Here is a 60,948-nt window from a genome sequence, read left to right on the forward strand (position 1 = left end):
GTGTTGTATCCCCGGGGCCACAGACAATGTCCTCCAGCTGCAGGCCGGACACGGCTGTACGATAGGTGGCCATCTCCTCGTCCCCCTGCTGTGCGGCTGCTAGGGCGGAATAGTCGATCCCCCCGGCCATTTGTAGGACGGCGTGGATCGCGGGTCTAGACAGGGCGTCGGCCACCCTGTTGTTTTTTCCCTCCACGAACCGAATTGAGGTGGTGTATTCCGACACATAAGCCAATTGTCTCTGTTGCCGCGCAGACCACGGATCCGAAACCTTGGCGAACGCAAAGGTGAGTGGCTTGTGGTCTGTGAACGCGGTGAAGGGTCTCCCCTCTAGGAAGTACCGAAAGTGGCGTACCGCGAGGTAGAGGGCGAGGAGCTCCCGGTCGAACGCACTGTAATGCCGTTGGGCCCCGCTGAGGTGCCTGGTAAAGAAGGCGAGTGGCCGCCAACACCCGTCGATGTGCTGCTCTAGCACCGCACCGACCGCCACCTCAGAAGCGTCCACCTTGGGGACCAAGTGGAGTGGTGACGCCCATGGGCTATCGGAGGGGCGCACGATGCCCATTGACTCCATCTGACGAAACTCCTCTCGAGCTAGACGGAGCTTGTCTGGAGCGAGACGCCGCGCTCGGGCGTGCACGGGTGGCCCGGTGGTGGGGATGTGATGTTGCACCCCGTGCTTGGGAGCGGAGGAGGAGAAGTGGGTTTCCACAATGTCCGGGAAGTCCGCCAGGATGCGCGCGTACGTCGCATCCACGGACGACAGGTGTGCGACGTTGGGGGAGACCGGCCTCAGCGTGCTGGAGTGCACCAGGCGCTGCCGCCTGACATCCACGAGCATAGAATGCGCCCGCAGGAAGTCGGCGCCCAGCAGCGGCTGGGAAACATCTGCAATGATGAAACGCCACGTGAACCAGCTGTCGCCGAAGTTAACGGCGAGCTGGCAGACCTCGTAAGTGTTGATGGGGCTACCGTTCGCCGCAGTGAGGAGGGGGCCGCGTTTGCCCGTATGGATATCGGCGGTGGAAGGAGGTAGGACGCTCACCTCTGCTCCAGTGTCGACGAGGAACCGACCCCCGGTGCGGCGATCCCGGGCGAACACACGATGGATCTGGCCGGCCGCCGAAGGGAATACTGACGGCCGGCCCTTGCGTTTCCCGGAAAGGCACAGGGTAGGCGACATTGCTTGGCGTTCGGTCCCCAACGACGGTGATAATAGCACCAGCCACTTTTGCTGGTGTCCGGTGGTGGTGCAGACTGGGATGCCCACCAGCGACCTCCGGTGGTCTCCAGCGGTATTGGAGGTGGTGCTGCTTGGGCCGACCACCAGCGACCTCTGGTGGCGTCTGGCTGAACTGTCGGCGGGCCGTGTGAGAAGGACGTGCCGGCACCGGGGTGCCCGATGGCGGCCGGATTTCGCCGCGGGGGTCGCCCTGAAACGGGGTCGACGGCGGCCCCAGCTTGCTGTTGGCCTTCCGACGCCGCGGAAAAGACGGCTAGGGCTTCCAGGTCCTCCCGACGGGACATCCATATTTGATCAGCGCGCTCGCCCAGCCGCTGCGTGTCGGTGAAGGGATCCTCAGCGAGCTGAGAACGGAGGTCGACCGGGAGCTGCCGAAGGTAGGCCTGCTTGAATAAGAAACAGGGCGGGTGGTTGCCCATAAGGGCGAGCATGTCCTCCAGAAGGGCCGACGGCCGTCGGTCCCCGAGCCCCCCCTGGCTCATAACGCGAGTTGCCCTCTCGGCGTCGCTGAGGCCGAACCTCCTGATAAGGAGTTCTTTAAGGCCCTTATATTTGTCATCCGCGGGGGGGTCGTTAAGGTAAGGCTTTATTCGCCTTGCTGTCGCCTGGTCCAGGGCGCCGACGACATAAAAGTACTTCGTCAAGTCAACGGTTACCCCTCGCACAGCAAACTGTGCCTCTGCCTGCTGGAACCAGACCTCAGGCTCTTCGGTCCACAGGGTCGGGAGTTTGAGGGAGACGGCATCGAGGTCGGCAGGACCGAGGTCGGCAGGACCGGGTTGCGCATCATCGTTCGACATCACTACGTGTGATGTCCGTCGGGGTCACCAATGTAGTGGCCTGGCGGAGGCCAGAGAAAAGGCAAGACGCCAGGCAGTTTTTAGTAAGATTCTTTTATTATGCTGTGAGCTCCTGCCCACAGCGTAGTTCTCCTCGGGAAGACCACGCCTCCCCTTGGTCTCACTTTTAACCCCTGACGCCTGTCCGTCACGTAACGAGGGGCTGACCCAAGGAGTGGCCTGATCCGCCACAACACCACCTATCTTAGTATCATCTGCATATTTACTAATCCAATTTGTCACACCATCATCCAGATCATTAATGTAAATGACAAACAACAGTGGACCCAACACAGATCCTTGGGGTACTCCACTAGACACTGGCCTCCAACCTGACATACAATTGTCAACCATTACCCTCTGGTATCTCCCATTCAGCCATTGTTGAATCCATCTTGCAACCTCACTATTAATACCCAACGATTTAACCTTCTTAATCAACCTTCCATGTGGAACCTTGTCAAATGCCTTACTGAAGTCCATATAGACAACATCCACAGCCTTGCCCTTATCAATTTCCCTGGTAACCTCTTCAAAAAATTCAAGAAGATTAGTCAAACATGACCTTCCAGGCACAAATCCATGTTGACTGTTTCTAATCAGGCCTTGTTTATCCAAATAATTATATATATTGTCCCTAAGTATCTTTTCCATTAATTTTCCCACCACAGACGTCAAACTAACAGGTCTATAATTGCTAGGTTTACTTTTAGAACCTTTTTTAAACAAAGGCACAACATGCACAATGCGCCAATCTTCCGGCACCATCCCCGTTTCTAATGACGTTTGAAATATTTCCGTCATAGCCCCTGCTATTTCTGCACTAACTTCCCTCAATGTCCTAGGGAATATCCTATCAGGACCTGGAGACTTATCCACTTTTATATTTTTCAAAAGTGTCCGTACCTCCTCTTCTTTAATCCTCATAATTTCCATCGCTACTCTACTTGTTTCGCTTACCTCACATAATTCAATATCCTTCTCCTCGGTGAATACCGAAGAAAAGAAATTGTTTAATATCTCCCCCATTTCTTCCGGCTCAGCACATAGCTGTCCACTCTGACTCTCTAATGGACCAATTTTATCCCTCGCTATCCTTTTGCTATTGACATATCTGTAGAACCCCTTGGGGTTTACTTTTACATTACTTGCCAAAGCAGCCTCATATCTTTTTTTCGCTTTTCTAATTTCCTTCTTAAGATTCCTTTTACATTCTTTATATTCCTCAAGAACCTCATTTACTCCCTGCCGCTTATATTTATTGTATATCTCCCTCTTTTTCCGAACCAAGTGTCCAATTTCCCTGGAAAACCACGGCTCTTTCAAATTATTATTCTTTCCTTTCCACCAAACAGGGACATAAAGACTCTGTACTCTCAAAATTTCACCTTTAAATATCCTCCATTTCTCTATTATATCCTTTTCATAAAACAAAAAGTTCCATTTCACTCCTTTTAAATCCTTTCTCATCTCCTCAAAATTAGCCTTTCTCCAATCCAAAATCTCAACCCTTGGTCCAGATTTGACCTTCTCCATAATTATATTGAAACTAATGGCATTGTGATCACTAGACCCAAAGTGCTCCTCAACACATACCTCCGTCACCTGACCCGTCTCATTTCCTAACAGGAGGTCCAACACTGCCCCTTCTCTGGTAGGTACCTCTACGTATTACTGCAAAAAACTATCCTGCACACATTTTACAAACTCCAAACCATCCAGCCCTTTAACAGAATGTGATTCCCAGTCTATATACGGAAAATTGAAATCACCCACAATCACTACTCTGTGCTTACTACTAATATCTGCTATCTCCTTACATATTTGCTCTTCCAATTCTCGTTCCCTATTTGGCGGTCTATAATACACCCCTATAAGTGTTGCTAAACCTTTCTCATTTCTGAGTTCCACCCAAACAGCCTCCCTAATCGAGCCTTCTAGTCTGTCCTGCCAAAGCACTGCTGTGATATCCTCCCTGACAAGCAATGCAACACCCCCACCTCTTGCCCCTCCGATTCTATCACATCTGAAACAATGAAATCCTGGAATATTTAATTGCCAATCGCAACCCTCCTGCAACCATGTTTCACTGATCGCCACAACATCATACTTCCAGATGTCAATCCAGGCTCTAAGCTCATCCACCTTTCTTACAATGCTCCTAGCATTAAAATATACACATTTAAGGGACCCATCATTTCTTATTCTCAGTTTATTTCTTTTCACTTCTTTCTCTCCTACATATTGGGTCTGAGTGTTTCCCTTTTCTGCCTCCTGCCTCACACACTGCCTATTAGCTATCTGTGTTTGAGTCCCTCCCCCCAACCATACTAGTTTAAAGACTCCGCAATTACCTTAGCAAATCTCCCCGCCAGGATATTGGTTCCTCTCAGGTTCAGATGCAACCCGTCCTTTTTGTACAGGTCATACTTCCCCCAGAAGAGGTCCCAATGATCCAGAAACTTGAATCCCTGCTCCCTGCACCAGTTCCTCAGCCACGTATTTATCCTCCACCTCACTCCATTCCTATTCTCACTATCGCGTGGCACAGGCAGTAAGCCTGAGATTATTGCTTTGGAAGTCCTTTTTTTTAATTCTCTTCCTAGCCCCCTAAATTCTCCTTTCAGGACCTCTTCCCTTATCCTACCTATATTGTTGGTACCTATATGTACCACGACCTCTGTCTCCTCTCCCTCCCCTTTCAGGATATCCTGGACACGCTCAGACACATCCCGGACACCGGCACCAGGGAGGCAAACCACCATCCGGGTCTCCCGACTGCGTCCACAGAATCGCCTATCTGACCCCCTCACTATAGAGTCCCCTATTACTATCGCTCTCCTCTTCCTTTCCCTACCCTTCTGAGCAACAGGGTCGGACTCCTTGCCAGAGGCCCGGGCACCGTCGCTGCCCCCAGGTAGGCTGTTCCCCCCAACAGTACTTAAACAGGAGTACTTATTTCCAAGGGGTACAGCCACAGGGGTACTCTCTAGTCCCTGCCTCTGCTCCTTGCCCCCCCTAACCGTGACCCACTTGTCTACCTCCCGTGGTCTTGGAGTGACCACCTCTCTGTAACTCCTATCTATAACCTCCTCACTCTCCCTGACCAGACGGAGGTCATCAATCTGCCGCTCCAGGTTCCTAATACGGTCCCTTAGGAGCCCCATCTCGTCGCACCTGGCGCAGATGTGGATGTCTGGAAAACTATCAGACTCCCAGATTCCCCACATCCGACACCCAGAACAATAAACTGCCCTGGCAATCATACTCTCCAAACAAAGCCCCGTGCTCGGTTACTAAACCTACCGCCCGGCCGCTGCTCCAACCGCTCCAACCGCCCACCCAAAAGAACTGAATGATCTCCTGGGAGAGGCGAAAAACCGGATTAAAAACCCAGGCCAATTTGGGGAAAAAAAATCCGGGAAATTCCTCTCCGACCCCAAGCTAGGCGATCGAAACTTGTCCGGGAGATCACACAGGTCTTACTCCTTACTATCCCCACACAATACTTCCCAAGCAACACAGCTTGGTGCTGCTGCTGCTGCTGCTGCTACTACTGCTGCTGATGCTGATTGCTGCTACTGATGCTGCTTGTTGCAGAAGATGGCAGCACAGGCAAGTGCTGAGGAAACACACGTGACTGCGGTAGCAATCTGGATCAGAACACAGTCGAAGAGCAAGAGAGTAGTAGGAATCCGAGTGGGTGAAGCAGTGAGAGAGTCTCCCGCGGAGAACTTTTTTAAAGTAAGCATACTTTCATAATCATCATAATCATACTTTATTAGCCAAGTATGTTTTGCAACATACAAGGAATTTCATTTGCCATATAGTCATACCAATAAAAAGCAACAGAACACACAAAATACATTTTAACATGAACATCCACCACAGTGACTCCTCCACATTCCTCACTGTGATGGAAGATGAAAAAAAAGTTAAATCTCTTGCCTTCTTTGTTCTCCTGCGTTTGGGGGCCTTGAGCATTCTGTTGACGGGACGATCTTTACTCCCGTAGCTGGCAGTCGGGCCCTCCGTGTCGGGGCGATCAAGCTCCTGCATCGGGGGGATCTCAGCTCCCCCGCGCTGGGCGATCTGACCTGGGTCGGGGCTGGTCGAATCTTCTGCGACTTTAGAGCTTCCCGACATCGGTCTCTACCTGAGACTGCGAGCCCCTCGATGGTGAAATCTGCAGTTGGAGCGTCGATCCCAGGCAAGGGATCGCAGGCTCCGATGGTAAGCCACGGCCCCGCGGGGCTCAAAGTCAGTCTCGAGCAAGGCCGCCAGCTCCATGATGTTAGACCGCAGAGCGATCAGAGATACGATCCGGAAAACAATTGGCATCTCTGGCAAGGCAAGAGGTTGAAAAAACGTTTCCCGCAAACCCCCCCCGTCCTTCCCCACATAAAACAAACCAGAGAACATTAACAAAAACTTGTAAAACACACTAAAAATAACAAAAAAAGATGAGCACCTGGTATGCTGGAGTAACTCAGCGGGTCAGGCAGCATCTGGAGAGAAGGAATGGGTGACGTTTCGGGTCGAGACCCTTCTTCAGTGATGTCAGGGGGGGGCGGGACAAAGAAAGGATATAGTTGGAGACAGGAAGGCAGTGAGATAACTGGGAAGGGGGAGGGGAAGAGAGGGACAGAGGAGCTATCTAAAGTTGGAGAAGTCAATGTTCATACTGCTGGGCTGTAAGCTGCCCAAGCGAAATATGAGGTGCTGTTCCTCCAATTTGCGGTGGGCCTCGCTATGACACTGGAGGAGGCCGATGACAGAAAGGTCAGACTGGGAGTGGGAGGGGGAGTTGAAGTGCTGAGCCACCGGGAGATCAGGTTGGTTAAAGCAGACTGGGCGAAGGTGTTGAGCGAAATGATCGCCGAGCCTGCGTTTGGTCTCGCCGATGTAGAGAAGTTGACATCTGGAACAGTGGATACAATAGATGAGGTTGGAGGACCTGCAAATGAACCTCTGCCTCACCTGGAAAGACTGTTTGGGTCCTTGGATGGAGTCGAGGGGGGAGGTAAAGGGACAGGTGTTGCATCTCCTGTGGTTGCAGGGGAAAGTGCCTGGGGAGGGGGTGGTTTGGGTAGGAAGGGACGAGTGGACCAGGGAGTTACGGAGGGAACGGTCTCTGCGGAAAGCAGAAAGGGGAGGAGATGGGAAGATGTGGCCAGTAGTGGGATCTCGTTGGAGGTGACGGAAATGTTGGAGGATAATTTGTTGTATACGCTGGCTGATGGGGTGGAAGGTGAATACAAGGGGGACTCTATCCTTGTTACGAATGGGGAGAGGGGAAGCAAGAGCGGAGCTGCGGGATATAGAGGAGGTCCTAGTGAGAGCCTCATCTATAATGGAAGAGGGGAAGCCCCGTTTCCTAAAGAATGAGGACATCTCTGATACCCTAGTGTGAAACACCTCATCCTGGGCGCAGATGTGGCCTAGACGGAGGAATTGGGAGTAGGGGATAGACTTTTTGCAGGAGACAGAGTGGGAAGAAGTGTAGTCAAGATAGCTGTGGGAGTCAGTGGGTTTCTAGTAGATGTCGGTCACTAATCTGTCTCCTGTGATGGAGATGGTGAGATCCAGAAATGGTAGGGAGATGTCGGAGATGGTCCAAGTATATTGAACAGCAGGATGGAAATTAGTGGTGAAATGTATGAAGTCAGGGAGTTCTGCATGGGTGCAGGAGGTAGCACCAATGCAGACATCGATGTAGCGGAGGTAGAGTTCGGGGATAGGGCCAGTGTACGTCTGGAACAGGGATTGTTCTACGTACCTGACAAAGGCAGGCATAGCTCGGGCCCATGCGAGTACCCATAGCTACGCCTCGGATTTGGAGAAAGTGGGAGGAGTCAAAGAAGTTGTTGAGGGTAAGAACCAGCTCTGCTAGGCGGAGGAGAGTGTTAGTAGATGGAGATTGGTGGGGGATAGAGGTGTAGAGTGACTGGACATCCATGGTAAAGATGAGGAAGTGGGGGCCTGGAAACCGGAAGTTATTGAGGAGACGGAGAGCCTGTGAGGTGTCTTGGACATAGGTGGGGAGGGATTTGATCAGGGGGAATAGGATGGAGTCGAGGTAGGTGGAAATTAATTCGGTGGGACATTAACAGGCAGAAACAATGGGTCTGCCAGGATAGTTCTGTTTGTGGATTTTAGGGAGAAGGTAAAATCGGGCCATGCGGGGCTGGGGAACAATAAGGTTGGAGGCATTAGAGGTCAGAGTGCCGGAATTGGTGAGATCAGTGACAGTGTTAGTGATTAATGTCTGGTGCTCGTTGGTGGGGTCATGGTCCAAGGATAAGTAGGAGGAGGTGTCTGAGAGTTGTCGTCTGGCCTCGGTCCGGTAGAGGTCAGCGCGCCAACTACCACGGCACCTCCCTTGTCAGCGGGTTTGATGACTAAGTCGGGGTTGTTGCAGAGTGAGTGGAGGGCTGTACGTTCAGGAGGGGAGAGGTTAGAGTGAGTCAGGGGAGTGGAGAATTTGAGGTGGTTAATGTCATGCCAGCAGTTGGAAATGAAAAGTTCCAGTGAGGGCAGTTGACCAGCTGGGGGAGTCCAAGAGGAGGGGATCTGCTGGAGACGGGAGAAGGGGTTGCTACAGATTTCTATACAATTATCCTAGATCCTGACAAGGAACCCACTAGAATACTAAGACTAACTCCCCCTTTTCCCGGGATCTTGACTAGTCCTTTTTCCTTGTATACCGGTTAGTTATGTCAATAGAACTAAGACCGTATTCATTATAGAAAGTGCAAAAGATAAACTAATACCTTATTCCGATCTGGGTCGTCGGTCGTTCGCCGTTGATACGTGTCGACGTCTCGGGAATTTAAAAGCTATTAAGTGTTAAATGTTGCTCCTCGCATTTATTTATATCCTATATTTTATTGCTACACTATAAGTAGTAAGATGACGACAGGGCGTTAACTGAATTTAATCAAATAATGGTTTTTATTCAATTTGTCAAAAGGTATAATAACTCAAGCAGTTGGTACAATTCATACGCACATCCTTACTCTACATACAGTACGTGTATATATCAAAAATCTTACCGTTCAGATGTCCATATGAAACCTAACAAACAGTGTTTAAAAGCACTGTGAATTTAACACACTTTTTTAGTTAAAAAGATCCCCGACTTTTACCGAGCCTCAGCCCCTCTAGGAGACCATATCAGAGAGCAGGGTAGCCGTACGGGGTAAATATAAATATAACATTAGGTTGCCTGCATCAGGACTTGCCTTCACTACCTCTCTAGGAGTGTAGCATGGAAGAACTACTCTAGGTAGTTATGTTCCTGAAGACCTCTGTCGAAAGCCGCTGCCGCCTTTTTCTTCCCCCCTTTTTTTTCTCTCCTTAAGGCTTGAAAAGCACTAGTATTTATACTGCTCAATTAGGATGGCTCCTCGTGACTAGTCCTTAATTTCATTAACGTAGCTCAAATTATCTTCAAAGGTCATGTTTACTTTGTAAAGCAGCTGACTTATTTTCACTAATTAACTGCACGTCTGCTTTGTCAGCTAAATACGTTTGTCTGCGGTTTGCGAGAGGCAATCGGTCAGGAGGTCTAACTTTGAGAGAATGAATCACCTCCAAAGTTACAATTCCTTGATTTCCGTCACACCCCCTCCTTGGAGTGAACCATTCTCTGCGTCCGGGGATGTGGACTGCCTAACTTCTTCCTTCTAGTCATACATAATAATCTTATGCTCAAACATATTACAATAAAATTGCTCTAGGCATATCATAGCAAGAAAACATCCTACGTATATTTTTTTAGATTAATATTAATACTATTTCAATACACAACAAACAGCATCTTATTCTAAATTGTCGCATGATTTTGCGGGTGAAAGCAAAAAATTACTTTTAGTCATAATACAATACAAAGTATTACAAAACAGATTACAATAAATTTTCCGTCTTCAGAGAAGAAGCGTTGATTTTTTTTTTTTTTTTTTTTTCTTCTGAAGATTTGCTTTGGATTCGAGGTTTATTTTCGGCACCTTTTCAGTTGTGTTGATTAATATTCGTGCAATAATTTCTTTTTTTTTTTTTCATGTGTCCGTGGGTATAAGGCGAAAATATTGAGAGTCTAGCTACTCAATAGTTTTTATTTCATTTCTGGGTCATCACAGTTGTGTCCGAAAAAACGATACATCAACTCATCGGATGGATGACCCCAGTCAGCATCCTCTCCTTCACTGTCACGCTCGACAGGGATTATGAAAGTTTTCTTCCTCGGGATATTCTTCTGAGATCCATAGCTGCCGTGGAGCACTAGGCAAGCACACTATTTCATCAGCCAGTATCTCAGTTGGTCTTCCCTCTACATTTCCCGACACCTGGTGGGTCAATTCACTGGGACCCTTAGCTTTAGAGTTTTCCTCTTCGTCGGTGTCGTCAGAGAAGTGGTTCTGGTCCCCTCCACTAGGGTTATGGGTATCTGGTTTGCGGTGGTTGTACCATAAGTCAGGATCACTAGGATACTCAGACGTTATTTATTTAACCATTTTGGTTTAGTCAGGATCACTAGGATACTCAGACGTTATTTATTTAACCATTTCGGGAGTATGCAAATATACAATCTAATACTATAGCTACAATAGCTAGGGTGCATATAGCCTGTCCTATCCAGGGTGTTTTTCCTTGGACTACCAATCCTGTTGTATATAATAACAGGATTAAAACTAACCACCATCTATATTTCTGTTTGTTATCGGTCATCCATGGTCTCTGTTCTGTAATAGAAAACAGGACATAAGCATCTACTACTGCTAATATCAATAGTAGGGCTCCTAAGATGTAAATAATGGTGGGTGTAAGTGTAATAAACCAAAAAACCAGGTATGGCGTCATAGTTAGATGTATAAAGACAAAGAAGATAACTTCCTTGTGTTTCTTTAGAAGGGATGTTCACTCCCCTTCCTGGGGGTCAGTGAATCTGTAATGTCGCAGGTTGATTAGCCCAAATAATAAATGAGCCGTTGAAAAGAAAGTTAAAATTTTAAACTCTGTATATGACTCGTATTTGACATCAGTGGTTGTACTGCTAATTTCGGTGGTGGTTTTGATGTCGGAATCCTCTCCCCCTCCTTGGGCTAACATGCTGCAAATGACTGTTGCAATGCTAATTGGGTATATGAGAGCGATTAGAAAAGGTCCGAGAGGCCACCGTCTGTGTCGTAATTTAGAGTAAAAGAACTTTAGCATGTATATTAGTTGTAATGCCAGGCAGACAATACTGAGGATAAATCCCATGGCCATCATCTTATGGTCCATTTCTTACCTTTTAGTAACGAGGAATCTTTGGAAGTTTAAGGGTTTGTGTTTCGTCGTCAGGTTTGGAACGTTTCTCAGGACAAGTTCCTTTTGACCTACGATAAGGGCTAGAATAAAACATTTAGTCTTTAGTAATTGGGGAGTCTGGCAGATGCACAAAAATCATTGCGGATCGATCACACCCGACGGAGATACCGTCACCGGTATGAACGAATTCCCCAATCCAAGCCAGTATCAAATCAACAAACCTGAAGCCAGACGAGCTATTCAAGAAGTCATCAATGATTTAGTTGAACAGGGAGTCTTGGTGGAAAGGAGTTCTAAGGTCAATACACCAATTTTAGCAGTCGCTAAACCCGGTAAACCGGGCGAATACCGCTTGGTATGTGACTATCGCGCTTTAAATAAAGGCTCCGTGAAATTCGCGGGAACTCTATTTAACATGGCGAGTCAGACCATGCAGATCCAAAGACATATATATAAAACCACTTTCGACTTAGCCAATGGCTTTTGGAGTCATCCAATTCCCGAGCATGATTGGGACTATACAGCAATCACTTCCCCTCAGGGAGTCCAATATTGCTGGACCAGATTGCCCCAAGGATTTGTAAATTCCCCGCAGATTTTTTCGGCCCAAGTCCTACGCACTTTAGATTTTCTAAGAAACGAACACATAATTGAATGCTATGTGGATGATATATTCACTACACACGCGACTCTAGATGATCATTTCAATTGTCTTCATAAAATACTCCAAGTCTTACGAAATTTGGGGTACAGAGTAGGGCTCAAAAAATCAGCAATATCCAAGACAACTGTGAAGTTCTTGGGGATTGAGATCGCCGAAGAAGGACGTGGCTTGACTTCCGCGTTCAAAGAAAAATTGTCAGAATTCAAATCACCCACTAACGTAAAACAATTGCAAAGCATTCTGGGATCCCTAAATTTCGCTAGAGGTTTCATTATAGGATACGCTGAGTTAGCAGCTCCCCTATACAGACAGATAGTAGCCCCAAACGAAAGATTTGTATGGGAACCAGAACACCAGGAAGCACTAAACAAACTAGTTGAAAAAATAGTTGAAAGCGCCTGGTTAGCCACACATACACCCGGTGCAACCATAGAGGTTACTTTGATACTCTCAGACTCCTCTGGAACCGTGGTATGCAAAGATGAAGGGAAAGCTACCCCCTTCCAATACTATTCCATGAACTTCTCCACTACAGAATTAAAATTCCCAAAAATTGCCAAAGCCCTGACTGTCTTAACACACGGGCTTTTACACTTAAGAAGAGTACAATCCGAGGCTCCTATAAAAGTACTCACACATTTCCCGGAACTAAATGAGTCAAGGGAAAGCATTGTCAGGGATCGCCGCGTCCACAACGTCCGATGGGACAAATGGGACATCATAAGGGCAGACCCGACTATCCTCTGGCTAAAAGATCCCAGTGAAGAAATGAATACCTGGGCTTTACCCGAATTAGCCGAGGAAGGAGAAAAACCCGATCGAGCAGACATAGTCATATATTGCGACGGGTCATCTCAGGAAACTAAGAACCCTGATGGTTCTACAACCAGGAAACGTATCGCCGTTGATACGTGTCGACGTCTCGGGAATTTAAAAGCTATTAAGTGTTAAATGTTGCTCCTCGCATTTATTTATATCCTATATTTTATTGCTACACTATAAGTAGTAAGATGACGACAGGGCGTTAACTGAATTTAATCAAATAATGGTTTTTATTCAATTTGTCAAAAGGTATAATAACTCAAGCAGTTGGTACAATTCATACGCACATCCTTACTCTACATACAGTACGTGTATATATCAAAAATCTTACCGTTCAGATGTCCATATGAAACCTAATAAACAGTGTTTAAAAGCACTGTGAATTTAACACACTTTTTTAGTTAAAAAGATCCCCGACTTTTACCGAGCCTCAGCCCCTCTAGGAGACCATATCAGAGAGCAGGGTAGCCGTACGGGGTAAATATAAATATAACATTAGGTTGCCTGCATCAGGACTTGCCTTCACTACCTCTCTAGGAGTGTAGCATGGAAGAACTACTCTAGGTAGTTATGTTCCTGAAGACCTCTGTCGAAAGCCGCTGCCGCCTTTTTCTTCCCCCCTTTTTTTTCTCTCCTTAAGGCTTGAAAAGCACTAGTATTTATACTGCTCAATTAGGATGGCTCCTCGTGACTAGTCCTTAATTTCATTAACGTAGCTCAAATTATCTTCAAAGGTCATGTTTACTTTGTAAAGCAGCTGACTTATTTTCACTAATTAACTGCACGTCTGCTTTGTCAGCTAAATACGTTTGTCTGCGGTTTGCGAGAGGCAATCGGTCAGGAGGTCTAACTTTGAGAGAATGAATCACCTCCAAAGTTACAATTCCTTGATTTCCGTCACAGGGTCATCACTGGGTGGTGACTCCTTCTCATGGAAAAAGGCTCGGAGGCGGAGGCGACGGAAGAAGAGCTCCACATCATGGCAGACCCGGAACTCGTTGATTTGGGGGCGGAGGGGAACAAACATGAGGCCCCTGCTGAGGACAGACCGTTCGGTATCTGAAAGGGGGTTAGGGGGGGATGGTGAACACCCGGCAAGTATGGGGGTTGGGGTGTGGTGAGGACTCCTTCCCATGGAAAAAGGCTCGGAGGCAGAGGCAATGGAAGAAGAGGTGTCAGCTGGTGGTATTTTGAGGAGATTTTGCAGTGGAGCAGTAAAATTGAGACACGAGGAACTGCAGATGCTGGAACCTTGACTAAAGCACAAATTTCTGGAGTAACTCAGGTCAGGCAGCACCTCTGGGGAAATGATAGACCGTTTTGGGTCAGGATTCTTTTTCAAACAGATTATAGTAGTGGGGAGAAAGTGAAAAGTGGTGGAGGTGGGACAAAGCCTGGCAAGTGATAGGTAGATACAGGTGATGGGGTTTTGATTGGCTGATGGGTGAACAAAGACTGAAGATGAAAAGACAAAAGGGTATCAGATAAGGAGAGAAGAGGAGTGAAATGTGAAGCCAGAAGGAGGGATATAAGTAGAAGGGGATGGGAGGGGTGTAAAGGATAGGATGGTGGGAGAAAGGGAGTGCACTGGAAGGGGGACGAGTGGAGAAAGGGAGATGTGTTCCCTAAAATAGGAGAATTCAATGTTCATCCTGTTACCCAAGTGGAGTAACTTACTCAAACACATATGTTGGATTAGACAGAGCTGAGATGCCTCCTCAACAATATCATCTAAAGTTTCATCATTCTGTTCTATTTCTGCTGTTTCAGTTTCAGAATCTGCATCCGAGATCTCCCTTTCAGTAGTGACTTTTTCTTCTTCAACTTTATTAATCTTTTCTATTGTGCTTAGCATATTTGGAGCATTATAAGTGACGATGCATAGAATCTGGTCTTTCTTAATTTCAAAATCTTTCAAACTTGCTAACTTGGGAAATTTGGAATCAACTCCATTTTTTTTCCTGAAAAAGAAAAGAATTAATGACATTAGTGAATGAATAGTGCCTGAAATGGAATTATTAACATCTTTTATATATCACAAAATACGGGGTTAAAGTACAGTAAATACCAACGGAAGAATTGACATACATTACTTACCTTTACTAACTCACTTTAGTCTCGATTCATTGGTAATAATGAATTAATTTGAGGAAACTTGTTTTAAGGGATTAGGGTGGTTGAAGGTGGCACAGCCCCCCTCCCCCCCTCCCGTTAGTTTAGGTTAGGTTAATGGGGGGGGGGGTCAAAGGGACGCAGCCCCCCCATTAGGTTAGGTTAAAGAGGGAGGTGCAGCCCCCGTTAGTTTAGATTAGCCGGTGTTTACTATTCTTTTACCTAAATGAGCCCTAACCTTTTTTCCTTCATTACCCAACTCCTTACTCACCTTTTAACCTAGAATATTGTGTCAAGCAACCCATTGAAAGTAGAAATATACATGACTTTTAGGAAGGACCTCAGATGTTGTGTGTGTGGATTTTCTCCCTCTGATTGCTTGGGTTTTCTCCAGGTGCTCTGGTCTCTTCCCACATCTCAAAGAAGTGAGGGTTTGTATCTTAATTGACCTCTGTAAAATTGCTCTTAGTGTGTAGGAATTGGATGAGAAAGTGGATAAACATAGAAATAGTATGAATGGGTTAGCGATGGTTGGCATGGACACAGTGGCCCAAAGGTTGCCATGCTGTATCTCTAAACTAAACTAAAATATACCTTTTGGTCTTGTATTTTTGATGCACCCTGTGTTAGTAATTTTAGCTTCAGTTGATTACAGATTAGCAAGTTAACTCTGGCATTGACTTTATAATTCTATGCCGTGAATGCGTTAGTGAGCATACTCCCATTTATATAATTTTCTACTTTATTCATTCTCTTGTTAACCCAAATTCGCCATGAATGCATTTATACCAGTCTCTTTAACCATAACCTGTTATTCAGAATTGAACCTTTGAACCACTGAAAATGAAGTTGCTCCAAATTTCCTTGTTGGATTTATTAGTTTTTAAAAAATAATTCCTTTTTTTGAGGACCTGGCAAGACAGCTTTTATTGCCTATTCCTGATTGTCCTTGGGAAGGTAAAGGAGAACTTTTTTCTTTGAAACACCATAGTCCTGCTAGTGAAGACATTCACACAATGCTGTTGGTAGGGAGATTGGATAGTGTCTGTTTTATAATTAGAAATGTTTGCACTCACTTTCCGAATTCTTTGATCATCCTCTTCTGTTTCTGTGATTTTTGCCTTGAGAATTAATTCACAGAGCACCCATTTAATAGTTTCTCTTTTTTTAAGACAGTGCTGCAGTAACTCCATGGATCAGGCAGCAGCTCTGGAGAACATAGACAGATGATGTTTTGGATCGGGACCCAAAATGTCACCCATGAGTTAGAAAAAGGGTCCCAACCCAAAACTACCATCTGCAGTTCATGTGTCTAGCTTCTAATTTAGATTGTTTATTGAATTATATGATCTTAAATTTGTTCCTCATATCTTTTATCCTCTCAGAAATAATTCTTCATTCTAATTTCTATCCTTTAAATAAACTTGAGAATCTATGTTTATGTCCTGTAATCTTGCATTCATTGTCCATGATATATACTGTAACTTGACTTGACTCTCACCACACTTTCATTATTTAGATGTAATTTAAAACTTTCCACTTTATTTCCTTAGAATTGAAGTCATACCAAACTCTTTGAACCTTTCCATGTATATGTCTTGAAGTTGAGTGCTGAAAGTACTTTATGCTATGAAAATGCACACTCCATTCATCAGTAGAGTGTCAGTTTAGTTTTGTAATAATTTAATATCCTCCAGATGTCGCGCTCACTCGTTGCCTCACAATATCAATGGTCTGCTTCAGCGTATGGTCACTAATTGCTTTCAAATCCTTTGCTTTTTTTAAACTACGAGCATCATTAAGTTTCATGTCTTTGACTATGCATTCTGATAGATCTATTTGTGCTCCAGAATGTGTGGAATTATATGGTGGAATTCATCCAACATCTTAACATACGTTGTCTACACTTATGTAACCCTTGAGAATGAAACACTGTGACCATTGTTCAAAGGTATTGCCATTACTTGGAATTTAAGCTTTGCATTATGTGATCATTATTCAATAAATCCTTGTTTCTTAGGTTTTTTCTGTATTTAGAGACTTTGAGGTGATCCAATCTTCCTATAATGCTATGGCATCAAAATTTAAATATTATGGCATCAGAATTCATTAAATCCTGATATTATTGACTGTACGTAACCCTGCTAAAATAAAACTTCCAATGTAATTCACCTTGTGTTTGAATGTGTATTCTTCATTTTCCCATGTAAATCCATCAGCCAGCAAGTAGTTGAAAGCTCTATATTCATTATGGCCAGGGCAGACAATCCATAATTATGCTCTGCTGTTTGGAATAATAAAATCTGTAATTTCCCAAGTGAGTTTCCACACTGATTGTGCTGCCTGAGGCAAGCAATTAAGCATCTCCTGGGGAAATACATTGAGCAACTGCTCACTAAGCCTGCTGTCTTTGCTAACATATTCTTCACATCTTTTATTGCTTAATTTCTCTGTTGGGTTAATAATTGTTTGAAAGTTTAAAGGGGTAAAAGTTTTGTTTAAAAAAAAGCTTTATTGAAATAGTGATATTTATGTAATATTTCCAGAATTCAATAAAGGTTGTTTCAATAAAGACTAGCCCAGAAAGATCCTTTGATCATTAAACAGATTGGTCATCAAATTGTAACTTGTTTTCAACAGACTGCTTTATTCTCAACAAGTATATAATTTTTGACATCCATTTTCCATTCCAGTTTTCTGTAAAACACCCGTCAGATTTGATTAAGGTATATTGCCTTCAGCTAGGCAGAAGCTTGGGTCCACAGGCTAGTTAGCAGTGTTTTTGCACTTTATCCTGTGCATTAGATATTTAGGCTTGATTTAATCGAAAAGCTGAAAGGTTAAATATATATTTGTCTTGCAGGTATCAAATGGGTAAATGTAACACAGCAAATATTGAGAGAGGAAACGATGGAAAAAGGCAAAAAAAGGAAAATGCTTTTATTTGAAAAAGACTAGTTTCCATTTTCTGTGCAGAAAATGATACATTATATATATCTCATAGTACATGTACATCATGCATCCCCTAATCAAGCAATCGTCGACTATGTATGATTACCCTAGAATAGAAAGACAAAGAAACAAGGAACTTCAGATGTGTAGATGTAGCCGTCGCATACAACAAATTATCCTCAAACATTTCTGCCACCTCCAACGGGATCCCACTACTGGCCACATCTTCCCATCTCCACCCCTTTCTGCTTTCCGCAGAGACCGTTCCTCCGTAACTCCCTGGTCCACTCGTCCCTTCCCACTCAAACGACCCCCTCCCCAGGCACTTTCCCCTGCAACTGCAGGAGATGCCATACCTGTCCCTTTACCTCCCCCCTTGAATCCATCCATGGGCCCCAACAGTCTTTCCAGGTGAGACAGAGGTTCACCTGCACCTCCACCAACCTCATCTATTGTATCCGCTGTTCCAGATGTCACCTTGACTACATCGGCGAGACCAAGCGCAAGCTCGGCGATCGTTTCGCTCAACACCTCCGCTCCATCCGTCTTAACCAACCTAATCTCCCGGTGGCTCAGCACTTCAACTCCCCCTCCCATTCCCAATCTGACGTTTCTGTCCTCAGGCCCAGCGCAAATCGGAGGAACAACACCTCATATTTCGCTTGGGTTGTTTACACCCAAGTGGTATGAACATTGACTTCTCTAACTTCAGATAGTCCCTGCTTTCGCTCTCTATCCCCTCCCCCTTCCCAGTTCTCCCACCAGTCTTCCTGTCTCCGACTACATCCTATCTTTGTCCCACCCCCTTCCCTGACATCAGTCTGAAGAAGGGTCTCGACCCGAAACGTCACCCATTCCTTCTCTCCAGAGATGCTGCCAGAGAGAGAGAGACAACTAAACAGTCCTTCATGCCGAACATTTCCCCTTTTTTTTAATTTTTAAATGAAATACACCACATTACCCCCTTTTTAAAATGGTAATCTTAAATAACTGAAATTAGCAAGTGCCTTATTACTAACAATAACCATTCCCAAAGTTACTACTATGCAAAGTTACTTGTTATCACTGGAGACCCTCTTGTAGTTTTAACAAGTCTCAGTCCATCTGTGTGTTCATATTAATGAAAACAACTTAAACAACTAAACATTCCCTCATGCCGAACATTTCCCCTTTTTTTTAAAAAATGAAGCTTAAGGGACATAGCGGTCTGGAGGCTTCCTGACCCTTGATGATCGGCGTGGACTCAGCGGCGCAGCAGCTGCAGCTGTACGGTCCACAGTCCCTGGCTCGCTGCATGATGACATGTCCTCCGGCTGTGCGGGTTGGCTCGGTGCAGAAGTGTCAGTGGTTGAGTTTTCAGTGTCCTGATCCAGTCCATCTCCCATGACTCTGAATCTCAGCTGATCTCCATGTCTCCTGTAGGTGATGTCGGTGTCTCCTCCTTGTACTTTGTAAGACACCGGTCCTGTTTGATCCACTATGACTCCAGGAATCCATTTGCGTCCTCCCCCAGCCGTATTGTATAAATACACTGGGTCAGCCACTGAGAAACACCTGTCTGCTGCACGGAGGTCATGGTGAAACTTCTGCTTGTACTGTTTTTTACGAACAGCGGCTACTGTGTCCGGACGGATGAAATCCAGACGGGTGCGCACGTGTCTGTTCAGAAACAGGTCAGCGGGTGACTGACCAGTAGTGCAGTTTGGTGTGGTGCGATACTGCATCAAAAAGAGGGAGACCCTGTCCTCCACATCCATTGCGGTGTGTGTCAGCTTTTTCATTCCACCCTTGAATGACTGAACGTACCGTTCTGCCAGGCCATTCGAGGCAGGGTGACCAGGAGCACTTGTAGAATGAAGGATTCCATTCTGCTGCATGAAGTTTTTAAACTCCTCTGACGTGAACTGCGTTCCATTATCCGTGACAATGTGCTCCGGCAATCCATAAGCTGCGAACAGTCTTCTCAGTCGTGTGATAGTGGCTTGTGATGTGATGCTAGACATTTTAAACACCTCCAACCACTTGGAGTAAACATCCACCACCAACATGAAAGTGTGTCCCAAAAATGGACCAGCAAGGTCTATGTGTAGTCTTTTCCAGCTCTGGCCAGGAAATTCCCATGGATGCAAAGGCACCTGACGAGGCATCCTTTGCTCCAATTGACATGACTCACATGCTCTGCAAACTTGCTCCACCTCTGCATCAACTTTAGGCCACCATACGTACTTGCGTGTTAGTGCTTTCATTTTCACAATTCCTGGATGGCCAGAATGCAGCTCCTTTAACACAGTTTTTAGGGACCAGCAAACAGCGCAGCAGATCATTTTCGACTGCACTGTCCTCCGTCCCCCTGGTGGAGGGGTAGACCTCACGGCCTCACCCATAATTGCAAGTTACTAAACTCGTTATCTAAAAAGAACTGATTTTATGAAAGTCCACTGTTTCTCCTTTTATATATTTTTTTATATACCCTCTCCCTCTCCCTCTCTCTCTTTCTCTCTTGAGCAGTTCACAGGAACGAAACCCTGCTGTAATCTAGGGTTGACCTGAATATAAAAAATATTTGGAAATTGTTGCCTTCAAACTCAAAGATAAAAGTGGAATAGGGTTTCAGCTATCAATATATCCTTGTGCTACATCGGCCTGTATGTTCAACACTTTGGGGTGTTTTTACCAACATCGCCATCTTACCCACAAGTTTAGACATCACCATTCATCTAAGATCAAATGTTGATTGTTGGCCATGATCACTTAAACTTGCCATGACTAATATTTACAGTAGAAAAGGATGCAATACTTTCTTGGTTTGATAGTAGTCATATTGGTTCTTTTTTAACTCCATCTGTGCTTGGATAATACAGTTTGATACTTTTCATTCAAGCTGAACCTAGTGAAAAAATGACAATAGGTTCTTAACACAGCCAATTCTGGAACACTACATTGACAAGATGTCAATGTCAGAGGGTAGTGAATCTGCGGAATTCTTTGCCACAGAAGGCTGTGGAGGCCAAGTCAGTGGATATTTTTAAGGCATAGATAGATAGATTCTTGATTAATACATGTGTCAGAGGTTATGGGGAGACGGTAGGAGAATGGGGTTAGGAGGGAGAGATAGATCAGCCATGATTGAATGGCGGAGTAGACTTGATGGGCCGAATGGCCTCATTCTACTGTTCCTTATGACATGAAGATTGGGAATGTTTAAGAAGCCTCTTCTATCAGTTCTTTCACCACACACCAACATTCATGACCCAGTGTAGCAGGATAATAAGAGTTTTCATCAAATCTATTTGTTGTGGGATGATTTAGTTCTATCTATAAAATGCCCCTGCTTAATGTAACATGCAAGAGAACTTATATCATAACTTCTGTTTGACACCAGTGTATTCAAAAATGATTCCAGGTTTTAAATTCTAATTTGCAAATTTAAGTCCTGTATCTGAAATTCTGAAGGACATGGAGCTGGATTTTGTGAAAACAACGATAATAAAAATATTAACATTCTCAGTTGCTCCACATAAAATGGCCAGTAAATTTAGCTTTTTCACAAAATTATTTTTAATGCAGGTTTTTCAAAGTTTCTACCAGTTAATGTAACCCTACTGTTTCAATCGTGGTTGAGTTATTTGCTTTTTGCAACGGAACAACCTCCTGCGTTGCTTGGCCGGATCGTCATGGGGCGCCAGGGCATCTACTCTTCGAACCAGTGCTCTTGCACTCGTGTACAGTGCCGCTGAGTACGCCGCCCCAGCATGGTGCCGCAGCGCTCATACTAGCAAGCTGGACGCCACCCTCAACGACACCATGCGGATCATCACTGGCTGTCTATGCCCTACTCTGACAGATCTCCTGCCGGTGCTCGCAGGTATCGCACCCGCCAAGCTTCGCAGAGAGTTCTTCACTCATAGGCTGGTGTGCAAGGCCCCATGGGACGCCAAACATCCTTTGCACCACCTCGCTAAGGATTCACAGCAACTGGGACCTCAACGCCCGTCATCTCGTCACCCTTTCTCCCGTCATGCAGCGACCCTCTGTGGCTCCGGTTTCAACATACTAGGAGCGTGGAGAACCAGCTGGGAACAGACATCGCAACCTCCTCAATTCACTGTCGCACCGAACACCACAGCCCCACCCGGCTCGGACATGCCCCGCAAAGAGTGGGTCGCCCTGAACCGGCTCCGTACAGGGGTCGGCCGGTTCAACGCCAACATGCATCGTTGGGGGTTGTGTTCATCAGCAGCCTGTGTGTGTGGAGCAGACCAGCAAACAGCGCAGCAGATCATTTTCGACTGCACTGTCCTCCGTCCCCCTGGTGGAGGGGTAGACCTCACGGCCCTCGACAACAGCACATTGCACTGCCTATAGCGCCTGGAGGGCGTTACATAATTTCTGCTGCCTCAAGCGCAAGAAGAATTTGCTTTTCACAAGCTATGTTGTAAATTATCCCGAAAATGTAAGATGGGGTCGAATCAATTTTTTAATGATGTTGTGAGATGCAAATGTGAGTGCTCACAATTACGATGCTCGAGACAATCTAGAGAAACAAGTATTTTATTTGCAAGTCTGCAGAGTTGGGTGCCTTCCCTCTCAAGACACCCCGAGACAAAGACAGTGCCTTCTCTTTATACAGTACAACTTCGTTGAATCTCCCTCCCTTCTGCTGAATCCTCCTCCCCTTCGGGCTCCTTCCAATCAGAGCGTTGAGGTGCACAATCTTCTGTACCGCCCCCAGGTACCCCCCCCCCCCCCAGATCATACATTGTATGTGCATGGCAATTGGCAGTTCCCCACTCAGGGGCGTATTTGCAATATTCATTTACCTAGTTGAGCAAGCCCTCCCACTTGTTTCTTTTTTGTTTCTAATTATTGGGAAGATTACATTCCCAGTCACACTGGGGGGCTCAGGCATTATGTGATACTCTTTTATGTACGTATGCTTGTAGGGGAATATATACTCTGGCTAAACAAGCAGTCTCAAGCTGTGTCATCTGTCAAGATAAATAAGAAAGTGATGAGGGCAACACCGGGAGGAGGTAAAGAATACCACCCCAAACAAGGGTGAAAGACCCCCAAAACAGCATGAAAGTCAGGAGCTTCAGGAGAAAAAAATCAACTCTGTACCCCAGCCTATGGGACCCTGGGTATCCCCCTCCCTATTCCGGCCAGGACGGAACAAAGCAGTGCCCTTTGGTAAAAGGGAATAGTGGAGATAGAGGGAGAAGTCACAACTTGGAACGATGAGCAAGACATAAAGGAATATAGACAGAGAAGGGGGCAGCGGGGAAAGGAAAGGATGAAGCAAGAAGCACGGGAACTAGAAGCAGACATCAAAAGGCTGCAGGACCTCAGGGACCTCAGGGACAGAAAGATTTATGGGACCCGTCAGGCAGCAAATGAGGAGTATGAGGGAGACAGCAACGCAGAAACACAGGCATGTAATCAGCAGGCATCAGACTGTCCTCCAACTGCTCAGCAACAACTGCTCAGGGCCAATTTCGTGACTAAATCCTGGCCTGATGTGAGGAAAAAGTTAGAAAAGATGGATGATTGGAATGAGAGATCACTACCTCAGTTGCTTACGGAGGCCCAGAAAGTGTACGTGCGGAGGGATGAGGAGAAACAGAAGGGAAAGGCAAAGATTATGTTACAGGCAGTAAAGCAAGTAGTAGACAAGGAACAGGGAGGTACAGGACGGCGGGGGAGTTATGCCCAAGGCAGAGGAAGAGGAGGCGGCAGAGGCCGTGGAAGAGGGGGATATGGAGAAGGTTACGGCAGGGGCCGGGGAAATACGGGTACGGGACAAGGTTGGAGGACAGGGCCTTCAAAATGTTATTTTTGTAATAAGGAAGGACACTTCAAAAGGGAGTGCCCTGAGCTTGTAGCGGAGTCCCGCACGTACAGTATGATGGAAAATGAATAGGGGGGTCAGGGGTTCTCGTCCTTGGGGTCGATAGACTATAGAAGGGAGCCCCTGGTAAATTTAAAAATAGGACCCCAAGGAGAAGATACGGTGTTCATGGTAGATTCAGGAGCGGAGCGATCAAGTGTGACCAAAGTACCAACAGGTACGGAGGCAGGACAAGGGAGAGTAAAAATAACCGGGGTAGGGGGAACTGTGATGGTAGCTCCCGAGATAGGAGGAGTGAATGTAAGGTATGGAAACCGGGAGGCAGTAGAGGACCTGATCTTAGTACCCCAGGCTGGCGTAAATTTAATGGGCAGAGATTTACAAATACAATTGGGAATAGGCACAGCACCGGTAGAGGGAAGGGTAGTGGTCCATTTGTATACTTTAAGAAAGGAGGACGAGCAAAGAATTAATGACCAAGTATGGGCCAAGGAAGGAAACCGAGGAGGGTTGCAAATACCCCCTCTACAGATAGCATTAAAGGACGGTGCAGACATAGTACGAGTAAGACAGTACTCCATTTCGACCGAGGGACGAAATGGCAAAACGGGCGGCTCTACAGGGCTCTCCTTTTCCTGTCCGGATATCACTCGCTCAAACCGCTGATGGCAAGCAAGGAGATCAGGGACTGCTGAAATCAGCAGGGTGCACCTTCCCTTCCTTTCGTGCCTCCGCCAAGCGGCCGAAGTGGCGATCCCGGACGAGCCCCCAAGCTTGTGAGATGTAAAATGTGAGTGCTCACAATCATGATGCCAGAGACAAAGTCGTGGAAACAAGAAATTTATTCACGAGTCTTCCCTGGCATAGTGGTAGTTCAATCATCCAGCCTATCTCTACCCCCGGACAGTTTAATAGCCCTGTCCTTGGTAGAGTGGTTGTTCCAGTATCCTGTCTCTGGTGGTTTAATCATCCTGTTTCTCACAATGTTCTCACCCATAATTGCAAGTTACTAAACTCGTTATCTAAAAAGAACTGATTTTATGAAAGTCCACTGTTTCTCCTTTTATATATTTTTTTAATATATTAATGGTTATTAATTATGTGAAAGCATTTTACATTTTAGTTGTGTGTTATTCAAATCTTTACTCTGGGCACGATGTTTTTCAAATTGCTCTAATTACTGTATGGTAGTGATGTCCTTTAGAACTGACAACATCCTTCGGACACTCCAAGGGACCCCTTTGACCGATACCTAACAGCAACAGGCAAGCCGAATTATTTGCATGAACATTGGTATTCCCCTAGACTTTAAAGAAACCTCCCCACATATATCCATCATTGTTCACTAAAAACGATTCTTTGCACAAGAATTGTTTGTGCAACCTCTGTTTAGACCCCTGACCTGACAGTTCATTCACATGAACTCTGGTAGAATTGTGTAAATAGTGTTAATGTAGTGCTGTTCCACTGAAGCCACGTGTAAATCTTTAATTGGAGATTTTTGAGGAGAAAAACTGCATCGCAATGAACTCAATAAGAGGAGGTTTATAGGGTAACATCAATCTCTGATAGACACGGAGGTCAGGGCATGGAATTTGTCACAATGAAGGAAATGGTGCTGCATTTTAATTGAATTGGCAGCAGTTCTGGAAGGGATGGGGATTTAATTAAAATCCAATTGAATTCAAAAATTATTCAAATAATGACGAGTTAAATTTTCTATTGCTGTAATTCCAGTGGGTGATCACAAGATCAATTGGTGAAACTGTGCTTACCAGAATGTGGAACATAGATCCTATAATGCTCGCACTGCAGAAATTGTAAACCCAAACAGCAAAAACACGATGAGCTGTCATCGTTAAACTACCTTATGTCCACATAACCTTGACTGCAACAGGATGCCCATTTTAAAAAAGAACACTCGGTAAGCGTGACTGTGAGGAAAGGCTGTCAAAGTATGGACTTTAATTACTTTTACGTTGAATTGCAAAAGTGCGACAAGGGAACAAACTGTTCACGCTAGTGGACTTAATTTGAGGAGGTTCTTTGTTGTCTAAGCTAAAGCTTGCAATAACACCTCTAGGTAGAGGAGTGGAGACAGAACTTTGAAATTACTCCGAAAATAATAGAATTAGAATCATGTATTGCCTAAATTATGTGATTCAATATATAATTGAGCTTCATAAAAACATATTTTAATTTCATGTTGAAATAGAGTATCTATCTTCATGAAGTAGTGAATATCGAGGACTATTTTAATATAAAATCCATTTAAGGTTTCAGATCAGTGCAGAATTTACTTTTATTTAAAGTCTGAATGATGGGAAATTCGCCCAAAAGGTGATTACAGAGTGACAGAAACCTTAGTGAATCTGCTCCCTCCTCCTTTCCCCGCCCAATTCCTTTTTTCATTATTCAGTTGCAAAAACGCTGCGGAGGTGAAAGGTTGTCTTTCTTCCAATCTTACCGTGCAAAGTTTGAGCTTCGGCGTGGGCTTGTAATTTGTTTTCTACCCCTGAGGACTTTACCCCTGTTCGATCGCCAGAGGCACTTTATTTGATTTGCAAATTGAATGCAGCGAGGTAACGTAGTCCAAAAACCAGAAAAACCCAGAGAGAAGAGCAACAATCTCCACAGCTGTCGCCACCCGCCGTCCCTGACAAATTATTCGACAATGGCAGATCTCAGTGTCCTGGTTGCCAGCGTCTTGGCCGTGCTGTCACTCGCATGGGTCCTGCTGCTAAGGAGAAGAAGGCAAGTGGAAATGTTTGTTACTGAAGCCTTAAAGAGCTCTTTACACCAGTCAAACAAACTGCTTAGGTTGCATTAAAATGAAATGGATTTGTGAATCACAGAATTTTTATTCACAGATTCAACAACCGTGCATTCTGATCGACCTGCTCACATTGCCTGATTCCCATGACCTTCACTGTTTTTTTCTTTCTTTTTATAAAGTCTTTGCACACTTTCCCTTTGAAAGGCATTATAGATTCCACCCCATCTGTGTTCCTGATAGAGCTTTCCTTGGCCGAATCCCAGGTTTGTTTGTGCCCGTTTGCAGAATTTGTGGGGAAGGAAATGGGGAGGAAAACTTGACATCCGAGATTTTGGAAAAAAAGGTAGTAGCTGTGGTGAGCAGCGCGGGAGGGCAAATGGGAAGGACAAACAAACATTTGGAGGAAATTAATTGGCAAAAATCACGATCCCTCCAGTCTGATGGTGGAGCACATGCACGGGAAAGGTTTTAATTAGCTTTGGGCATCTTCAAATTTTAGCTTCAAATTTATGATTAAAGGGGAAGTTAGCAACTTGAGAGTGGGTTCGTTTTTTGGGGGCAATTCGCCTAATGTAAGAAAAATATACATTTTATAAAAAATCATTTTCAGGATTTGGGCATTGCTGGCAAACCGTGCTTGAGAAGATTGTAATGACGACATTCTTGAACTACTACAGTCCTTCTAGTGAAGTTGCTTATACAGTATTACTGACGGGGAATTGCAGGAGTTAAGCCCAGAGGAGATTATAACAGGTATAACAGAGCTTTATTTGTCGTTCGGCACCGAAGTACCGAACGAAACTACATAGCAGTCATAGAAAAAAAAAGAACACAAGACATTATATATATTTTGAGGGTGTGTGACTTGGAGGGGAACTTTCAGGCATGGAGATCACATGTGGTTGCTATCCTTGTCCTTCTTAGTGTTTTAGGTTGTAAATTGAAAGGTACAGCTGGAATAAGTTGGATGAGTGCCTCCAGTGCATTTTGAAGATGACACCCACTGCAGCTACTGTGGAGGGAATGAATGTGTGGAGTGGTTGGTAGGGTGCCAGTCGAGTACCCTGTGTTTTTGTGTCCTGTTTCATGCAACTTGTTTTCATTCAGAGAGTTGTAAATCTGTGGAATTCTCTGCCTCAGAAGGCAGTGGAGGCCAATTCTCTGAATGCATTCAAGAGAGAGCTTGATGGAGCTCTTAAGGATAGCGGAGTCAGGGGGTATGGGGAGAAGGCAGGAACGGGGTACTGATTGAGAATGATCAGCCAGGATCACATTGAATGGCGGTGCTGGCACGAAGGGCCGAATGGCCTCCTCCTGCACCTATTGTCTATTGTCTGTACTGCAACCAACCAGATGCAGAGTTCTTGAAGGGCAGTTGGTGAGGATAGTGCCATTGAATGTCTTGAGTAAGTGGCTGGGTTCTCTATATTGGAGATGATCATTTCCTTGCACGTACGTGGCTTAGTAGCCAAAGCCTAAATGTTATCTAAGATCAGTGAGGTAAGGGTTCAGTGAGTTAAGGGTTCAGTGAGTTAAGCGTTCAGTGAGTTAAGGGTACAGTGCTTTTTAGTAAAGGTACAGTTTAAAGGATTAAGATTTTTAAAGTGAGAGTGAGTTGATTTAATTTGGGGGTAAGACATGTCAGTTGAGATCGGCTCCGTGGATTGCTCATCCTGCAACATGTGGGAGATCAGAGATATTGTCGGTGTCCCTGATGACTACGTGTGCAGGAAGTGTGTCCAGCTGCAGCTCCTGGCAGACTGCATTGAACGGTTGGAGCTGCGGTTGGATTCATACTGGAGCATCCACGATGCTGAGAAGGTCGTGAATAGCACGTACAGTGAGTTGGCCACACCGCAAGTAAAAGATAAGCGGACAGAAAGGAAACGGGTGGCCACTAGCCAGCGTAACAGTAGGCAGGTAGTGCAGGAGTCCCCTGCGGTCATCTCCCTCCTAAACAGATATGCCATTTTGGATACTGTTGGGGGAGATGGCTCATCAGGGGAAGGCAGCAGCAGCCAAGTTCATGGCACTGTGGGTGGCTCTGCGGCAAAAGAGGGGAGGAAAAAGAGTGGAAGGGCTATAGTAATAGGGAATTCAATTGTAAGGGGAATAGATAGGCGTTTCTGCGGCCGCAAACGAGACTCCAGGATGGTATGTTGCCTCCCTGGTGCAAGGGTCAGGGATGTCTCTGAGCGTCTGCAGAACATTCTGGAGGGGGAGGGTGAACAGCCAGTTGTCGTGGTGCACATTGGCACCAACGATATAGGTAAAAAACGGGATGAGGTCCTACAAGGTGAATTTAGGGAGCTAGGAGATAGACTTAAAAGTAGGACCTCAAAGGTAATAATCTCTGGATTACTACCAGTGCCACTTGCTAGTCAGAGTAGAAATAGGAGGATATTTCAGATGAATACGTGGCTTGAAAAATGGTGTAAGGGGGAGGGATTCAAATTTCTAGCACATTGGAACCAGTTCTGGGGGAGGTGGGACCAGTACAAACAGGACGGTCTGCACCTGGGCTGGAATGGAACCAATGTCCTTGGGGGAGTGTTTGCTAGTGCTGTCGGGGAGGATTTAAACTAATGTGGCAGGGGGATGGGAGCATGAGCAGAGAGACAGAGGGGTGTAAAATGAGGGTAGAAGCAATAGGTAGCAAGGTGAAAAGTAAAAGTGGCAGGCAGACAAATCCAGGGCAAAAATCAAAAAGGGCCACTTTTCAACATAATTGTATAAGGGGTAAGAGTGCTGTAAAAATAAGCCTGAAGGCTTTGTGTCTCAATGCAAGGAGCATTTGTAATAAGGTGGATGAGTTGAATGTGCAGATAATTATTAATGAATATGATATAGTTGGGATTACGGAGACATGGCTCCAGGGTGACCAAGGCTGGGAGCTGAACATCCAGGGATATTCAATATTCAGGAGGGATAGACAGAAAGGAAAAGGAGGTGGGGTAGCGTTGTTGGTTAGAGAGGAGATTAACGCAATAGAAAGGAAGGACATTAGCTTGGAGGATGTGGAATCGATATGGGTAGAGCTGCGAAACACTAAGGGGCAGAAAACGCTAGTGGGAGTTGTGTACAGGCCATCTAACAGTAGTAGTAGAGTTGGGGATGGCATCAAACAGGAAATTAGAAATGCATGCAACAAAGGTAAAACAGTTATAATGGGTGACTTCAATCTACATATAGATTGGGTGAATCAAATTGGCAGAGGTGCTGAGGAAGAGGATTTCTTGGAATGTATACGGGATAGTTTTCTAAACCAACATGTGGAGGAACCAACGAGAGAGCAGGCTATTCTAGACTGAGTATTGAGTAATGAGGAAGGGTTAGTTAGCAGTCTTGATGTGCGTGGCCCCTTGGGCAAGAGTGACCATAATATGGTTGAGTTCTTCATTAGGATGGAGAGTGACTTAGTTAATTCAGAAACAACGGTTCTGAACTTAAAGAAAGGTAACTTTGAGGGCATGAGACGTGAATTGGCCAAGATAGACTGGCAATTGATTCTTAAAGGGTTGACGGTGGATATGCAATGGAAGGCATTTAAAGACCGCATGGATGAACTACAACAATTGTTCATCCCAGTTTGGCAAAAGAATAAATCAGGGAAGGTAGTGCATCCGTGGCTAACAAGGGAGATTAGGGATAGTATCAAAACAAAAGATGAAGCGTACAAATTAGCAAGAAAAAGCAGCCTACCAGAGGACTGGGAGAAATTCAGAGTCCAGCAGAGGAGGACAAAGGGCTTAATTAGGAAAGGGAAAATAGATTATGAAAGAAAACTGGCAGGGAACATAAAAACTGACTGCAAAAGCTTTTACAGATATGTGAAGAGAAAAAGATTAGTTAAAACAAATGTAGGTCCCTTGCAGTCAGAAACAGGTGAATTGATCATGGGGAACAAGGACATGGCAGACCAATTGAATAACTTCTTTGGTTCTGTCTTCACTAAGGAAGACATAAATAATCTGCCTGGAAATAGCAGGGGACCGGGGGTCAAATGAGATGGAGGAACTGAGTGAAATCCAGGTTAGTCGGGAAGTGGTGTTCGGTAAATTGAATGGATCAAAGGCCGATAAATCCCCAGGGCCAGATAGGCTGCATCCCAGAGTGCTTAAGGAGGTAGCCCCAGGAATAGTGGATGCATTAGTGATAATTTTTCAAAACTCTTTAGATTCTGGAGTAGTTCCTGAGGATTGGAGGGTAGCTAATGTAACCCCACTTTTCAAAAAGAGAGGGAGGGAGAAAACGGGGAATTACAGACCAGTTAGTCTAACATCGGTTGTGGGGAAAATGCAAGAGTCAGTTATTAAAGATGGGATAGCAGCACGTTTGGAAAGTGGTGAAATCATTGGACAAAGTCAACATGGATTTATGAAATGTAAATCATGTCTGACGAATCTTATAGAATTTTTCGAGGATGTAACTAGTAGAGTGGATGAGTTATATCTGGACTTCCAGAAGGCTTTCGACAAGGTCCCACATAAGAGATTAGTATGCAAACTTAAAGCACACGGTATTGTGGGTTCAGTATTGATGTGGATAGAGAACTGGCTGGCAGACAGGAAGCAAAGAGTAGGAATAAACGGGTCCTTTTCAGAATAGCAGGCAGTGACTAGTGGGGTACCGCAAGGCTCAGTGCTGGGACCCCAGCTATTTACAATATATATTAATGATTTGGACGAGGAAATTGAATGCAACATCTCCAAGTTTGCGGATAACACGAAGCTGGGGGGCAGTGTTAGCTGTGAGGAGGATGCTAGGAGGCTGCAACGTGACTTGGATAGGTTAGGTGAGTGGGCAAATGCATGGCAGATGCAGTATAATGTGGATAAATGTGAGGTTATCCACTTTGGTGGCAAGAACAGGAAAGCAGACTATTACCTGAATGGTGGCCGATTAGGAGAAGGGGAGATGCAACGAGACCTGGGTGTCGTGGTATACCAGTCATTAGAAGTAGGCATGCAGGTGCAGCAGGCAGTGAAGAAAGCGAATGGTATGTTGGCATTCATAGCGAGGGGATTTGAGTATAGGAGCAGGGAGGTTCTGCTGCAGTTGTACAGGGCATTGGCGAGACCACACCTGGAGTATTGCGTACAGTTTTGTTCTCCTAATCTGAGGAAATACATTCTTGCCATAGAGGGAGTACAGAGAAGGTTCACCAGATTGATTCCTGGGATGGCAGGACTTTCATATGAAGAAAGACAGGATAGACTCGGCTTGTACTCGCTGGAATTTAGAAGATTGAGGGGGGATCTTATAGAAACTTACAAAATTCATAAGGGGTTGGACAGGCTAGATGCAGGAAGATTGTTCCCGATGTTGGGGAAGTCCAGAACAAGGGATCACAGTTTAAGGATAAGGGGGAAGTCTTTTAGGACCGAGATGAGAAAGTTTTTTTTCACACAGAGAGTGGTGAATCTGTGGAATTCTCTGCCACAGAAGGTAGTTGAGGCCAGTTCATTGGCTATACTTAAGAGGGAGTTAGATGTGGCCCTTGTGGCTAAAGGGATCAGGGGGTATGGAGAGAAGGCAGGTACGGGATACTGAGTTGGATGATCAGCCATGATCATATTGAATGGCGGTGCAGGCTCGAAGGGCCGAATGGCCTACTCCTGCACCTATTTTCTATGTTTCTATGTTTCTATTTGCTGCCTGTCAGTATGGACCACTTCAAATGCTGAGAGTTGTGAATGGAATTGAATGTTGTCCAGTCAACAGGAAACGTGCCCATTTCTGACCTTATTTATAATGGAAGTGATGTCATTGATATAACAACTGAAGTATGGACCCTGAGGAATTCCTGCAGTGATGATTGAGCTGAGATGATTGACCTTCAACAGTTCCACTTTGCGTGAGATTTAGTTTCTATCAATGGAGCTTTATAACCTATGATATCCATTTGGTTTTCCCCAGTTACCATATTTAATCAATGCTGCCTTGACTATCACTCTAACTTCACCTCTGGAGTTCAGTTTCTTGGTCGATCTTTAGACCAAGGTTGTAATGAGGTTGGAGCCAAGTGGTCCTTGTGAAAATCAAAATGAGCCTTGGTGAGTCAGTGCCATTTGAAAGCACTGTTAATGTATGCTTCATTTATTTCGCTGATGATTGAAAATAAACTGACTGGGTGGTAGATGGAATTGATTTATCCAGTATTTTGATATTTTGTGACATACCTAGGTAAGTTGCACCTAGTTGGATAGATGCCAATATTGCACTGGACTGGATCTGCTTGGGTTGAAGAACAACTAGTTCTGGAGCAAAGGTCTCCAGGACTGCAACTGAAATGTTTGGTGCCATGGCTTTTACAATCTCAGATGCTACTGGAGTGAATTGAATTAACTTGAGACACTTTGATGGTGGGGATTTTAGGAGAGAGTCTAGATGGGTCAGCCACAACCGCTTCTAGCTGAACACTCTTGTTCAGCCTCACCGTCATTGTGAATGAAGTTGTTCTTGAAGTCTGTCCTTCCCATTTGCAGTTTAACCTTCCACTGCCATTCTCAACAAGATATGACAGGACTGCAGTAGCTTGATAATGTAGGTGTGAATAGAATTGAACATTGCACAATCATCATAATCATAATCGTAATCATACTTTATTAGCCAAGTATGTTTTGCAACAAATGAGGAATTTGTTTTGCCATACAGTCACCTATCTATATATATACTAAAACTCCCATTTGTTTGTTTGTTTGTTCCTGAACTACAGCCAAAATGGTACATGATAGTGCGACAATTTTTGGCCCACCTTTCTCACCGTCATCCCTTTGGTGCTAATGGAAGAAGTTTCATTGAAATCGGTGTTATATTTTTACATTTACATTTTATTCAAATATTAAAGTTATTTACATTTTAAATTTAAATCTGTCTCCACGGAAGGGAGGGAGGGGTGGAGGGAGGGGGGAGCGAGGGGGGAGGAGGGAGGATAAGGGGGGTTGAGGGGGGTGGAGTGGGGGAAGGGAAGGGGAGGGGGAGGGGAGGGGGGGAGGAGGGAGAGAGAGGAGGGAGGGAGGAGGAGGGGAGGGGGTGGAGGGAGGGGGTGAGGGGGGGAGATGGAGGAAGGAGGGAGGGGGAGGGAGGGGATGGGGGGAGAGGTGAGAGGGGAGTGGGTGGGGGGGAGGAGAGGGTGCTGCACCAATGCACGAGAGGTTTGGGCCCAACGGGTCCACTTGGTCTAGTATATTACTAAAACTCTCTGTTTGTTTGTGTGTACATGTTTATATGTTTATGTGTTAATGTGTGTACCATGTCCTCTACACAGCCAAAATGGTACAATTTTCGACCCACCCTACTCACCATTCCCACCTGGTCTGAATAAACTCACTTTTGTTACTTTTTGAAAGGGAGGGGGTGAGAGGGAGGGAGGGAGGGGGAGGAAGGGGGGAGGGAGGGAGGGGAGAGGGGAGGAGGGGTGGGGGGAGGAGGGGGTGCTGCACCAATGCAGGAGAGGTTTGGACCCAACGGGTCCACTTGGTCCAGAACCAATTATAAGCAACAGAACGCACAAAATACATTTTAACATGAACATCCACCACAGTGACTCCTCCACATTCCTCACTGTGATGGAAGGCAAAAAATAAGTCCAATCTCTTCCCTTCTTTGTTCTACCATGGTCGGGGGCCTTGAGACTTCCGTTGACGGGACGATCTTGACTCCCCTAGCCGGCGGCGTTTGGGCCCTCCGCATCGGGGCGACCAAACTCCTGCTTCAGGGGGAGGGGGGGGGGATCTCAGCTACCCAACGCTGGGCAATCGGACCCGGGTGGGGCTGGTCGAAACATTCTGCGATTTGGAGCTCCCGACATCGATCTCTACCCGAGACTGCGAGCTCCTCAATGTTGAAGTCCGCAGGCTGGAGTTGTAGCGTCGATCCCAGGCAACGAATTGCACGCTCTGATGGTAAGTCCACGGCCCCAGGGTGGGGCTCAAAGTCAGTCCCGAGCGAGGCCGCCAGCTCCATGATGTTAGGCCGCAGAGCGACTGGAGATACGATCCGGAAAACCATCGCATCTCCAACAAGGTAAAAGATTGAAAAACAGTTTCCCCCGATCCCCTCCCCCATCCTCCACATAAAACAAACCAGAGAACATTAACACAAACTTTTAAAGCACACAAAAAAATACCAAAAAAGACGAAAAAACAGACAGGCTGTTGGCGAGGCTGCCATCGCTGAAGGTGCCACCTGGTGGACCGAATCTGCACCATCTGCGAGGACCCCTACTTTTGACATTACGATGGAAGGAAGATCATTGATCGCTAATTAGTTTTGAGTACACATTACATGCAACACAAATTGAGCTTGTGCAATTTTTTTAATCTTTAATTAAAATCACTGCACAGTAAATTGACCCAAACAACAATACGCTATGCCCCAATTGGAATTAACCACCTTCTGAGTTTAGGCATAATTCTTGTAAAAAATGTCCTCTGCGCCCTTTCCAAAGCCTCTACCTCCTTTATGAAATGGGGATGACCAGAACTGCAAGCAATACTCCAATTTCAACCTAATCGAAGTCCTATAAAGCTGCATCATAACTTTCTGACTCTTACACTCAATGCCCTGGCCAATGAAGGCAAGCATGCCATATGCCTTCTTTACCATTGTGTCTACTTGTGTTGCCACTTTCAGGGAGTTATGGTGTTGGACCCCAAGATCCCTTTGTACATTAGAGCCTTGCTATTAATTGTACATTTTCTTCTTACATTTGACTTCCCTAAGTTCAACATCTCACTCTTGCACGGATAAACTCAATTTCTCCGCCCATTTCAGTAATTGAACTATATCTTGCGTATATTTTGACGGCCTTTCTCACAGTCTATGACCCAGAAATCTTGATGTCATCTCCAAACATACTAACCAACCCATCTATGTTTACGTTCAAGTCACTTTTATTTATTTATTTTTATTTTGCTTATTTATTTGTCTGTCTGTCTGTCTGTCTGTCTGTCTGTCTGTCTGTCTGTCTGTCTATCTATCTATCTCCCTGCACAGATCCCCGTGGAACTCTACGTCATCATCAGATCTCCAGCCAGAATATTGTCCCTCCACCACAACTCTCTGACTTCTATCAGTAAGCCAGTTCTGAATCCATACAACCATCACTTTTAATCTTGTTATATTTCCTTATTTCAGTTGATGATAAGATTAAACTGGTAATCTTTTCAGATGCAATTATATCTAGCAGCCTTCCCAAATTGATAATTATGTGGGTAAGTTCCTCAGAGGTTCGCCTTGTGTATTGCAGCTTGAGGATGTGCAGAGATTACTCATTTGGTTTATTTTACTGTTTAACTTTTCACAGAAAAGAGGGTGAGCCTCCAGTTGAAAATGGTTGGATTCCATACTTTGGCTGTGCATTTGAGTTTGGTGCAAATCCCCTGAAATTCCTGCAAACTCACCAGAAGAAATATGGAGATGTTTTTACATGTAAGATAGCTGGAAACTTCATTACTTTCGTCACTGATCCCTTCTCATACAGCTCTGTAATTCGGCATGGAAAATTTCTTGACTTTCAGAATATTGCGTTAACAATTTCAAAAAGGGTAAGAGTTTTACATATTTTCTGATGAATAATTTTTAAGTAATGCAGGGTTAAATTAATAATCTATCACCATTTTCTTTGTTTTATCTATTTCACCTGTGGTACAACATTCATTAAAAAGGAATTGGCAGTAAATTCGGTGCTGTTATAATAGTTAAAACAGTTGTAATTGATATGTGAAAATGCGATTAATCAAATGTTTATAGAAATGTCTAACTTGTTAATTTGTGTAAATATGGCTTTTGTTACTGTGATACACAGATCTTTAAACAACAGACTTAAAAGGCTTTTTTAATATATTTGTAAAACTCTTGAAAGCGATTTATAAGAATGTTTGAAATAGCTCATAGTATTTAGTAGTCTTTTTGAAAACAAAATGTACTTGCCTTTTAGTTTAATCAGTTAAAGATAAAGTTAGTTCAATGGTTTAAGGTTTTACAGCACTGGGCATAAGCTAAAAGCAATGCACTATTGTATTTAAACAGCAGTATATAGAGCATAACCAGGAATTGTATTACTCTATCATTCTTTAGGTGGAAGTTGTGATTCTGTTGTTTGTAAAGTCAATTACTTACTTGTTTGGTGCTGTCGGTTGCAGCTGCAAATATCCAGATTAATGTGTGTACAAACTGTGCTGCTGCAAGAATTTCATTGTTCCATTTTGGTACATATTGTGGCGGTGCCCGGGGATTAGGCCACTCCCTGGGTCATCCCCCTCGGCACTGAGTGGACAGGGCTGGGGAGGGGTCTGGAGCTAAGGGGTTTGCCTGAAAGGGCTAGAGTGAACTCGTGCGGGAAACTGAAGAGAGTGAATGTTCTGATGCTACGTTAAAATGACTGTTAATCCTTACCTGGCGTCTTGCCTGATTCCTGCTGCGTCCAGACCCACTACACTGGTGACCCTCGACATTTCCTCGCAAGTCTCGATGGACCCGACCGCAACACGCACTACCCGAGGCGCAGTTTGCACTGCGGGGCGTGACAGCCGACGCCACCAAGTACTTTTATGTTATCGTCGCCCTCGACCAGGCCACCGCACGATGGGTCCAACCTTTCCTCCGCGCCCCCCCCCCTGGCGGGTAATAAGTATGAGGGCCTCAAGGCCTTTCTCCTACGGAGGTTCAGCCTCAGCGAGGCCGAGTGGGCGACCCAGATCCTGCGGATGCCGGGCCTGGGTGACCGCCGCCCGTCGGTACTACTGGGCGATATGTTGGCCCTGATGGGCGACCACGAACCCTGCTTTTTATTTAAACATTCTTACCTGCTGCAGCTGCCGTCCGATCTCCGCCCGCAGCTCATCAACGACCCGTTCACTGACATGCAGGCGGTGGGCGAGCGCGCCGATGAACTCTGGATGGCCCGTCAGCTGGCCCTCGACGCGCTGGAAGTCCCTCCGACGACCGACGACGATCCACAGGTAGGGGCCTCGATCGCACGCATCTCCACCGCTCCTCGACGTCCTTCGCGACGGGACCCGGCAGCAACAGTACACACAGCCGGCAGCACGTCTTTCCCGCACAGCCTACCGGCAGCACGTCTTTCCCGCGCAGCCTGCCAGCAGTTCCTTCGCACGCCACCGGAGGTCGCTGGTGGTCGGATCGGCCTGCACAGCCGCCCGTTTCCACAGACACCAACAGAGGGGGCTGGTGCTACTTTCACCGGCGCTGGGGCCCTTCTGCCCGTCAATGTCAGCAGCCCTGTTCGTTCCCGGGAAACGCAGGGGCCGGCTGTCAGTGATTGGTTCGGCGGCCGGCCAGATTCATCGTGTGTTTGCGTGGGACCGCCGCTCCGGGGCTCGTTTGCTTGTGGACACAGGGGCTGAGGTGAGCGTTCTTCCCCCTTCGCATGCTGACCTCGTTGTGGTAAACGCGGCCCCCTCCTCCGCTGCAAACGGGACTCCAATCCGCTCGTATGGGGTGCGCACGCTCTCCCTCAACTTTGGAGCGGGCAGCTTCTTGTGGCCATTCGTAATTGCGGATGTGTCCCAGCCGTTGCTGGGTGCGGACTTTCTACGGGCACATTCCCTGCTCGTGGACGTCAAGCGGCAACGTTTGGTGCACTCCGTCACTTTGCAGCCTGTTTCCCTCCGCGTGGGCGACCCAGTCGTGCTGCCTGATGGGCCCCTGTCGTCCGCGGACGTTACGTTCTCGCGCATTATGGCTGAGTTCCCCGAACTCCTCGACCCCCGGTTCCATTCCTCCGCCCCGAAGCACAGGGTGGAGCATCACATTCCCACCACTGGCCCGACCCTGCACGCCCGGGCGCGGCATCTTCCACCGGACAAGCTCCTTCTCGCTCGGGAGGAGTTCCACCTTATGGAATCCCTAGGTATTGTGCGTCGCTCAGACATCCCGTGGGCATCCTCGCTCCATATGGTCCCCAAGGTAGACTGTGGCTGGCGCCCTTGCGGTGACTACCGTCGGCTTAACGATGCTACCATCGCTGACAGGTATCCGGTCCCCCACATTCAGAACTTTAACGCACACCTGGCTGGGGCCACGGTGTTTTCCAAGGTCGATCTGGTGCGTGGTTATAATCAGATTCCCGTCCACCCAGACGACATCCCCAAGACGGCCATCGTGACGCCATTTGGCCTTTTCGAGTTCCCCCGTATGCCGTTTGGACTCAAGAACGCTGCGCAAGCTTTTCAGCGGCTTATGGCCGTGGCCTGGACTTTGTGTTCGTGTACCTCGATGACATTTTGGTGGCAAGCCGCTCAAGACAGGAGCATTTTACCTATCTCCGCCACCTATGCCGGCGCCTCAGCGATTATGGGTTGGCCATCAACAACGCCAAATGCCGTTTCGGGGTGTCGTCCATCAATTTCCTGGGCCACCACGTGACCACGCACGGTGCGCTGCCGCTCCCGGAGAAGGTAGCCCGACCGCCGTGAGGGGCCTCCAAGAGTTCGTTGGGATGGTGGCCTTTTACCACCGATTTGTGCCGACTGCGGCCCGGATCATGTGCCCGCTGTTCCACCTCATGGCGGGCAAGCGCAAGGAGGTCGAATGGACTGACGATGTGGTGGCGGCGTTCCAACACGCCAAGGACGTCCTCGCTACGGCCACGATGCTCGTGCACCCACGGGCGGATGCACCAACCAGCCTGACGGTTGACGCTTTGGATGTGGCGGTTGACAGCAGATTGATGGGTGTTGGAAGCCTCTCGCTTTCTTCAGCCGGCACCTCAGCGGCGCACAGCGGAACTACAGTGCCTTTGACCGCGAGCTCCTCGCCCTTTACCTCGCAGTCCGCCATTTCCGCTATTTCCTTGAGGGGCGAAGCTTCACCGCGTACACGGACCACAAGCCCCTCACCTTTGCGTTCGCCAAGGTGTCCGACCCGTGGTCAGCTCGCCAGCAGCGGCAGTTGGCTTTCGTCTCGGAGTACACTACCTCCATCTGTTTCATCGGGGGCAAAGACAACCGAGTGGCCGACGCCTTGTCTCGACCCACGGTCCACGCCGTCCTGCAAGTGGCCGATGGCATCGCCTACTCAGCCCTGGCGGCGGCCCAGTTGACGGACGATGAGATGTCCGCCTATCGTACCGCCGTTTCGAGCCTGCGGTTGGAGGATGTTCCCTGCGGCACTGGGGGCGCGACGCTGCTGTGCGATGTATCCACCGGGTAGCCGCGCCGCATCGTTCCCGTTGCCTGGCGGCGCAGAGTGTTCGAGGTGCTCCACGGGCTAGCCCACCCTTCCATTCGGACGACGACGACACTCGTGGCTTCACGTTTCGTGTGGCACGGGTTGCGTAAACAGGTTGAACATTGGGCGCGCACCTGTATCCCGTGCCAAACTGCCAAAGTACAGCGGCATGTGCGAGTGCCGCTCCAGGAGTTCATCGTCCCTCGCCAGCGGTTCGACCACATCCACGTGGACATTGTGGGGCCGCTGCCGCCTTCTCGGGGCTTCACCCACCTCCTGACTGTGGTCGACCGTTTCACGCGGTGGCCAGAAGCAGTTCCACTGCCGGACACTTCTGCCTCTACTTGTCCCGTGCTTTGGCGGCACACCGGATTACCAGATTTGGGGCGCCGCTCGACATCACGTCCGACCGGGGGCCGCAATTCACCTCCGAACCGTGGTCGGCCATGGCTCAACTACTGGGGGTTAACCTGCACCGCACCACTGCGTACCATCCGCAGGCGAACGGCCTGGTGGAGCGCTTCCACCGCCAGCTCAAGGCCGCCTTGAAGGCCCGGCTCGTTGGCCCGGACTGGGTCGACGCGTTGCCGTGAGTTTTACTGGGCGTCCGTACTGCGCTCAAAGAGGACTTGGCCACCTCCTCGGCTGAATTGGTGTACGGGGCCTTGCTGACAGTGCCCGGTGAGTTTAATCCATCAGCCCAGGGTCAGGTGAAACAACCGTCGGCCGCCCTTCAACGCCTTCGGGAGACGGTGGGCAAGCTTGCACTGGTGCCGACGTCTCGCCATGGTTCGGTTCAGTCGCATGTCCCTTCCGCTCTGCTGGACTGTCCGTTAGTTTTCCTGCGCCGGGATGCACACCGGACGCCCCTTCAGCGGCCGTATGAAGGACCATTCAAGGTGCTCGAGTGTGGCTCTGCCGCTTTCGTTTTGGACACGGGGGGTCGTCCTGAGACGGTCTCTATTTCGTGGTTGAAGCCGGCGCACATGGATGTTAGCCAGCCGGTCCTCCTGGCACGGCCTCGCCCTCAGGGGTCGTCCTGCGTCCCGGCCCTTACCCCCAGCGTCCCCGCGGTTGTCTTTCCCTGGCGGAGTGGTTCCGGTTCCTGCGCCCGCCGTGGTGCGCACACGGGCTGGTTGTCTCATACGTCCCCCTGTCCGTTTCTTGGGGAGGGGGTCCTGTGGCGGTGACCGGGGATTAGGCCACTCCCTGGGTCATCCCCCTCGGCACTGAGTGGACAGGGCTGGGGAGGAGTCTGGAGCTACGGGGTTTGCCTGAAGGAGCTAGAGTGAACTTGTGCGGGAAACTGAAGAGAGTGAATGTTCTGATGCTACGTTAAAATTACTGTTAATCCTTACCTGGCGTCTTGCCTGATTCCTGCTGCATCCAGACCCACTACAATATGACAATAAAACAATCTTGACTTGAAATTTCCAGGTAATACCTCAAATATTTCTGGCACAGAAGTAGTTTCATGTCAGTTTTCTCTGCTTTTAGACTTATCCCACAGTCTTTCTGCTTCTCTGCTTCTGTGGATATTGATTCATCCTGTAGGCTTTGAAGGTGTCTAAAAGTTTAACTGTGGAATATATGAGTTTCAACATTATTTTTTCATTCATTCTAAAAAATGGCAAAAGTAAACAACGCTTAAATGTGAAGTACTTCTACAAAAACTTAATATTGGAAGATAGTAGTAATAAAGGGAATTATAATTTCACCTATAACAACTTTTTGGTAAAAGCAGCTGGAGAAGTAGGTAATAAATATTGGTATTGCACAGCTGAGCATTTAGTTTGCAACAGAATTGTTTAGCACCTTCAAATTGCATTCTCCCTAATACTCTGTTAATTATTTATTTACTGAACATGTTCTAATACAAACCTTTTATAAGTGCTAAGAACACTGAGGATCTATTTTAGCACATGATAAGGTGTTTTCTGTAATGAAACAAAAGCACTTGTCACATTGGTTTCTAAATGTATTTGATCCATCACATCTGAGGAACTGGAAAAGCCTCTGAAACATCAATGGACTGGTTGCTAGGTGATTTTCAGATCCTTGCAAAAATATTTGTATGAATAGTTTAACATATTGTGCAACAAACTGATTGCCCAGACAATTTCCCAGGGTAGGGGACTGAAGAACTAGAGCCCATAGTTTTAATATAGAAACAAGGAACTGAGGATGCCAGTGAGTCAGGCAGTATCGTTGGAGAACATGGATAGGTGACATTTCGGAATGGGACTCTTCTTCAGGCTGATGCTGCATGACCTGAGGCGTTACTCCAGTACTTTGTGTTTTTTTGAGATGGGAAAGGTTTAACAGGAATCTATGGGGCAAATCTTACAATCAATTTCCCTTCTCAGGTATTGCGAAATCGAGGTTGCTTAATATGTTGCCTGTCCTGCTGAGTTACTCCAACATTTTGTGTCTACCTTTGAATATTTAGTTAATTAAAAAAAATATTTTGCATCAGCCAGTTTGCATATTAAGCAATCTCGGTCTCACAATACCCAATCTAGATTTTTTAAAAAAATGTTACCTTTTTACCAATATCTTTGGCCTGACCTATTATTTCCACTGTCCTCCATTGCATGTACCAAATTTGTAGCTCACAAAAATATCCATTGATTCCAGATTAAAATGTCCCTTCATGGTTTTCAGTTTTCTTTTTGAGACCTTCTTGTTCTCACCTATCTCCATTCTGTTGTCACTGCACACTTTCAACCTTTTTAAATATTGGGAATCGGCTGACTCCACTCGCAGCGCTCAAACTCCTTGACATTTCAACTTCCTGTTCTCTTTACTTCTCTATTTGGAGAACTCTGTTCTCTATTTTTTTTCACGCTAAATCATTATTTTACCTTTCGCTCAAGCAGCAGCCTCCCAGAATCAATGGTATTATAGCATCTGTGCATCTATCTGTTGCCTGCAAAAACAATTAAACAAAGATAAGGCTATAAATAGAACATCCTTTATTAAAAGTGATAGCGCCTATTTAAGAAGCTGCATCTGGTGCAATATTGCATCAAGGTCATAACTGGTGCAGCACAATGTAAGGTAAATATCGCAAGGTATTCTTTCACCTATGTATACAGTGTATTACTAGGGAACTAGGATAAACAATTTCATTTGAGTGCAGGAATGCTTGCTGGGAATAGAGTAATTAATCGTAAGTATACCTACTTGCTTCAGTACAAGGATGGTATACAATCTTGGCAAGAAAAACAAATATTGGATTAGCAGCTCAACTCATTATTCTATCCATCAGCAACTTTCCCAACCTTGGCAACTATTGGAGTCTGAACCAAGGTTGTTTAAAACATTGTCATCTTACTTCTTCAAACTGAACTGTTAACCGCCTATTGATTTTGCTGCCAAGATTACCTATTGTTTTTATGTTGGAACAAACAGAACTAAAAATAGACACATTAATTTTGCTGATTCATTTCCATTACCACAGTTCTCAAAGATTGTGAGGACATGAAGGCACTGCTGATCATGATAGAAACACAGCTTTTAATTAAAAGTTCCTTAATGTTATCAAGAAGCAGCCAGTAAGTAGGGGTTGTCAGTTTTGGACTCAAGTGACAGCTTCTTCCAGTGTAGTTTATTTCAATAATGTTAATGGAAGAGAAAACAGCACTCATATTGATTTAATATGGGATATCTGGTTTTATCTTCAAATAATAGGCATCTCATGTACATGGGTCTTTTGATAACTATCTATAATTTAATGGAGGCATTTCAGTTGATTCTTTGATAGAAATGAATATGGAGATTAACGTGTGGCTGGAGATGGAGGTGGCATTCCCCCTTCATAGGAGGGTGCGAAGACGGAAGATTAGGGTTATTACGATCATACCATAAAGGGTCTACAAAGAACTAAACTTTTAGATACCATGGTCTCTTCTATCGAGTTGTCTGGCAGACAGTTTGAAACATACCTGACTTGTTTTTAATGATATGTTATAGCTTTCTTAATGTGACTTTGCCTTAGTTTTTATGCCTTGTAATAGGTGCTCAGTAAAGATTGAGTTACCACATCAGTTAATATTATGATTCCAAGCATAGCTGCTGGGATTTTAATTTTCAGGATTGTAGTCCTTCACCCGCACTTTGCCACATTCTTGTAAAGGAGAGGAGGAAGATAAAATCCAGGCCCATGGTGCATCAATTATAATTTTTGGGGGCATTTTATAACCCAAATTGTGCTGAATGATATTCTGAATGTTAGGGGGGGGGAACAAAAGGAGGACCTGGCGTGCTTTGTAACTTTATTAGCGCCGTAGGTGGCCGCTATTTGTATACATTGGGTATGCAAGCAAAGAATTTCACTGTGCCTAGTCACATGTGACAATAAAGTATTCCTATTTGACCTGTTTGACAATAGACTATTCAAAAGTTAGCATTCAAATCAATTTTACATTCCCAGGTGATTTACCCTTGCACATCTGAGATGATTAGCCATACGCAACATGACACCATTTCCTAACATAATTGTTTTAGTAGTCCTTCAGGATCGAGCATGATTTGCTACCACATCAGTTCTGAAGTGGCTGAAATCCTTGTTGGATCCTATCCTGCTTCTCTACTACTTTGACCTGAGATTATTGCCCATTCCCGTTTCTTTGACATTGTGTGTAGGAAAGAACTGCAGATGCTGGTTTAAATTGAAGGTAGATCACAAAATGCTGGAGTAACTTAGTGGGACAGGCAGCATCTCTGGAGAGCAGGAATGGGTGACGTTTCAGGTCGAGACCCTTCTTCAGACATTTCTTTGATATTGTCGTCCTTATGGCTTTGAAATTTGCTTCAAGACTTTGAGAATCCTTATACAAATCCATCTTCTTTTGTTTATTATTTGTCTCAACATATAAATCCTTCCATTTTCCTGCCTTCATCTCGTTGCCTTGTAAACAGCTTTCAGATGTGATTTTCACATTAATGCTGTTGTTTCTGAATGTACTGTTAGCTTTGTTCAATTTACAAGAAACCCTTGGAATTTTCATCAATGCAGCAATTTGAGCTTTAAACCAATGAACTGAGTTCAAGTTAAAGCTGTCTTTTGATCTCTGTTCTCTCCGTAAAAGGTTACCTTCTGACAAACTTTTAATTGGAAATGGAACGAATGTAATTTAAGATTTGTGACACAAGCTAACATTGTGAGTTAAGCACATGCAGCACCAAACAATAACTATTTGTGCGTTAATCTACAAGCAGTAGAATGCGACCAGTGTGCATTTATGACCCACAATTTGATTTATTTCTGTTTAAAATATGATAAATGGCACTGCCTGTAATTTATCATAATCAAGATTACACATTAAATACCGATTTCACTTAATTTTTATATTAAACACAATTATGTTGCTTCTGATCTGTTATAGGTATTTGGTCATGTGGATTTTAACGATGCCAAATATGAGATAGATTATGAAGAGATTCATCAGATCTTCAACAAGACCCTTCAAGGAAGCTCCTTGAGTCCTTTGGCCTCAAGTATGATGGAGAATCTCCAGTTTGTGATGGCACAGGTCAAGTCATCCTCAGACTCTGATGGCTGGGTCACTGAAAGCCTTAATGCTTTTTCAGATAGGATAATGTTTGAAGCTGGATATTTAACACTCTTTGGGAAAAATGAACAAGCAATGAAAGGAAAAGATATTGAAAAGGTGAATGCGCAGCATGTTGCCATTCAAACGGCCATGACGAATTTTAAAGTGTTTGACAATGTATTTCCTGCTTTAGTTGGCGGTATTCCATTATCATTTTTCAAAGCAGCCAAGGAATCAAGAATGGCTCTGGCACAAGGATTTTTACATAAAATATTAAGACAGAATAATAATAAATCTTTCCTCATAGAGGAAAGAATGAATCTTTTTGACCGTTCCCCTACACTTGATGATCTTGGCAAGGCAAAGACTCATGTCGTAATGTTGTGGGCCTCACAGGCTAATACTCTTCCTGCCAGCTTCTGGAGCATTTATTATCTACTAAGGTACTGTTATTTACAAACTTTATTGTGCTGAATTAATTAATTTGTAATGATTAAAGATCTGCACACACTAAAACGCAGCATCTTGGTCCATATCCTTTTAAATAAATTTCCTTCGGGCAACTTTTCTGATATACTCGTATACCTTCCAGCAGGGATATTTTTAAAAAGACATAAAGTCATACAAAACGGAAACAGGCCATTCGGCCCAACTCATTCATGCTGCCACATCTAAGCTAGACCCATTTGACTGAGTTTGGCCCATATCCCCCTAAACCTTTCCTATTCTGTACCTGCCCAAGTGTCTATTAAATGCTGTTATAGTATTTGCCTCAACTACCTCCCTTGGCAGGTCATTTATATGCCCACCAACCCTCTGAATGTAAAAGTTGCACCTCAAGTTCCTATTAAATCTTGCCCCTCTCACCTTAAATGTTCGTCCTCTTCTTTTTGATTCTCTTACCCCGGGTAAAAGAGTCTGTGCATTCACCCTATGTATTTCCTTCTTTTATACACCTCTATAAGTTCACGTCTTGGGAGAAAATCTAATGTGGTGGGCACCCTGCAATCGTAAAAGGGTTGAAAATAATTTAGGTTATTAATGGAAAATCTATTCTATTCAAATTAGGAAGATATTTTTTTCCCAATATCTCTCCTGCATTAAAACAAATACATACAAATACAACAATTTTGATAAAAAGGTTGCCTATGGACCCTGTCCTTTTTACTTTAATTTCATTCTCTCACATTGCTGTAACCTCTTCCTATTACTCTGCCCCATCCCTTCACACTTCAAAAATCTTGCAGTGACATCATGTATTCTAATATAAATAATATTTAAAGTTTCACTTTATATTGTTTCATGTGTCAGTACTAGTGAATCTGCCCTGTACTTTTCAATTTATTTGATTTTTCCTATCAGGTGGAGCCAAAATTTATACATAATTTTCTTCTATCTGTTTCGTCGAGATTTGTCATCACATTTTCAATATTGTACCATATTATTTATTGGCATAAAATCTGTTACTCCATTATTTTTTTAATACTTTTTTTTCCGGAAACTTCATGTCTGATTTACTAAACATTGAATTTTTTTAGTGGGTGGGGATCAAGGAGGGTTGAAGGAAGGACATTTAATTTTATCTGTGTGTATTTAAGCAAGAAGGACGACAAATTAAGAAACTAAAAGCCCACTGGGTCTGACGGGAATCGATGATTTGGATTAAATATTACCTCAGTGGGAGAAAGCAAAGGGTGAATATTAAAGTGAGCTCAATGACTGGAAGGCTAAGCACGGGTTCCTACAGGGACAGGGTCCCTGGCATCTGATGACATATATCAATAATTTGGACTGAAATAGAGGGACCATTTTGAAGAAGTTTGCAGGAAAGAACAAAATTGTTAGGAAGATATCAATGGACTTGTTGGGTAGGTACGAAAAGAACAAATGTAATCTGATGACGTGTTAGATAATGTATTTGGGAAAGGTAATGCCATAAGACTAACAGAAAATGTCAGGATCCAAACTGTTGAAGAACTCAAGGATCTTGGAGTTCTTTTTCATGGACCATTGAAGAGAACAGGCCAGGTTAACATAGTGGATAAGCATCCATAAGGGTAAGTAGATTATGGAGAGATAGAATGCAAACTCCTCGTGTAGTGCACAATTCCAATGTTCATTGGAGGGTAGAGGATATTTACAAAAGCATTACTAGGTCTGAGCAATTTTACTTGTCAGGAGCAAGTGGCAGTCTAGGGTTAATTTCTTTGGAATAAGTATAAATGAGGAAGATTCCATTCAACTCTATACAATAATGAGAGGGTCAGATAGCACTCGTCTTAACAGAGAAAGAAATAACTGTTGGACAAAGATGTAGAAAGATGTAAAAAATTAAAGACCTAGGAAAATAGTCATTTTTCCCATACATCCTGTGCAGATCTCGCTGGCTCTGGGAGACTGGGAGAGGGAGAGGGGTCAGAGAGAGGGAGGGAGCAGCCCCCGCAAGTGGCGGCGCTCCTTCACTGGACCCTCTGACACCCTCCCCCTCCCCGTGCTCCCGCTCCCATCTGCTGCTCCCTCTACCCCGACTCTTTCCCCCCCATCTCTCTCCCCCTCTCTCTCTACCCCCACTCTCTCCATCCCCTCCTCTCTCTCTCTCTCTCCTCTCTCTCCCCCAGTGGTGGTCACTATTTTTTCTGTTTTATAAATAATTGTATACCTACGGTATATATATATTCCAATATTTCAAGCTCTTTTTAAAAATTGAATATTATTTATTTGTTGCCATATAAACCTAATGTAAACTAACCTAATCTAACCTAAGTTTAACCTTTCCTAATCTAATCGAACGTAACCTAGTCTAAACTTTTTTGAGTTCATTAAATTTATAAAACTCACACTTTATTTTTTCCTATGGCCCGCAAAAATGTGCCAAATATATAATGTGGCCCTCATGCTGAAAAGTTTGGAGGCCCCTGGTATAGGACGTATAATCCTGAATATTCAGGTCCCAGCCCCGATCTTCCTGCAGCCGTGTCTCTGTAATCCCCACAATGTCATATCTACCAATTGCTAACTGAGCCTCAAGCTCAACCACTTTAGTTCTTACACTTCGCGGATTCGTATATAATACTTTTAATCCATTACTCACCTCACATTTCACATCGATTCCTATTTCACTTGGCCATACTCTCCTATCCATTTGTGAGCTTGTTAGCTTGTTTTTATATGGCATTGATTAATGGGGAGGCTGGATTTAAAATATGCCACCTGAGGCCTAGCCGCTACTTGCTGTTTGCTCTGCTTTGCAGGATGGCTGCAACAGTGAAACCTGGCCCAATTTGTTTTTTTAACAGACATAATCCACTTATGTTTCATAACTTGAGATTAACACCAGACTAAGAGTGTCAGGATGGTTAACTGACACATTGCTGCCAATGGCACATTATTCATATTGCCAGTTATCTTGTTTTACATCCTTTTGCAGGTCCCCCGAAGCATTGAAAGCAGTGAAAAATGAAATTGAAAACCTGCTTCTCATAACAAATCAAAACACTGGAGACATTAATAACCCTATCATATTCACCAAAGAACAACTCGATAGCATGACAGTTATGGGTAAGAACATGTTCATGTGTGTGTATTTTGCAATGATTAAGCACATTCAAAGTGAGACATGACTAAAATAGTCAAGAGGCTAGAAGTTCAGTTGTAGTGTGCTTGGTATATAACTGTTACGTGAGTGTAAATTTGATTTGAACAGAATTAAACAATACATGTACTTTATGAAAATTCCTACTGACTGGGTGAATGTGATGTACTAACGGATGCAGAAGATAGAGTACACGTTGTACAACAGTTCATGTGGGGCCTCCCGATTAAAATTCTACCGCTTGTTTCTGATTGTGGTACAATGGGAGCTACCCACAGGAAGCAAGATTTAAATAATGCCACCATGCCCAGCAGCTGCATTATTTAAAGGGGTAATCAGTCTTCTATGGCGTTGTTGGAGACAAGTGGAGAATCACAGAGATTTTTCTAAAGGCCATATAAATGTTGCAGAACATGGTGTGAGGAGTCTTGGTGAGTGCAAAGTAAGACATTGCATTTAATACCTCTTTAACATGGGTACTTCAGTGATGGTCCCACAGGTTGTGCCACTCACAAAAAGCAAGAGAAAGGACGGGCGGCACGGTGGCACAGTGGTAGAGTTGCAGCGCTTGCAGCGCTGGAGACCCGGGTTCGATCTTGACTACAGGTGCTGTCTGTACGGAGTTTGTACGTTCTCCCCTTGACCGTGTGGGTTTTCTCCAAGATCTTCGGTTTCCACCCACACTCCAAAGACGTATTGGTTTGTAGGTAAATTGGCTTGGTATAACTATAAATTGTCCCTAGTGTGTGTAGGTGAATGTAAATGTGTGGGAATCGCTGGTCAGTGCGATCAGGGGGGCTGAAGGGCCTGTTTCCACGCTAAACTAAAAATAAAATAAACTAGACTGCAAATACGACAGACCCTGAAAGAGGCGGCATGAAAGATTCTTGCCAGTTAATCCTTTTCTGCAAGAGCATACAGGGAACCTTGCTCCTGGTCCCATCTCCAGTTCTCTGTAGAGCATGATAATTGAATGTAGTGGAGGCAGAGATTTATCACTTCCTGCAGGCAAAGCTGACAACATTCAACAATGCTTGGAATGTACTGCCTAAAAAAGATAAAGGTGCCTGATATATTCAACAATTAGCCTTTGAATCATTCGAGATGGAGTTGACTGATTTATTTTGCAGTTTACAGTATATTACTGCATTAGGAATGTTTTTTGCAGAAAGGATAAAACCCTCATCACCTTTAGTTTAAGTAGGGAATATCTGATGACACAGGCACTCACATTTGGCAGTATCGCCATTTCCCCTAAGGTTCACTGAGTTGTTGTTTGCACCCAGGTGATACTTTAGACTTTACTTTAGACTTTAGAGGTACAGTGCAGAAACAGGCCTTTGGCCCACCGAATCCACGCTGACCAGCGATCACTCCGTACACAAACACTATCCTACACATTACGGACAATTTTATGGAAGCCAATTAACCTACAAACCAGTACATCTTTGGATGTAAAAAGGCAATACGGGGAGAAAAGATGAAGTACGAAGGTAAGCTAGTCAATAATATAAAGGAGGATAGTGAAAGCTTCTTTAGGTACGTGAAGAGGAAAAAAAATAGTTGGCAAATGTGGGTCCCTTGAAGACAGAAGCAGGTGAATTTATTATGGGGAACAAGGAAATGGCAGACGAGTTGAACCGGTACTTTGGATCTGTCTTCACTAAGGAAGACACAAACAATGTCCCGGATGTTCTAGTGGCCAGAGATCCTAGGGTGACGGAGGAGCTGAAGAAAATTCACATTAGGCAGAAAATGGTGTTGAGTAGACTGATGGGACTGAAGGCTGATAAATCCCCAGGGCCTGATGGTCTGCATCCCAGGGTACTTAAGGAGGTGGCTCTAGAAATCGTGGACGCATTGGTGATCATTTTCCAATGTTCTATAGATTCAGGATCAGTTCCTGTGGATTGGAGAGTAACTAATGTTATTCCACTTTTTAAGAAAGGAGGGAGAGAGAAAACAAGAAATTATAGACCAGTTAGTCTGACGATTGTGGTGGGGAAGATGCTGGCGTCAATTATAAAAGACAAAATTGCAGAGCATTTGGATAGCAGTTAAAGGATCGTTTCGAGTCAACATGGATTTACGAAGGGGAAATCATGCTTGACTAATCTTCTGGAATTTTTTGAGGATGTAACTAGGAAAATGGACAATGGATGTAGTGTACCTTGACTTTCAGAAAGCCTTCGACAAGGTCCCAAATAGAAGATTAGTGGGCATGGATAGCAAATTGGTTGGCAGGCAGAAAGCAAAGAGTGGGGATAAATGGGTCCCTTTCAGAATGGCAGGCAGTGACTAGTGGGGTACCGCAAGGCTCGTTGCTGGGACCGCAGCTATTTACAATATACATTAATGACTTGGATGAAGGGATTAAAAGTACCATTAGCAAATTTGCAGATGACACAAAGCTGGGTGGCAGTGTGAACGATGAGGAAGATGCTTGGGACAGGTTGTGGGAGTGGGCGGATGCATGGCAGATGCAGTTTAATGTGGATAAATGTGAGGTTATCCACTTTGATGGTAAGAACAGGAAGGCAGGTTATTATCTGAATGGTGTCAAGTTAGGAAAAGGGGAAGTACAACGAGATCTGGGTGTCCTAGTGCATCAGTCACTGAAAGGAAGCATGAAGGTACAGCAGGCAGCGAAGAAAGCTAATGGAATGTTGGCCTTCATAACAAGAGGAGTTGAGAATAGGTCCTTCTGCAGTTGTACAGGGCCCTAGTGAGACCACACCTGGAGTATTGTGTGCAGTTTTGGTCTCCAAACTTGAAGAAGGACATTCTTGCTATTGAAGGTGTGGAGCGTAGGTTCACGAGGTTAATTCCCGGAATGGCGGGACTGTCGTACGTTGAAAGACTGGAGCGACTGGGCTTGTATACTCTCTGGAGTTTAGAAGGATGAGAGGGGATACTATTGAAACATATAAGATTATTAAGGGATTGGACACGCTAGAGGCAGGAAACATGTTCCCGATGTTGGGGGAATCCCGAACCAGGGGCCACAGTTTAAGAATAAGGGGTAGGCCATTTAGAACAGAGATGAGGAAGAACTTTTTCACTCAGAAAGTTGTGAAGCTGTGGAATTCTCTGCCTCAGAAGGCAGTGGAGGCCAATTCTCTGGAAGCTTTCAAGAGAGAGTTAGATACAGCTCTTAATGATAGTGGAATCAGGGGATATGGGGAGAAGGCAGGAACGGGGTACTGATTGTGCATGATCAGCCATGATCACGGTGAATGGCGCTGCTGGCTCGAAGGGCCGAATGGCCTACTCCTGCACCTATGGTCTATTGAGTGTGGGAGAAAACCAGAGCACCCTGGGAAAACCTACAGTCACAGGGAGAACGTACAAACAGCACCCGTAGTCAGGATCGAACCTGGATCTCTGACGCTGAAAGGCAGTGACTCTACTGCTATGCCACTGTGCCGACCCGTGACGGGCATCATTACATTAATCCAGGAACTTAGAATGAATCGCAAGGGCTATCAATCTCTGAGTGTGCAGCTTCTCAGCAACACATTGAAAATCCGTGTGGTCGATGCCATGTATCAGGAGAACTCGCATAACTCCTTTACACTCTTGCAGTCAATGATGGCCACCAAATTCCAGTCACTGTGGCTTTGGGGGATGTCTGATCCTTTGTTCGTGCTACACATGTCGGTGTTCCTGGGACCAGTTGAAGAAGTGGAGATCGTATTTGGTTGAAATTCCAGTGCTTTGATAGATCTAAGATGTCTTCAAATACTCAAAAGAAAGGGTGTCATATTTGTCATCAGTCAGTTATCTGAGGGCTTGGTTCTTGCCTTCCGACTGTAAGAAGGAAGAGGAGATTGGGAACAAACCATGATGAAGGGAAGCTCCAGGTATGCTTTTAGGGTGCACCACATGACCTAGAGGACCCCATATTACCAGCGATGTAGAGGTAGCAAGCCTTTTCTTTATTCTGCCAAGGAGGTCAAGTTTCACCAACACATTTAAACTTCAATCATAAGGCAATATGGTGACATATTTGTGTCTGGCAATTAACCTCTGCATTAAATGAACATCACACCAGTTCCTTTTAGTATTTCAGTTAATGCTCAATAAACTGTCAAGTGCCCATTCTTCACTACATTTTGGAATTCACTTATGATTTTGAAATAAGATCACCAAATATTTGAATGTGTATTTGAAGAGCTGTAACCTGCAAGGCCACGGACAGGCTGTTGGAAGCTAGGATTAGGTTTGATAGTATCTTCTTGACAAGCATGAACATGTTGTCTCCCTCTGTGCCAAAATGTTTGTAAGATTCTATGAACAAATTAACTTTGTGGCTCCAGAAGCATCACATGATGTGAATGTTATTAGAAATAGATGTTTATGCAGCAATCGCAGTGACATCCATAATATGCTTGTTTTGTTGTGTTTTACACATTACAGTAATTAAGTTGAAGTATTATTTTATATCTTACTGCCATCATTGTTACCTCAGGTAATTCAAGAAATAAACCAGTATCATTCAGCAATTGTGTAACTACTTCATAATTTTTTAGAGAATTAATATCTGGCTTTGTTTTATGCAATGCTTTGTGAATCGCTGCTAAAGAACTGAAAATATTTTGAACAGGAAGTTTAATAAGTGAAGTTCTCCGCTTATCCAGTGCATCAATGATGTTGCGTGTTGCCACGGAAAACTTTGTGCTGACTTTGGATTCGGGAATGAAGGTGGCTGTGCGAAAAGGAGACCAAATTGGTTTATATCCTCAATTATTACATTTGGATCCAGGCATTTATGACAACCCATTGGTAGGTAAAATATTATTAAAATTCTGTGAATAATTTTAGGAATCCAGTCGTGAGTGTTATGTTTCAGAAAAGCGCTCAAGTTGAATTACACTACTGACCTTCATTTAATCTTTTTAAAGCTGTTACAGAGACACATAGCATGATGTTGCAAAAGCTGTCTTGTGGTTTCATGTTGGGTTTCACTTCCTTATTATCCTATTTTCCCCCTAAATTCCCTTCAATTACAGCAATGATTGACAAACTATCTCATCCATATAATTATACAGAATTTATATTTGTCCCGGCAGGTCAATGGCAGTATTAACCCTCTCCACATCCCTACTTCTATTGTGCTTCCCCTTGCTTTATCAACATAACTTCCTTTCTCCTCAATGTACATTCCCTATAAATATATTTGTTCTTTTACTTATAATAGCATGTTTAAGTTCTGACATTCTCAACATAAAGGAGCTTTACTGTTTTCATTATTGAGGGCATATTTGAGTATCTTGTTTTGGATTCCCTGACACCCACCCACCTTCATATTGAAACATCTACCCTGGCCAACTTAATAATTTGATAGACTTCTTTTGGATTTTAGTGGAGTCTTTTTTTTTTCTATTAAAAATAACAGGTTTTCCTATTAACTGTCACACAATATTAATCAAAAAACATTCCGACAGGAATCCCTGCCTTTTCCCTTATCTCAAGATGGTTTTGTATATCTAGGAATACGCATTACCCGCTCTTTTACATCTCTGTTTGAAGCTAATTATACGCCTCAAGTTAGCCAAATGAAGGCTGACTTTCAGAGATGGCGTAGTCTACCCCTTACTATGGCTGGGAGAGTACAGTCGGTGAAGATGACTGTACTTCCCAGATTTCTTTATTTGTTCCAGTGTTTGCCGATCTTCCTATCCAAGTCATTTAACTTAGTTAACCAATCTATAACCTCCTTTATATGGGGCAATAAGGTTCCAAAGGTTAATAAATGTACTCTCCAAAGAGGTCGTGAAGTAGGTGGACTGGGCCTTCCCAGTTTTATTCATTATTATTGGGCATCTAATATCCAAAAGATATTATTCTGGCTCCACCGACCAGATACAGACTGGTGTCTGCTTGAGTCACAGTCTTGTTACTGCTCGTCTCTTCCAGCTTTAGTATACTCCTCCCTGCCATTGAAATCCTCTCCATTCACATCCAATCCTGTCGTTATATCCACCCTCAATTTTTTTTATCAATTTCGCTGTCACTATAAGTTCACATCAGCTTCAGTTCTGGGTCCCGTTCACAGTAACCATTTATTCCCCCCCTCTACACTTGATTCAACCTTTAGACAATGGGGTTTGAATGGTCTTAAGTGCATTAAGGATTTATACACTGACAACATATTTGATAGTTTTGATAACCTGTGCAGAAAATATGGCCTCCCACATAATCATTTCTTTAAATATCTTCAGATCCGCCACTTTGCCATGAAAAAAATTCCTTCTTTTCCTGATCTCCCGTCTGTCACAGTGTTGGATAAACTCACTCTTATCTTTACAAATAAAGGACTGATCTCTGTATTATATTCTCAATTGATGTCTTTAGGGGATCAAAACCTGAACAAAATTAAAACTAGGTGGGAGGATTACCTTGGTACGGATCTGTCTGAGGAATGCTGGACAGAAGCACTGAAAAGAGTCCATTCCTCGTCATCATGTGCAAGATTGGGGCTCATACAATTCAAAGTTTTACACAGGGTTCATTTAAGCAAAGCCAGGCTTGCTGACATATATCCGGGGACAGATGCTGGCTGTGACAGGTGCTCCTTCTCTCCAGCCAATCTAGCTCACGCATTCTGGTCATGCCCCAAACTTGGTGACTACTGGACAGTGGTTTTTAAAACCATGAGTGAAGTCCTGGGGGCGACAGTGAGGCTTTGCCCACTTGTAGCTATATTCGGCGTAACAGATGGAACTTTGGGTTTAAATGCAAACCAATCTGACATCATTGCATTCACATCACTTTAGGCCCGTAGGAGAATTTTGCTGGTCTGGAAATCTACAACTCCTCCATCTGCTGCTGCTTGGCTAGAGGACGTAATGTTTTTTCTAAAACTAGAAAAGATCAAATTTACACTGAGGGGGTCTGTGAAAAAGTTTTATTCAAAATGGGAACCTTTTCTGTCATACTTTGGGAATCTAAAAGAACTACCCACTGACTGAGGGCACTTGATTGTAGTTGGGGATCTGCCTTTAATTATGTTTTACTTTTATTTATTTACTTATTTTTGTTTATACAATTGCCGATTACCTCACAGGATGGCTGATGCATAATGAATGAGTGTATCCTGAACCATCTGACATGTTGTAGATATGTATGGGCCTGCGCCTTGGAAGAATGTAGAGGTTTTGCTGTCAAATTGTGCATTTGTATTTGTGATATGATGTATTGTGAACACATCAGCTGCAAAGGGGTGTCCAGGGAGGGTGGGTGAGGGTTATTTTTGTTGTTATATATAAAAAACAAAATGGAGGGGAATGTAATGCATTACGTCACCCGTATTGTATCTTTCCTTCAATAAAAATAAATATTTAAAAAACCAAAAACATTACCTTGACGTATTTTCCTTGAACCAATGTAATCCTAGTATGTTAGTTTCATGATAATGATATTTAGCCAACGACAATGAAAGTATAACAATACTATATGTGTCTGAGTCATTATAGTGTGTGACTTGGATATAGATTTGGATTTAGTGGTATTCCCATAATGTTACTATTCACTCATATTGATGGCACAGCTCATGGAACTGAATTATTGCAGTCAATTCTCTCTGTGTGTAGTACATTCTGCAGTTATAGTCTGTACTGGTGAAAGGCTGTGAAAGTTATATGTCAGAATGGAGAACGTCTGCTTAAAGCATTCATGTTTAAGATTAAATAACCAAATATTTGTATTAATATGCTGCTTTACCTTTCATCTTAGCTTTAATTTATGTCTTTAAAATATTGTGAAATATTGATTTTCTATTTGATAGATTTATAAACATACTAAAACAAAATGTAATTTCTGTTCTCTCAGGAATTTAAGTGTGACAGATTTTTGGATGAAAATGGAAAAGAGAAGACCACATTCTACAAAAATGGTAGAAAGCTCAAGACCCATCTGTTGCCATTTGGTTCTGGTGTCAGTATATGTCCTGGTCGCTTTTTTGCTATCAATGAGATCAAACAGTTTTTGTCTTTACTATTATGTTATTTTGACATGGAACTGCTTGATCCCTCAGCACCCACCCCACCCCTTGATAATTCAAAAGCTGGGTTTGGAATTCTTCAGGCAGTTTATGATGTTCAGTTCCGCTATCGTCTGAAATAACAATGGCATACTGTTATCACAGGACAATGGAATTTGGTGCAATGCCTAGTGTAGAATTATTTTTCTTTATTTAGTCTACACAAAAACTAATACTCTTTATTAATGTATAAGCTAATCACTGTTCTAACAGTTTTATATTTGAAGTTTAAAACAATGTTAAATCTATCCTACTGCTTCTTGATTTTTCTACTGACAATTGTCGTGCAATTCTTACAATACAGGCCTCAATTTGTGATTTAACAATGTGCAATGCTGCTATTCTGGACTGCCCTCAATCAGTATTGTTACCTAAAGGGTAACACTATTTAAGGATGTTAGTATCAGTGACATTGTTTCATAGTTGTAGAAATATTTCTTGGAATTATAGCAACTGTCAACATAGAAAATGTTAATTCTGCCTGAATAGCTTATGCCTTTTTCTCTTCCACCATTATTATCTCAGCCCTTTAGCATATTTTTCTATTTTTCTTTATTAATATGTTCATTCAATTTCCCTTTGAGAGCATCTATCTATTCTGTGTGAAGAGATGTCTTCTTTTGGTTATTTAGCACGCTATGTTTCCAATACATATGATACTTTAAGCAAAAATTGCTCTTGCTTTTCCTTTAAACATCTTGCACATTGAACAGTTAAAAGAAAACAAAATACTCGCTGAAAAATTAAATAAGGCAATTTATAATTGGGACTTGAAAGATGTCTGTACACGGGATTTTAAAGGTACAAATCAGATTAGTCCGAGTAGTCATTTTGTTTGGAACATAAAAATGAGAATGTTACAAGGCAGTGGATTTGCTTGCCCTTCAAGTTTTACATATGATTTTTCATGACATGTTTCACCTGGAGAATCTCACTCTCTTCTTTATGGTCTTCTGTGAAAAGGGATTCTACTTCAACAATAAATTATGGTAAAAAAAATTACATTCTTATGGTGCTCTGAATATTTTCCAGCTTTAATTAATTTTGTTTGTGATTACTTTTCCACTATCTTCAGAACGCATGATGGGTCATGCATCAGGGCGGTGCTATAGGTGGTATAGCTGTCTCACAGCTTCGCCTCTAACCTCCCGTAATGTCTGTACGGAGTTTGCACAATCTCCTTTCCCCCACGTTGACTTCTGCTGGGTGCTCTTTTTTTCCATTTCAGTGATCCATAAGTTGTGAAATATGGCAAAGCTCAGCTGTCTCTGTGCATTTTAAAGGGAGAACAATCAATTCTACCTTTATTGCGTTAACTTCTACTTGACTTGTTTTGAGTGCACAATGTTTTTTTCTACATATATGTTTCCATAGAGGCTTCAGTCTGGTCCTACTGGACATGCTGTATGATTGCATGCCCAGTGGGATCAATACTGAAGGAGTGGGTCTTCAGAGAACACTGTAGAAAGAATGAACAAACAACTAATTCCTGTGAATCGTCCACCACAAGGATAAAAGAGCATGGTCATATCTTGAACTCTTCAAAGAGCAACGCATCAGGAAACTCTCTCCTTTTGCAGTAGAGCAATCTAGTATAGAGATAAAAGCCACTGAACTACGTAGCCTCCAGATCATTCGAAATGGGAGAAGCTGAGTGCCATTTTTCAGTTTATGGGTCACAGATGCTCTCTACTCAGAGAGGGGGACTCCATTTCCTGAAGCAGATACTGGCAGGCACAGAGATCTGACAGCATGGTACGTTTCCCAAGAGGACTGATAGGTTGCACTTGAGCAGCACTCCAGGTTCCCTGTGTGAGCCCAGAATTCTCCCTGGATTGCAAAACCCTTCACATACAGCTGCTATGTGATCATCAAATGAAATGCCATATTTCCAAGGAGGTGGCATAAAATTCCTTTTTACAATCTGTGATTCACATTATATTTTTGCACTTTAACTATTCCTACACTTGACTATCAATCGCCCAGCCAAGCATTTTGCAAGAACACCACAAGAGGGAATAACAAATACTTTCCATTTTCTGCACAACTCTGAGTGTTGGTGTGGAAAGAGACTGGCCAACAGGCTCGGGTAGGGAGTGACAATAAAAGCAACTTGATCTGCCCTTGTTCAAACACTGCCATTGAACAAAGGAAAAAAGATGATCCAATTCCCATTGTTGTTCTTCTGATGTACGCCATATCCATGACTGCAGCACAACCTACAAAAGCAAATAGAAAGGACTTCACAGTCAAAACAATCTTTATAATCAAAATCAGTTTATTTTCAATTAAATAGAAACTGAAGACATAACAATGTTAAACATTAATTATTCACATTAGGATAACGGGTTGAATGGATAGCCGTAGAGGTATAAATGCACTATATTTTAACAGGTACGTGGTCTTGCATAAGGGTCACAAAAAACCTCCACATTCACATGAGAATAAGCATTTCTCTATCTCTCGTCTCCCTTTGCCCTGACTAGTCTGAAGAAGGGTCTTGACCCAAGACATCATCCATTCCTTCTCTCTAGAGATACTGCCTGTTCCGCTGAGTTACTCCAGCATTTTGTGTCTGTCTACGGTTTAAACCAGCATCTGCAGGTCCTTCCTACACATTTCCTAAGCATTTCATTGCTTCAACTTTACCGTAATAAAATTTAAACGATTCAAGTAACAAATCAGTAAATCCAAGGAACAGCTTTAGTTGTTCTTATAGAAACATATATGTTACACATATAAAACACCTAACATGCAGTCACTGCAACTGTATTGTTTACTATGCTGAAAATAGCCCACAGAATTTTGATAGAGTTTGATAGAGTGTATGAACCACTGAAATGCTCAATTGAGGGTTTCTCTGATACATCTGGCCAGGACAAGCAACAGTTTGTGGTATTCATTCAATTGGTATGAAAAATACTCTTTGAGACATTATCTTGGTGAGTCGGAGGTTGTGGGGAGGTTGGGATTGATGGGGCAGGGTGAATGAAAAGTGCAGTCTCTACTCGTCTGCTAGCTTCAGCAGTTTATCCAAATATGTCAGGCTCCTGTGGAAAGGTGGGTTAATAATTTAAACAACCATTAAGAAAGATATTAATGGAGAGTAGGACTTTAAATAAGTGCCTTTTGAATTTTCCAGTGAAATAAAAACAAGAGCATAGCAACACTGGATGGGGTCAGAAGAATTGGCAAATAAATCTTTCAGTAAATATAGCTGCATCATAGCTGGATTCTGTATGAAACTGAAGCATTTTTTAAAGTGTAATATCTTGGGAGATTATGTAGCAAATTTGAAGAGGTTCTATTGGAATTTGCCTATATAAATTGTCCATATGTAAATTGCAGTTCTACACTAGCATATTGCCATGCTGCATCACTGTGGAGCCAGGTGGAAGATCACGATGAACAATAGCACAAGAGCCTGCGGAAAATTAGTGTGCTGCTCCCAACATAATTGGATTTATACGGGATAAAGAGGATCAGTAGAGAGGTCCCTCTCACAGGAGGGCATACCTATCACAGTGCATAATGTGTACAACAGAGACTTCCATCACTTGTCTATCAGGGTTTGAAGTGAAATGGGGAATCATGTAGGATGATGGGGAATATTATGGAAAATAGGTTTGAGGCTAATTGGATCTAGTGACTGAACTTTTCAGTAGCTGTCAAAGAAACTATCCCCTGAAACTTTGGCAGTTTTCTAGGGAAATATTGAGACAAAGGTATGTGCAAGATTTTGCGGTAGTACTCTGTTAGTGGGTGCACTGGTGTTTGATGACACACGAGGACCCCAAGCAGTGAAACAAGCCAATAGGAAGTCTAATTGACACAGCTATTTGCATACTGATGATGTATTTGACGGATCTGGAGCCATTATATTTGCAGCATTATGTAACGCTAAGTAAAAGATGGTGGTGGGAATATGGAACGGGCTATCCGAGGAAGTAGTTAAAGCAGGTACAATAACAAAATTTTAAAGGCAGGTA

The 60,948-nt window shown here is 44.3% G+C and overlaps 1 protein-coding gene across 1 annotated transcript; it reads left to right on the forward strand.

Moving 5' to 3' along the window:
* The first annotated feature begins 26,192 nt into the window (after positions 1-26,192).
* On the forward strand, positions 26,193-57,943 carry LOC144592660 (cytochrome P450 7A1-like). Its single transcript, XM_078397415.1, has 6 exons — positions 26,193-26,546; positions 35,879-36,119; positions 45,156-45,766; positions 48,751-48,881; positions 53,522-53,700; positions 56,749-57,943. The coding sequence occupies exons 1-6, from the start codon at positions 26,365-26,367 to the stop codon at positions 57,040-57,042; spliced, it is 1,638 nt and encodes a 545-aa protein (XP_078253541.1). The 5' UTR covers positions 26,193-26,364; the 3' UTR covers positions 57,043-57,943.
* Positions 57,944-60,948: the final 3,005 nt, after the last annotated feature.

This window comes from Rhinoraja longicauda, chromosome 4, assembly GCF_053455715.1.
Source record: "Rhinoraja longicauda isolate Sanriku21f chromosome 4, sRhiLon1.1, whole genome shotgun sequence".
NCBI lineage: Eukaryota > Metazoa > Chordata > Chondrichthyes > Rajiformes > Arhynchobatidae > Rhinoraja > Rhinoraja longicauda.

Excerpts from the sequence above, each read along its gene's own strand:
- LOC144592660 (XM_078397415.1), top strand. The coding sequence starts at position 26,365 with ATGCAGCGAGGTAACGTAGTCCAAAAACCAGAAAAACCCAGAGAGAAG. Across the intron at positions 26,547-35,878 it reads CTGCTGCTAAGGAGAAGAAG|AAAAGAGGGTGAGCCTCCAG; the intron begins GCAAGTGGAAAT and ends AACTTTTCACAG. Across the intron at positions 45,767-48,750 it reads AGCATTTATTATCTACTAAG|GTCCCCCGAAGCATTGAAAG; the intron begins GTACTGTTATTT and ends ATCCTTTTGCAG.